This window comes from Loxodonta africana, chromosome 7, assembly GCF_030014295.1.
Source record: "Loxodonta africana isolate mLoxAfr1 chromosome 7, mLoxAfr1.hap2, whole genome shotgun sequence".
Taxonomy (NCBI): domain Eukaryota; kingdom Metazoa; phylum Chordata; class Mammalia; order Proboscidea; family Elephantidae; genus Loxodonta; species Loxodonta africana.
Genome location: NC_087348.1, coordinates 82,141,964 through 82,212,605, shown reverse-complemented (window position 1 = coordinate 82,212,605; position 70,642 = coordinate 82,141,964). Strand labels below are relative to the sequence as shown.

Genomic DNA, 70,642 nt, shown 5'->3' with positions numbered 1-70,642 from the left:
AGAACAATATGAGAAAACATAAGAGGCTCAGCCTCCATCCCACATTTAGAATTTAATGAGGAAATCTTGTTTAAGAATTAGAGAAGATTGGTTCAAATGTGCTTTTGATACATACAGTGGTGACCTCTAGTAGAATAAAAATAAATTTACATGCTCTAAACCCTGGGCCAAAATAAAAGCAATTAAGCAAACTTCATAACACAAGCTTATTTTTTTGAGAATCTTCAACATACCACACAAATCCGAAGCTCTTTACATGAAATAACTACTGTAATCCTCTTAATAACTCTATGAGATAAGTATTATCTACATTTTAAAGGTGTGTAAACTGAGGCAGAGAGGTTACATTGCTTGCCAAAGACCACACAATTAGGAAATGTTAGATCTAGAAATCAACTCCAGGGTATGTTTAATGGGCTTCCACGTATATAACCAAAATTCTGTATGGAGTTAACAGAGTGCATAGCAAAAGGAATGCGCTCGATACCTGTATAGCAAAAGGTATAAAATCAAGCACATAAAGAAAACATAGAAATTTGAAAACACAAATAAGTTAACAACATAAAACCAAACATATTACTTATGATTACAAATGTAGATTATTCTAACTCCCCTATTAAAGGGCAGGAAACACTGATGTCATAGTGGTCAAGAGTTTACCTGCTAACCAAAAGGTCAGCAGTTCAAATCCACCAGATGCTCCTTGGAAACCCTATGGGGCAATTCTACTCTGTCCTATACGGTCGCTATGAGTCAGAATCCACTTGAAGGCAATGAGTTTGATTTTTTTTTTTTTTGGTTTATTAAAGGGCATGGAGCCCTGGTGGTACAGTGGTTAAACCGATCGAATGCTAACCTAAATGTCAGTGGCTCGAAACCACTGGTGGCTCCACGGGAGAGAGGTGTGACAGTGTTCTTCCGTAGAGATTTACAGCCTCAGAAACCCTATTGGGTCACTGTGACTCAAAATTGACTCAAAGGCAGTGGGAGTATTTATGGGCATAGATATTCATGAAGTCTTTTAAAACAGAATCCAATTAATTAAAATAGAATCCGACTACTATAAACAAAAGAATAGGCAAGTGTTGCTGTGTGCCCTTGAGACAATTCCCACCCATTGTGACCCTATAAGACAGAACTGCCCCATAGGGTTTCCTAGGTTGAAATCTTCACAGAAGCAGATTGACAGGCCTTTTTTCCTTCAGAGTAGATGGTGGGTTCGAACCTTCGACCTTTCAGTTAACAGCCGATTGCTTAGCACTATATTCGTTTGTCTACTTTTCAAAAACATTTTTATTATCTTCCAAAGGCCTCCTTGTAATTTCCTTGATCCTTTGAAGACATATCTCTAGCCATTATCTACAGCAAGTTTAATATGTTTGTGACTTACCTACCCCAAACTGTGCCCTCAAAGGCAGATAACCTCATCCCGGATGTCTTTATTTATTACTGACTCTCAGCCTTTTTTTTTTTTTCTCAGCCACTCAATTTCAGGGCAATACCTTGTAAGTACTGTAGACCCACCCTGTAAATCACAAATGTAGACTGTTATGGATTGAATCCTGTCCCCCAAAAAGATTTGTTGAAGTTCTAACACCTGCACTGATGAATATGACCTTGTTTGAGGATATAGGGCTTTTCTTTCCAGATGTTATCAGTTAAGTCATCCCATAACAGGGTGGATCCTAATCCTAATCCCTTCTGAGTGGTATTTATAAAAGATGAAGACAAGCATGGAAACAGAATCAGACACAGGGTTAGGACACCATGTGAGGATCTGTCTACTAGCCAAGGAACACCAAGAAATGAACAGAAGCTGAAGGTGACAAAGAAAGATTTTCCCCTAGCGCCAAAAGGGAGAGAAAAATCTGCTAACACCTTGAATCTAGACTTCCAGCCCCCAGAACTATGAGAAAATAAATTTCTGTCCTGTAAAGCCACCAACTTTGTAGGTATTTTATTTTGGCAGTCCTAGGAAAGTAAGAAAGTAAGATACACATTCTAATCTGTATCTATTCAATCTCCTGGTTCTGATATTGCCAATTTTTTCCTCAACAGCCTTGTGCCCTCTAGACTATTGACTTTCTCACTACCATTCATTCAGTGTCCAGGTGTTTTCTTATTCTTCTCTAACCAGTTTAAATTCTTCTATGACTCACCATTGCAATCACTCTCTTACCTTCCCTCGCTCTACTGACCTTCTATAACATATGTCTGGCAAAACACAATATCTAGATTAATAAATCCAATTATTAGTGATGAGAAACTTCTTAATTAGGTATATTGGTGTTTCCATAAACTCATGACTGTCAAATCCAAAATTTACCCTCAACTTTGTCCAATGATCCAACAATGTGATCTTGCTCAGCTCAATCTCCCTCTATGACTTTTTTTTTCTACTTTTCTGGAACCAAATACACTCTCTCACTCCAACTCTTTGCTCAAGATAATCTTTCATTTAACTTCACAAAGAAGTTGGAAGCCATCAGACTTAAACACGCATAAGACTGAGCTATAACTTACGTACTGAATATATCGTATACTTGGAAACCCTGGTGGAGTAATGGTTAAGGGCTATGGCTGCTAACCAGAAGGTCAGCAGTTCAAATCCACCAGCTGCTCCTTGGAAACTCCTGGGGCAGTTCTACTCTGTCCTTTAGTGTCACTATGAGTCAGAATTAACTCAACGACAACGGGTTTATACTATATGCTTATATATAGCAATACTCTACCCTTTCTTTTTATTATAATTAGGAAAAAATTCCCTTTTCATATCTGGTGCCAAAAACAAACCCATGCTCTATACCCCAAGTTTTCTCAACTTGTCAGGTATCTTTCACTACCATTTATTCTTTTTCTTATTTATCTCTAGTCTAGCCTTTTTAAAATTCTGCTCCGTCAGCATCTAAGCAATTTAAATGTGCTCAACTATCTCCCTGTCTAAATAAGGAGATATAATTGTATTTATTCATATTGATATATGTGTAACTGTCTACTTATTTCCATTTTCTCATCTCCTGCTTGTCCTTTAACCCATGCTAATCTCATCCCTGTCCCCATTATTCCACTGAAGCAGCTTGCATTAAGGTCACCAAGACAGCCATGTCCCAAGACAAAAATAATACTCTCACCATCTCAATGAACTCTGAAAATACATTCAAAATCATTAAAAATATATTACGCATAAGTAATGTTAAACAAGTCTATGCAAACCAGCAGCCTATAACAGGCCAAATTAGGAAACTTCTAAAGTTATTCCCATTTAAGTTAAAAATAAAATCTTGATTATAATTTTTTTAACATTGCTCAAGAAGTTCTAAACCACGAAATAAGACGCTTTAGGGCTGCCTGTTTTTGCGCATCTCTGGGTGATGCAAATGATTAGCACGCTCAGCTGCTAACCAAGGTTGGATGTTCGAGTTTGAAGAGGTGCCTTGGAAGAAAGACCTGGTGATTTACTTCCCAAAAAATCAGCCATTAACAACCCTATGGAGCACAGTGTTAGTGTGAAACACACGAGATTACCATGAGTAAGAAGCGACTCAACGGCAGCACCTCCAGTCTATGTTCCTTTCTATTTACTCTAGCTTCCATCAAAGTGCACTTTAACGAATGAATAAATAAATCACTGAAAGAACAGATGAATGAGTGAGTGAGTGAATAACAAAAACGAAAACAAAAAACTACGTTTACATATATAGACAGACACCTGGGAAGTCAGAGGCAGAGTCCACACAGAGTGACATTATAGCTAACTGCATAAGAACCCAATTTTACAGCCAAGTATTCTGAATTGGCATTTGAACTGTGCCTCTTAGTTGTGTTATATTGAAAAAGTTCCTTGATCTCTCTAAAATGCCTTATTTTCTCATAGATTTGTTTGGGAATTACGTGAGAAAAGTCCTTGACTCGGTGCCTAGGAAGTAGTAAGCTCTCTATAAATAGCAACTGTAATGTAATGTCATTATTACTACAAACAATGCAAATATACACAGATGGCAGACACCCACACAATGACAGGAAGTTGCAAACAACACAGAAACCTGAGTCAGAATCCACATTTCTGGATTCAAGCTCAGGGATCATTGCGTGATTTGGGCTGTTGATTTCCATCCTCAATACAGCCCCATCCCTATCTGATTCCTTCTGTCCCATTAATCAAAATTCATCTCAACCCCTAAGACTGTTAATAAATGTGATGTCCTGGCCTGTGAGCGCTGATTCATGGGGAAAGCTGGACATAGCCTACCTCTTCTTTCTTTTAGCCTCTCCTTGGTCCTCCTCTCCAGCACTCTTCATTTCCTTCAGTTACCCTCCCCCAGGATTTGATTCTGAGCTTTCACCTTGGCTTCCCAACCCTGCCTGCCTTGCCCAACAACCAACCTTTGCTCATCAAAACCTTGACCCCTGATGGAGACCAAGGAATAGAGAAAAGTGACACCCTCTAGCAGTTCTCTTATTTCTCTTCCTGGACACTCGGGGAGGACACTCAGAGCTTGTGAGCCCCGAGAGACCATAGTCATGAATGCAGTCAGTAATCTGCGGACTGCACAGTGGGATGCTTCCCAGGGGCCTAGCTCTGGAGATTCAGAGGTCCCAGAAGCTTGGAGGTCCCAGAGGGTCAGATTGAGGCCCTGCAAGCTCAGGTCTTCTGGGGTAGGCAGTACCCTGAGAAAGCAACACTCTCAACTCCTGCTAAAGCAATCTACAGTGGCATGCCTGTGTGTGTGTGTGTGTGTGTGTGTGTATTTCAGGGATCTTATGTGTCTGTGAGTGTTATTCTGTTCATGTTATAAATGTTCAGTCATTCTTGTTATTATGTATAATGGTTATTTCAGTATGAAAATACAAAAGGTTGGATGGGAGAGTCAGTACAGGTTCCTCTATCTAATCAAGTCAAAAAATGCTTGGGGAATGTCATGATCACCACAAATCAGAAATATGGATCAAACACTTGAATTTTCATATAAAACTCCTTACACATATACTTACCAGTCCTGTCCAGTTAGATCTCAAAATATCTTCAGGATCACTTTCCTCTTTCAGTCACCACTGGGTAATCTTGTTACTTCTGCTATTGGGCCTTGACTGGTCAAAGAGGTCAGTTCCATCCCACAAATCCATCCTTTCCTCTGAAGCCATAATAATCTTTCTAAAATAGAAATATGATCATGTGGTTTCTTCAGAAACTTTATACAGGATAAATCCCCATTAGCATAACATACTAGTTCTTGTATGTTGTGCTGATGGGGATTTACTTTATATTGAGGATAAAATAAATCCCGATCAGCAGAACATACAAGAGATAGTCATCTCAGGCCCTTGTTTTCCTCTTCAATCTCATCTCTTGCCACTCCACCGCCAAGTACACCCTAAATTTCATATTAACTAATCTAGCTGGAGTTCCAGACACATAATTTTTTAAGAATCATCTCTTTGCACAATGCTGTTCTTTCTGGAATTCCTTTTCTATTTTATTCTGCCTTACTCAGCTTACAAATTATCACATCATTCACCATTGTGTTATCCTGGCCTTAGCATTAATCACACCACATTGTAGTTATCTATCTTGCTCTCTGTTTTGGCTTCCGGAATGTAAGTTCCATGATGATACAGACTCACACTTGTAGTTCATCATTGTTATTTCCATGGTTGGTCACAGAGTAGGCATTCAATCAGTGTTCTCAGTTATGATTATTAGCAGCAATATTATTTTCCTGTATTTGTATCACATTTTTAACATATTGAAGTGACTATTACAATCCCTTTAAAACGATTTTAAGATCACTTCTTTCATGCAATTGCATTTATAAAAACTAGGAAACATATGGCAGGTCCAGGAAACCAGAGATTATGCTAGACCCTCAACATTCAGCGATACATACCAATCTATTTGCTTAAGGAAGTGATCTACTGAGGTCAATAGGTTTGGAAAATGAAGTTTCAATACAGAATGACAGTCATTAGAAATCCAAAGATGTCTCTGAAAACTGAGTGGAGGGACCATACTCCCACCTAGGATGTCAGAGAATATCTTGAGCAATAAATGAGACTTATTATGAGTCTTGAGGGATGAATAAGGGTTAGGCAAAAGAAAAGAGACGAGCCATTTCAGGTGGAAGTGCAAAGGCTTAAAGATGAAAGACGGTATCATGTGTTCTGGGAAATATGTGTCTCTTGGCAGATACAAGTAAGTGCTGAGAAATGAAGCTGTTGAGGTGAACAAGCATCAGGTCATTCATTCAATCATTTAATGAATATTTATTGAGTACTTACTGAGAGCAAAGTACTGTGCTAGCTGCCAGGGACATAGTGATGAAGAAATCAGATGCAATACCTTTCTTCATGCAGAAATGAATCCATTGAGGAAGACAGATCTCTTTCAAATAATCATCAGATCATATGTATAAAAGGACGTACTGCTTGTGATAGCTGTTATGGAAATTTATAGGGTTCATGAGAGTAAATAACAAGGGTTTTTGGTCTGGGGAAGAATAGGAAATGTTTCTCTGAGAAAGATACTTGAAAGATAACATTAATCTTGCTGAAAGCTAATAAAATAGTATTAATTGAGCTTCTGAAACATCATCAAATTTAGTCCTACTCCCTCTCAATGAGGTAAGTCCTCTTAACTGTTTCTACAGATAAAGAATATGACACATAGAGCTTATCCACATTTGTTCAGCTTTTAAGTGGAGAAACCAAATATATAACTTAGGCAATCTGACCCCAGAACCCTTCTTCTACTCCAGTTTATACTATAGTGTCTCCAGCAGGTTGACGGAGAAGGGAAGAACATCCCAGACAGAACGAAAATATGTGCAAAGGCCCTCAGGCAAGAAAAAGCAAGATGTGACTATGAACTCCTTCAAGGTAAGTATTTGTTTTTCATACATGGCTCAGCTATTTAAAAAAAAAAAAAAATGAATGGGACTGTAAAAAGTTAAGAGCAATGGAAGCTTTTTTTTTTTTTTTTTTAATAAGTAAATGGCCTGTTCAAGGGATTACCTTTAAACATGACATTCATCCAGAAACATCAGCTCTGACATAAGGAATATCACCAGCTTAACAACATGTGCCCCGTCCTATTTTGACATTCATTCATTTATGCATTCATCCCACTGCCATTTGTTCAGGCAGTCTGCAGTCATCTTAGTAAGGGTTCTTTAGAGAAACAGAACCAGTGACAGGTGTGTGAGTGCATGTGTGCAAACACACACACTCCACGCCTGTTTGTGTGTGTGTATATACAGAGAGAGTTCTGCCAGAATATCTATTTATAGTCTGGAGGCAGAACACATTCCAAGTAAACTCCCGTTTTGAATAATTGATCACTTCGCTTTAGATTACATTATAGAAGATAATGACATTAGATTACATTACAGAACGACAACTAGACTAGTGTCTGCCCAAACCACTAGGAACCAGAGCCTAGCCAAGTTGATGCCTGGAAGGGCTATGGGGAAAGGGCTTCGGGTCTGACACTGCTGGCTGTACTTTACAAACTCCACCAGTCCTCTTTGGGTGATATAGGGAGTTATTTAATCAGTGTGAGCCACCATTCCTCATGTGTACATGGTGATCTTCCCTACTGAAGAGGGTTTGAGGGCTGATTGTGGTATTGCATGTAAGGCCTTATGAACATTGTTTGGAATATTACCTGGCAGTTGTTTTTATTTTATTCTAATTACTATGTAACAGGCATAATGGTTGCAGAGACGGCTAAGGCATTTTTTACTGTCCTCAAAGAGATCATAGGTTAGTGGATGTTTTGTGAGGATTTTTATTTTAAATGTAAATGAAGGACTGTTTAGGTTTGTTATGTATCACCTTGTGTAGTTTGTTGTAAAAGGTAATTATAGCAAGGTATGCAAGTAAGATCTTAAGACATTCATTGAGTATTGGAGAATTAGAATTAACAATTATAATGTAACACCCAATTCTAGTGCAGAGGGACAAAAGACATCACTGAAGAAGTGCAGGGAGGTGTGCGATCACAGAAGGAGGTGCTGTTATAACTAGGGGAGAGGGCATGATGGTCAGATATGGTTTCCTCAACAATTTTATATTAGATCTGTGTTTTGAAGGAAATGTGAATTTTCAAGGTAAACAATGGGAATAGGAACATGCTAGGCAAAGAAAACAGTATCTCAAAAGCAAGTGAGAACATGGTGAGAGTTGAACTGTCTGTACCCTGAGACCAGCAGCACCCTGGATGTGGAAAAGGCTGAGAGGAGGAAAGGGGAGATCAGGAGAGGAGTTTGGAGAGGTAGGTGGGGGCTTAATCATGGAGGGCCTTGTACTCAAAGAACAGATGTTATCCAAAAGGTTAAGGGAGGGAAGGTTTTACTCTAAAGTGTGACAGAAGGAAATTGGCATATTGGGGAAAGTTCGTTCTGGCTATAGCATGAACTTGGTACTGAGATGAAGGAAGAGGAACTTGGAACAAAGCTTTAGGAGAAGCAAAATTAGTTTGAGAACTGTTGATGTAGTGCAAGAAGAGATGATGAGGAGTGAGGAATGCTGAGAGGATAGAGGAAGGAATTAAATCATCTAAATTATTGCTCCCCGCACCCCTCCCCCCCGGGGTTAGGACTAGAGTAAAGTGAGTGAGGTGCCTAGGGCAGAAAATTTAAGGATGCACTCAGCCTCAGGGTTAGATACCTCTATGAAGTCACTGGATGGCACAAATGGTAAAGCACTTAACTACTAACCAAAGGTTGAAGGTTTGAACCCACCCAGAGGTGCCTTGGAAGAAAAGCCTGGCCATCTACTTTTGAAAGGTCAAGTCTTGAAAACCCTTAGGAGAACAGTTCTACTCTACAACACATGGGGTCATTATGAGTCAGAATTGACTCAATGGCAACTGGTTTGGTTTGGTTTGGTTAGACACCTCTATGGAGCTCACTGCTAGGTTTATGAACAACCAAAGTGTTGTTACCAACTCAACAGAAAAGAAGTTAAATATTTTCTTGATTCATTTGTCCCAGCCTGCAGTTTAGCTAGAGATACGACAAGGTCCCAGGTCCCAGAGGTCAGCCCCCTGGGAATTTCGAGGAGCAATAATGCTTCCAGGCTCTTTTGCCTTCTGTGCAAGGGGCAGGCTCCCACCTGTGGCAGGCTCCCACCTGTGGCTGAGGAGATGAGTGGAGGTGAATGAGTTAGATTGCACAGGCAGTAGGTGGGACGTTTCTGGTGAAGTTGAACACAGAGACATGCAACACTAATGTAACCACCAAGCTTCAAAGAAGCCATTCATGTGTCTGTATGTTGGCCAAGAGGGCAGGAAGAAAAGTAAGTATCTTTACTTTGGAGTGTGCTTTTTTGATTGCCCCTTCCCCTGATTCCATCCCTGTATGTGCATTCCTCTCCTGGTCCCCCTGCAGCAACTTGTCCATATCTGTAGGCTCAGCCTTCTTGTGCTCTTTCCCAAGAATAAAGTCCACTCCTGTGCATTGCTCTCTGAGCCTTCCTGGGTGTTATCTTGCAGCTGAAATAACCTAATTCTATTACTCACATTACTCACAGGAGCAGGGATGGTAAGAACCCTATCATTCAAGGGCCCCTGGATGAGATGTGCTTTTAATATGGTCTACTCGAAGAGCATGCTATAATCCTTGACATTTCAGTCTAAAGCAGACGTTGCCAGGTTGTGGCCTGGAGTGAAGGAGCTCTTGATAGGTTAGAAAAGATGTGGTTTCTCTGAGTGCCTCTCAAATCTTATCTTCTTTGGGAGTCCCTGAGTGGTGCAAACAGTTAATGCACTCGCTGTTAACCAAAAGGTTGGCAGTTCAAGTCAACCCAGAGATGCCTCAGGAGAAAGCCTTGGTGATCTACTTCTGAAATATCAGCCATTGAAAACCCTACAAAGCACAGTTCTACTCCAACACACAAGCGGTCACCATGAGTCAGAGCTGACTCACGGACAACTGGTTAACTGGTGGGTGGCTAGATCTTGATTCCGATTTCCCAGTTGCCTGACTATGAAGTATGGGCTTTATCTTCTTTCAACTGCAGCTGGAGGAAAGTGGTTTCAATGAAGTAGGAGCAACTAAATTTCAACCTAAGGTAGTATTCCTTGCCATCAGGGGTGTAGTTAATCCCCTGTCACTGAAGAGGTTTAATCAGAGACTATACAACTGCTTGGCAGGGATTCTGGGAATTTCCGAATGTTTCAGAAGTGGAATTAGATAATCTTTAAGGCTTGGTCTATTCCTGAAGGTCTTTGACTCAGAAAAAGTTGCTGGAGGCTGAACAGCAGTGAGGTTATATCTAGCTTCTTAGAACCATGAAGATAAGTGCAACTTCACCATCCACATTGTACAGAGAAGGGTAAACTGACCTGCCCCCTTTCACAGAAGCCACCTAGACACTGCCTTTGACTGGGTTTGCCTAGGAATGGGTGCAAATGCAAGTTTTTAGATCCGTTTAATCAGCAGGCTGAGCTGAGTTACTGAAAGCTGAGCTGAAGCTGCCAGAGGCTGGGAGATTTTACGCTTGAGAATGCAAAGCCTGAGGCTCAAGGAGCTTCCCAAAAATAGTTGAGGCAGGGCTGCTGAGCTTGGAGGAAGAGCAGGTAGCAGTAGCAGCTATGTCAGAGATGTGACTCAGGGGCCCTGGGATAGTTGCTTTTTCCAAACTCTTTCCACTGAGTCATTCTGGTATCAGGAATTTCTCCTCTTCATATGTGAGAAGGGTGACCCCATGTGCTGCAGAGTAGAACTGCGCTCCATAGGATTTTCGGGCTGTGACCTTTTAGAAGCAGATCACCTGGCCTTTCTTCCAAGTTGCATCTGGTGGGTTCAGACGGCTAACCTTTCAGTTAGTACTCAAGCACTTAATCATTTGCACCACCCAGGGTCACCTACAATTCCCCCAGACAAATATATTCTGCCTTTAATAAAAAATAGACATTATTTCAAAAGATTAGTGAGCACAAACACCTATACGCAGGCACAGCTTATACCATTTTAAAAGCCTGAGGTACCATATCAGAGCTGTTCTTTTGCCTAGCAAGTTAATCTTTATAAGTAGGGAAAATGCCCTGGTTCTTAGTTTTAAAAAATATTTGGGAGATGTCTTAAAGAACAAGTATACATTGTTCCACACACACAACTCTATTTTTTAGTAAATGTAACTCCCTTTTCTTTGCCAGGCCAAATTTTGGCACCAACTGACCAATTTTTCTCTGATAGTTATCAATACAACACTTCTTGCTTAACTTAAAAAGTCAAGGGACAGCTCTAGATGTTTCATGTGCCTGAACCTGGTTCAGCAGAAAACCAGATGAAAATGGGTGAGAGGGGATATTGGGCAAACTCCTGTTGGCTCAGTGGTTAAGAGCTATGGCTGCTAACCAAAAAATTGACAGTTCAAATCCACCAGCCACTCCCTGGAAACACTACGGGGCAGTTCTAATCTATCCTATAAGGACGCTGTGAATCGGAATCAACACGAGCGAGGCAACAGGTTTGGTTTTTTGGTTTTGTAGTGAACATCTGAAATTGTCAGCACTCCCTTTAATAACAAAATGGACTTCATCAAACTACTCTCATATAGTTAAAAATGATAAAATAATATCATAAACTTTTTTTACATATAATAGAAAATAGAAGCTATCATATAAGACAAATATAAAATTACTCATTGGTTCACTATCAATTATACTAATAGTTAATTATTTCTTATTTCATCTACCAGTTATCCGTTCTATGCAAATACGTGTATATATACCATTTCCATCAATCCTATGCATAAGCATAAACTTTTGATAAGGTCTTTTTTTTAAAGCAATATATGATAAACATGAAATAGCTGATACTTCCTGATGCTTGATAACAAGTCTTCCTTTTTTTAATGGGAAAATACACTTTCTAATAAAGATTATTCTTTAATTTTTAGGCTATTTAAAATAATGGCAGGTTTAGGGATTTGAATATGGTCTCCTTTAAAGACTGTGGTATATACCGTTATCTCTCACGCACCTGTCAGAACACTTAATTGTGCTCATGAAGAACCTGTACATACACCAAAAGACAATCCTTCAGACAAAACAAAGGGATACCATGTGGTTTAAAGTCAGGAAAGGTATGCGTCAGGGTTGTATCCTTTCACCAGTATTCAATCTGTATGCTAAGTAAATAATCCGAGAAGCTGGACTATATGAAGAAGAACATGGCAGCACGTTTGGAGACTCAGTAACAACTTGCGTTATGCAGATAACACAACCTTGCTTGCTGAAAGTGAAAAGTGCTTGAAGCACTTCCTAATGAAGATCAAAGACTAAGCCTTCAGTATGAATTACACCTCAACGTAAAGAAAACAAAAATCCTCACAACTTGACCAATAAGCAACATCATGATAAACCAAATGATGATGACCATCATAATAAGTAGAGAAAATATTGCAGTTGTCAAGAATTTCATTTTACTTGGATCCACAATCAACATCCATGGAAGCAGCACTCAAGAAATCAAATGACACATTGGATTGGGTAAGTCTGCTGCAAAATATCTCTTTAAAGCATTAAAAAGCAAAGATGTCATTTTGAGGACTAGGGTGTGCCCTACCCAAACCTTCGTATTTTCAGTCACCTCATATGCATTTGAAGGCTGCACAATAAATAAGGAAGACTGAAGAATAATTGATGCACTTAAATTATGGTACCAGTGAAGAATATTGAATATACCATGGACTTCCAGAAGAATGAACCAATCTGTCTTGGAAGAAGTACAGCCAGAGTGTTCCTTAGAAGCAAGAATAGCAAGCCTTTGTCTCAAGTACTTTGGACATGTTACCAGGAGAGACCAGTTCTGGGAGAAGGATACCATGCTTGGTAAAGCAGAGGGTCAGCAAAAAAGAGGAAGACCCTCAATAAGATGGGCTGATACAGTGGCTGCAACAATGGGCTCAAGTGTAACAATGATTGTTAGGTTGGTGCAGGAACTGGCAGTGTTTAGTTCTGTTGTACATTTAGGGTCACTATGAGTCAGAACCAAGTCGATGGCACCTAACAACAACAACATCCCTTTATATGTTCCCTCCTCATGTGCCCGTTTCAAAGAAAGGTGATCCAACAGAAGGTGGAAATTATTTAACGATATCATTAATATCACACACAAGTAAAATTAGACTGAAGATCATTCAAAAGCAGTTGTAGCAGCACATTGACAGGGAACTGCGAGAAGTTCAAGTCAGAGTCAGAAGAGGACATGGAACAAGGGATATCATTGCTGATGTCAGATGGATCTTGGCTAAAAGGAGAGAATACCAGAAAGATGTTTACCTGTGTTTTGTTAACTAAGCAAGGACATTTGACATTATGGAACTTAATGAATTATAATAACATTGTGAAGAATGAACATGCCAGAATACTTAATTATGCTTGTGAGGAGTCTGTTTATAAGTCAAGAGGCAGTTGTTCAAACAGAACAAAGGGATACTGTATGGTATAAAATCAGGAAAGATGTGCATCAGAGTTGTATCCTTTCACTATAGTTATTCAATTTGTACGTTGAGCAAATAATCCAAGAAGCTGGACTATATGAATAAGAATGTGGCATCACGATTGGAGGAAGATTCAATAACAACCTGATATGCAGATGACACAACCTTGCTTACTCAAAGTGATGAGGACTTGAAGCACTCCCTAATGAAGATCAAAGACTACAGCCTTCTTTATGGATTGTACCTCAACATAAAGAAAACAAAAATTCTCACAACTGGACCAGTAAGCAATATTATGATGAACAGAAAATACTGAAGTTGTCAAGGATTTCATTTTATTTGGATCCACAATCAATGCCCAGGAAGCAGCAGTCAAGAAATCAAATGACGTTTTTATTGGGCAAATCTACTGCAAACAATCTCTTTAAAGAGTTAAAAAGCAAAGATGTCACTATGAGGACTAAGGCCTGCCTGACGCAAGCCATGGTATTTTCAATTGCCTCATATGCATGCGAAAGCTGCACCAAGAATAAGGAAGAGCAAAGAACGGTTGACGTCTTTGACTTGTGGTGTTGGTGAAGAATACCATGGACTGCCAGAAGAACAAATAAATCTGTCTTGGAAGAAGTACAGCCAGAATGCTCCTAGAAGCAAGGATGGTAAGACTTAGTCTCAATTTCTTTGGATATGTTATCAGGAGGGATCATTCCCCGGAAAAGGACATCGTGCTTGTGAAGTAGACGGTCAGTGAAAAAGTGGAAGACTCTCAATGAGATGGACTTACACAGTGGCTGCAACAATGGGCTCAAACATAGCAACAATTGTGCAGATGGCACAGGACCGGGCAGTGCTTCATTCTGTTGTACATAGGGTCGCTATGATTTGGAATCGACTCGACAGTACCTAACAACAACAACTTCAGTGATGGAAACCATTCAGCATGGGGTGTGAGCTCTCAAACATTTCTGGGAGAGGATTTTAAGAAATGTCAACTGCATTGTGTTCCCTAAAGGAACAGTGTGTTTCTTGTTCTCTAATGTCATTCAAAATCAGTCTTGAAACCAAAAAAAAAAAAAAAAAAATTAAAACCAAGAAAGAAAGAAAACAAATTATTAAATCTATTTTACATAAGAAGAGTTTTAAAAAGAAGTGGCTGGTTGCAGTATCCAATTGCATCTATTGATTTACATATTTTATAATTGCTCAAATTACATATTTATTGTAATATATCTTTGAACAAACTTAGATGTTTAGTAAATAAAAAAATACGTGATAGAAACATAAAATCTTAAACTAATTGGTAAAATTCAGTACAGAGCCTCACCTGAATTTCAAGGAAAGTACTCATCTGATGCTAGATTTAAATTTAAGGAGCCCATGTGGAGCAGTGGTTAATAGAGCTCCTCTGCTAATCTTAAGGTCCACAGTTCCAACTCACCAGCCACTCTGTGGGAGAAAGATATGGCAGTTTGCGTCCATAAAGATTTACAGCTTTGGAAACCCTGTGGGGCAGTTCTACTCTGTCCTGTAGGGTCACTATGAGTTGGAATCAACTCCACGGCAGTAGGTTTGGGTTTGGTGGTGCAGTGGTTAAGTGCTTGGTCAGGTAGTTTGAATGCACCCAGTTGCTTATAAAGATTATAGCCAAGAAAGCCCTGTGGGCAGTTCTACTTTGTCAATGTGGGGTCACTATGAGTTGGAATCAACTCAGTACTTAATAATTTAATAAAATATTTTACTATTGAAACTGAAAAACTAAAATTATCTATAACTGATGGAAAATAGTTTGTTAAATAGATAAGCAGAAAGACACCTATGTTAACGCTGTGGTTCACATAGATTTTAAAACCTAAACAGAGGATTTCTATTTTAAAGGCTTCTGAACTCCTTTTTCCCTTTTATGCTCATTTTGATTTCTCTACTCACATTGTAGGAGATCGACAGATGCTTGTAGATTAGATAAATATGTGTGCTAGATGATATAATTGTTATTTAACTGTTTCAATAAGAAAATAATTTGTTTTATTCCTTCTTGGCCTTTTTGCTAAGATCAAGGACAGAAAAAAATTTCCTTCTGTTCTTTTTTATATAATCTATAAAAATTCATTAGTTTCTTTCCTGTCTTAAAATGTTTAGTCAGATAATACAATTGATTATTAAATATTTTACTGTTCCTGCATTGCAATAATTTTAAGCTTAAGACAATTGTGTAAGGAAATAGTGCCAGCTTCAGGATTTTCCTTGAAGTGTCTTTAAAAATTCTTTGAACCCACTTTGAATCTTTAGGATCTTTCTCTTCAAGGCAGAACACCGACCATATTGAGGTTCATAACTAAGAACACTGAGTAGGTGAGAACTCATTAACTGAGAATTTACCCTGCAGATGCCTGAGCCCATTGAAGTCAGTAAGTATATGCTGTCTGGTTGTGACAGGATAGTTCTCTCACTTTCTTTCTCCTTTTGCAGAAAAGTGATGAATGTTTGAGACCATAATGCTGGTATGTCTGCTCCCAACTATTCTACGGTCAATTATGATATGTTTGCCCTGATTGGCGTCCCTGGCCTGAAGGAGCTGCACCTGTGGATCTCCATCCCCTTTTGCCTGATGTACCTGGTGGCTGTGTCAGGGAATGGTATCCTGATCTGGGTGGTGGCAGTGGAACGCAGTCTTCGTGAGCCCATGTTCCTCTTCCTCTCCATGCTGGCGTTTTGGGATCTGATTCTATCCACATCCACAGTACCCAAAGCCCTGAGCATCTTCTGGTTCGATGATGTAGTCATCTCTTTTGGTGGCTGTGTCACCCAGCTCTTCTTTATGCATTTTGCCTTTGTGGTGGAGTCAGGCATTCTTTTGGCCATGGCCTTTGACCGCTTTGTGGCCATCTGCTACCCACTGAGGTATACCACAATTCTTAGTCATAGTGTCATTGGCAAAATAGGGGGTGCTATGGTGTTCAGGAGTTTTGCAACTGTCTTCCCCATTGTCTTCCTTGTGAAACGTCTGCCCTTCTGCCACACAAACATCATTGCCCACACATTCTGTGAACACATGGCATTGGCAAAGCTGGCTTGTGCTGATATCACCATCAATATCTGGTATGGAATCTCTGTGCCACTACTCAGTGTTATACTAGATATGGTGACGATAGTCATATCCTATAGGCTCATTCTCCAGACGGTCTTCAGGCTGCCGTCTCATGATGCTAGGATGAAAGCACTCAGCACCTGTGGTTCCCATGTCTGTGTCATCCTCATGTTCTACCTGCCAGGGATTTTCACTGTCATTGCTCAGCGCTTTGGCCGAAAAATCCCCAAGCACGTCCACATCCTTCTGGCCAATCTCTATGTTCTTGTCCCTCCCATGATGAATCCAATTATCTATGGAGTAAAGACAAAACAAATTCGTGAACGAGTGGCCCTTGTGTTTTCTCCAAAAGGGAAGTGTTGCTGAGGATGACTGGATCTTGCTGCAGTTTATTGTAGGAAAAGAGGGTGGGTCCTGTTAGAAGGTAAGAGGAAAGATAAGTTGCCATTTAAGAGAGACCCTACTTGCTATAGAACTGAGTCTTTTCTTGTGAAATAGGGATGTCCCAAACTGTGTATGAGTCCCGTATTTTAAATATAAATAAGTTCATGAAAATGTGGGTATTCACAGATATAAAAACTACTATTTTAAATGTCTATAGGGCTCTTCAGTATTTAATGACAAAGTAGTACCTTTATTTCTATCAAACAAAAATGTAATCAATATATAAAACACTTCTCCTTCCTCTACAACTTAAATTTCAGATCTTTATTTACCCTCCCCAACAGCTATAACGAATACATACTAGAAGCACTGAACACCAAAATTGTGTAACTTCTATATAGCAAATAGGGGAAAGGGAGAAGCTTCCATTTCTATCTAACTTCATTCTGTTCCCAAAAGAAGACCCTTAGCAATCTTGTAATACAAACAGGAATCTATGATGCTACTAGCTAGTTCCATTTATACATATGAAATGATATTATAGAGCTACCAGTACATGATTTGGGAAAAACAAGGATATATGATAATCAAGTTAAGTAGCCTGGAGATATCAGCTGCCCTGGATGCTGTATGTCTTATGCAACCCTCTCAGATTTTTGTTGACCACCCCCCTTTTTAGACACTTTAACATCCATCTCACAGGGTTGCTATGCAAAGATCCAATGGGAAAATGAATGTGAAAGCACATTGGAAAACAAAATCCTATGCAAATGGGTTGTGTCTTTGTCAATAATGTCTTTATGCTCCTTTATGGTCAAGTGTTAAAAGCAAAACAAAGCAAAAACCTTGTCCTTTGTCTTTAGCAAAGTCTTCCTATCTCCCTCTTCTTTTCTATTTTCACCAGGGGTAACTTAGCTACAGTGAAGGGGCTTCTCACAATTCTCCTTTATTGGATGATGGTGTCCTCTTTTGGATCAGGTTGAGGAGTTCAGATAATGATTAGGGGCTCCACCTGCACTGCCACATCCCAGGCAAGGCCAGAATGGCAGTGTGAGCTGCTAAATAAAGGCTCTTTCCTTTTCCATTCTTTGCAGAATCCCCTATGGGCATTTTCAAGTTTATTTTACCTTGCTTTATAATCATGGAACCTCCTCTTCAGCTTTGTGCTTAGATTTCTGGCATATTGTGGGGTATAGAGAAAATATTTTTTGTGTTTCTCCTGAGTTGGAGCTTTCTGGATAAATTGTTCTGAAAACCTGGGATCCTGGGCTAAGAGCAAGACTTAAGAACTTAATGTAGAACTTTACAGATAGTGAGAGAATTCCTGAGAGATTTACCTTACTCAGAAGTATGGAGACAGGTCTGGCTTGTAAAGCTGGTGACAATGGTCTTATCTTTTCCCTGGAGAGCTTTACTTCCCATTAGTCTCCAAGGAAATGTTTTCAGAAGGGAGAGGGGAGGGGAACAGTCTCTGAGTTTTATAAGCAGGGAAAATACGTTTTTCTCCGTTCCCTGCCTATGATGCAAATTTTGTATGCATAGGATATTTGACCTGAACTTCATCACTTTGTCCCAGGGAAAAGAACTGGGCATAAGGAACTACGGGTTATTATTTGCTTTTTAAGTGAATAATGATAATCTTTCTCTGATCAGAAATACTTTGTGTGTGCGTGCAGAATAAAATTTATAAAGATGAATATTTAAAACCCAACACATGCTGACTCCAAATATTTTGTAAATGGGCTTCTTCAGAAAACTACCTGTGACCAGCTATTCCCAAAAGTAGCTACACTTCCACTGAATCCTCTCCTGCTAAAGCCTCTGAAAAAAAAAAATTTTTTTTTCTTTGCCCTTTTCCTATGTAAGAATTATCCTTCCAAGCCTTTTTATGCCTGGCATTTTTTAGTAAATAAAGGCTTATGAAAAAAATGGTCTAGTTGTTTTTCTTTCACATATAAAAGCAAAGCAAAACAAAACAAAAACCTAAGATAGTAGGACAATACATTTGAAAATTCAGAAGCAAATTAAGAGAGTTAAAGTTTATTGATGTAAACATCTCTTTTTTTAATCTTAGTACAGTGATTTGTGCATGTTCTTGTTTGTTGTGGTCTGAATGCGACCTGATGTATTACAAAGTGAAATATGCCCGGTCCTGTGCCATCTTCATGACCATTGGTATGTTTGAGTCCATGTTGTCACTATCGTGCCAATCTTTCTCACTGAGGGATTCCCATGTTTTCCCTGACCCTCTGCGAAACACGATGTTCTACTCTAGCAATTGGCCTTTCCTGAAAATGTGTCCAAAGTAAGCTAGTCAGTCTTGCCATCCTCACTTCTAAGGAGCATTCTGGTTGTATTTTTTCCAAGACTGGTTTGTTCGTTCTTTTGGCAGTCCATAGCATATTCAATAATCCTTACCAACTCCACAGCTCGAATGCATCAATTCCCTTATACTTTCCTTTTTCTTTGTCTGGCTTTCACATGCATATGAGGAAACTGAAAAGACCATGGATTGGGTCAAGTCTAAGAGATATAAAGATTTGTTGAATTAATAAAATCAAGTTGAAAACCACCTTTAAAATAATAACAATAAGGCAGCAAAAGTATAGGTAAATAAATACTTAGATTTTCCAAAAACAATAGAAAAATAGAATATACAAGGAAAGGCAAGGGAGCAGACGGCTGAATAAAAAGAAACAAACAATACGTCATTTTGGAAAGTGACTTTTGAATTTATCATTTGGAAATATTTGTAAATTCTCATCAAGAAAAATTTGGAAATATAAAAATAAAATTAGAAATAATAAAAGTTACATAGTAATATGCATTAAAGGGAAATGTTTACAAAGATGCTGTATGTAAATATATGCTAGTATATTTAGAATTTTAAGCAAAATACGTATCTTATCTTTAAATTAAAAAATCAACAGATTTATGAACTTTTAAGTGACCAAATAATCAAGAAAGGAGAATTTTAAAAATATCAAATGCTATAAATAAGGATCTAGATGTTTTCACGAGCAAGTTCTTTTACACTTTTAATGAAGAGATGATTCACATGTTATATTACACCTTTTCTCTCTTGTTGGTTTTCTCAGAGGTTGGGGAGGATCTGAAAGGTGAGGGCTCTGAAACCTAGAGGGACTCCCCTAGAAAGGGTTCAATTCCCAGTGACTACTAGGAATAGGTACATGTTACTTTTCCAGATTTGGAAGCTGCACCATATCTACCTAGAGTGTGACTCAGGGTTCATAGTTTTTTGTTTCATTTTTTTTTTTTTCCCAAAGAGCTAAAGCTGTAAAACTCTTAGAAAAAAAAAAAAAAAAAGAGGTATAAATATCCATGACTATGGATTAGTCAATGGTCTCTTAGATACAACATCTAAAGCACAAGCAACCAAAGAAAAAATAAGCCGGACTTCATCAAAATCAAAAACTTTGTGCTTCAAAGGACATGAAAAAGAAACTGGACAACCCACAGAATGGGAGAAAATATTTGCATATCATATAAATGATAAGGGACTTGTATCTGAGATTTATTATATATACATAATAAATAAAATGACAAACCATTTTAAAAAATTACCAATGATCTGAATAGATATTTTTTCAAATAAGATATATGAATGACAAATAAGTGCCTGAAAAGATGCTTAACATCATCAGCCTTTAAAGAATTTCAAATCAAAACCGGAATGATAACCACATCACACCCACTAGGATGGCTATAATCAAAAAGATGACATTAACAAATGTTGGGGTATATGTGGAGAAACTGGAGCTCTCATATATTGTTGGTGGAAATGTAAAACGATGCAGCTGCTTGGAAAAAGAGTTTGGTAGTTCCTCAAAGAGTTAAACTTGGGAGTTACCATAAACCAAAAAAACCTGTTGCTGATTGAATCTATTCCAACTCACAGTGACCCTATAGGACAGAGTAGAACTGCCCCATAGGGTTTCCAAGGAGCGGCTGGTGGATTCGAACTGCCAACCTTTTGGTTACAGCCAAGCTCTTAATCACTGCACCACCAGGGTTTTCCAAGATACATGCTTAAGATAATTAAAAGCATATGCTCAAACAAAAACTTGTACATGAATGTCCATAGAAGCACTATTCAGAAAACCCAAAGGTGGAGATTACTCAAATATTCACTAACTGATGAATAAATAAAATGTGGTATATCCTTACAATGGAATATTATTCAGCCATAAAGCCAAATAAAGTTATATATTTCACCAGAATAAAATAAAATACTAATAATAATTTTTAAAAGGAAGGAAGTACTGATACATGCTAAACCTCAAGAACATTACAATAAGTAAAAGAAGCCAGAAGCAAAGGGCCACATATTGTATGATTCCATTTGTATGAAATATTCAGACTAGGTAAAGCCATGGAAACTTTGGGAGAGTAACCCTCAAGCAACTCTCGGCCCCTCCTCTGGGCCGCCCAATCAAGGCTTCCGGTCCAGAACATCTTCTTACAGGAAGGCAACACAGTTTGTACTGGGAGTCCTGTCTAGTTTGGTGATAACTCTTCATGTGTATTATCTCTTTGTTCTGCTATATCTGTTCCCAATGGGGAGGGAACGGAGTACTTAAGTCCACCATTCAGCAACAGCTGAGGGAAATTATACACTGGCCATAGGGACCAACACCCACTATTGAAATTGATCTTACTCTGCTTCTTTTCTCTGTAAGTGAATGTTGTTCCAGCCATTGCCTGTGTGAGTAGTGTTTTTATTGGCACCTCTGACATCTGCAAGCAATGGAGTGGGTTACATTATTATGCTTTCTGCTCCCCTCCATGCAGTGGGACTCTTCTCCTACAGGTGGTTACAGATGTTACTCTGGCAGAGATAGAAAGTAGATTAGTGGTTTCCAGTATGTTATGGATTGAGTTTTGTCCTCCAAAAATGTGTCAACTTGGCATGGCCAAGATTCCCAGTATTGTGTAATTATTCACCATTTTGTCATCTGATGTGATTTTTCTGTGTGTTGTAAATCCTACCTCAATGATGTTAAAGAGGCAGGATTAGAAGCAGTTATGTTAATGAGGCAGGATTCACTCAATCTACATAATTAGGTTGTATCCTGAGTCAATCTCTTTTGAGAAAGAAAACAGAGAAATGGGCAGAGAACAAGGGGATCTCCTACCACCCAGAATGAAGAACCAGGAGGGAGGTGTATCCTTTGGACCCAGGGTCCCCATGCTGAGAAACTCCTAGGCCAGGGAAAGATTGATGACAAGGACCTTCCCCCAGAGCCGACAGAGAGAGAAAGCTTTCCCCTGGACTTTGTGCCCTGAACTTGGAATTCTAGCCTCCTAGACTGTGAGGGAATAAATTTCTCCTTGTTAAAGCCACTTGTTTGTGGTATTTCTGTTACAGCAGCACTAGATAACTAAGACACATGGGTTGGGGGGAATGGGAATGGAAGGTGACTGCTTAATGGGTATGAGGTCTTTTTAGGGGTTATAAAAATACTTTGGAATAGATAGAGGGGGTGTTTGCACAACATCGTGAATGTAATGAATGTCACTGAATTATACACATTAAAATACTTTATGTTACGTGAATTTCACCTCAAGAATAAAAATCAGCAATAATCATGGTAGAACAGGGATAACCCTCAAAAATATTATGTTAAGTGAAAGAAGCCAGTCATAAAAAACTATATATTGTACGACTCCAATTATACGAAATGTCCAGAATAGGCAATTCCATGGAGACAGAAAATACATCGGTGGCTGCTGGGGTTAGGGATTGAGGAGTGGGGAGTGACTGCAAGTCAGTATGGGATTTCTCTTTTAGGGTCATGAAAGCATTCTGGAACTAGTGGTGATGGTTACACAACGTAATAAATCTTCTAAACACCACTGAATTGTACATTTTAATATGGTGGCTTTTATGGTATGTAGGAGTTATATCTCAGTTTTAAAAAGTAATAATAAACCTAAATGAGGCCTGGTCCAGAAAGGGGAGTCATCCTGTTTTTGGAAGATCCTGAGACAGATTGATGTTACTTCCTGTCTCCTGAATACTAGTCTTCAGTGTTTCTGCTCTGGTTTTATCATCTAATTTCCTTCTTATCCCTCAATCCAGATTTTCCAAGACATCAGTATTATCACTTAATTTGTAAATTCCTTTCAAGGTCATTGTCTCCACCGGCACTCACAATAACTTTGTGCACATAGACACATGTTTCTTTCAGTCCCAACTGCAATCTGACCCTCTGTGAAATTTAGACCCTAACTACATCAGGCAGAATTTTATTCCTCTGGGTTCCCACAGCACTTTGTATCCACTGCAGTTTGTAATTACTGGTAGCTCCTCAGGGTAAGCTGGTAAGCAGACATGATCCCCTTATCTATTGACTTCAAAGGATGGCCAGACTCAAAGAAAGCATTGATCAAGGCTTGGCCATGGTTGAATGAGAAAGAAAGGGACAATCATCCCTATATATCCTTTTATTTAGGATGATTTGTGGATTTAATGGATTTTTTTTTTTTTTTTTTTTTAGGGGCAGTGGAGGGATGAAGAAAGAGCACTAAGGTGTAAAAGAAATAGGGGGTTGAAGACACTGGGAAGGTGATGGACAGTGCAGTCTAAGAGGAAAGTGCTTTAGGAAGAACAAAGAGAAGAGAGGTGAGAGAATGGGATTGCAGGCAGGGAAAAAGAACTAGCATTGAAACAGAGACTATAAAAACAATTTAGATGAAAAGCTACTAGGCCAAGAGCCTCTGAGTCTGTACTGATCACACAACCCTGGGACTCTCATAGTGCCTATCAATAGATGGCTTCTGACCTGTCTCCATGTCAGAGCACATGCCTACATGGCCTAGATACCTGTGTTGAACAGGGGCATGTTAGCCCAAATGAAGGGGAGAGTTGTGGAGCTAAGAGAAGGATTCACAGAGGGAGGGAAATTCCTGCTCCCTAAGGAGTGGAGGAAATAAACACTGCTTGAAGTGAGGCCCAGGATTTCGTTGTATGTAAGGCTGAGCTGTGCGTGAAATGTTGAACTGAGAAACTGTGAATCCAAGAAGGTTGCATCGGAGAGGTAAGTCTGGGTAGACTTTTTTTGGAAGGCAAGGAGAAACTGATAAGAAGGAAAAGGTGGGAATGAGTACCAGATAAATGAATTGTTCTCTGTTAAAGTTCAAAGAGGGGCAAAGGGCAGAAGGGAAGGATTGGCTATAATAAATAATTTTTCCTTAAGGGGTGGAATGGGGGAAGGGAAATTTGGAGGATCAGGTGAGGATAAACAGATTGATGAGGAAGTGATTCTTGTCTCCTAAGGAGGATGAAAGAAATATAAATTGCATACAGGTCCTGTCCTCAGACATTGAGCAACAGTAGAAGGAAAGGTTGTTATGTCATATAAGGGGATCGTTTATGAAGTATAAATGGATGAAGTTGCTGAATGGGCCAGGCAGGCAAGGGATTCAAAGAATAGGTGAAAGGATAGCCCTAAAATGGCAGAAGAGATGTTTTTCCTGGAAGAAAGAAGAGACTCAATAGATAGTGAAAAAGAGAGTAAAGAAAAAGGAAGACAAAAGAGTTTGTGCCTGATGACCTACGTCTTCTCTGTTATTGCAAAAATTAACCCATCTGGTATACTGGGAACCTGGAGGAGAAGAGAGAGGAGAGGAGAGGAGAGGGACAGGGGTAGGGATAAGAAGAGGAGAGGAGAAGGATCGGGGTAGGGATGAGAAGAGGAGAGGTGAGGAGAGGAGAGGGACACGGGTAGGGATAAGAAGAGGAGAGGAGAAGGATAGGGGTAGGGATAAGGAGAGGAGGGGAGAGGAGAGGAGGGGAGAAGAGAGGAGAGGAGGGAAGGGAGGGGAGAGGAGAGGGATAGGGGTATGGATGAGAAGAGGAGAGGAGAAGGATAGGAGTAGGGATAAGGAGAGGAGAGGAGAAGGATAGGAGAAGGATAGGAGTACGGATAAGGAGAGGAGAGGAGAGGAGAGGAGAGGGATGGGGTAGGGACAAGAAGAGGAGAGGAGAAGAGAGGAGAGGTGGGGAGGAGAGGAAAAGAGAGAGGAGGAGAGGGGAGCAGAGGGGAGGAAAGGAGAGAAGTTTGGAACCAGCATTCAGGGGAAAGATTATTACGAAGCTAAGAAGGATGAGTCAAAAGATGACACGGAGGTTTCAGTGGAAACAATCTATATTTATAATGGGTCAGATATATAAATTTACGAAACAAAAATCTGCTGCCTTAGAGCAGAAGCTAGGAATATGAGCCAGGATGAGGATTTGTCAGGGATGAGAGAATGAAATTGGGAGAAATGTAGTCCCTATTGAGAAGTCCTGGTGGCACAGAGGTTAAAGTGCTCAGCTGCTAACCAAAATGTCATGGGTTCAAACCCACCAGCTGTTCCTTGGCTCCTAGGGAGAAAGGTGTGCAGTCTGCTTCCGTAAAGATTTACAGCCTTGGAAACCCTATGAGGCAGTTCTACTCTGTCCTATAGGGTCACTATAAGGTCACTATGAGTCAAAATTGCCTCAACAGTAATGTGTTTGATTTGCTTTGATAGTCCCTATTATTCAAGGTGAGGTTTGAGCATTTGGAGGGAGCATGTGGCAGAAATCCAAGGGGCTGAGACATTATTGGTTCTGGCAGAAGAAGAGATAAAAGTTTAGACAATATAAAGAAGTTGCCACTCAGTTGTGATCCTTCAGAAGCAGATAGCCAGGCCCTTCTTCTGAGGTACCTCTGGGTGGATTCAAACCAAAAACTTTTCGATTAGTAGTCAAGCACTTAGCTGCTCTACCCAAGGACTCCTTAGAAAAGATAGGGAAGAAATTTTTAAGTTTTTTAACACAAGTGGTTCACAAACTTTAGCGTATGTCAGAATCACTTGGAGAGCTTCGTAAAAAAAAGATTGCTAGCCCCCACCTCAGAGTTTCCATCGATTAGGTTTGAAGCGGGACTCAAGAATTTCTGTTCCTTGATTATGAGCAGGATCACCTGCTGGTCACTCTTTCAGTACCATTGCTCTCCACCTTCCTCCATGCCCTGAGTGCTATCACACAGTTCACAGTCATACAGGTGACTTAGAAAGCACCAAACCAAAACCAAACCTGTTGCCATCGAGTCGATTCCAACTCATAGTAACCCTATAGGACAGAGTAGAACTGTCCCTTAGGATTTCCAAGGAGTGGCTAGTGGCTTCGAACTGCTGACCTTTTGGTTAGCAGCTGAGCTCTTTACCACTTCACCACCAGGGCTCCTCAGAAAGCACCATGCAGCCTAATAAGGCTTCTACAGACACAGCTTAATTGACTACTCAAACAAGGTAGCAATTATGCTCATTTTAAAGATCACTGACTTGTCCAAGTTCACGCAGTCCGTAATATACAGAGCAGATCTCTGACTCAGGTTGTTTCGCATTCTGCCCGGTGTTCTTTCTTCACAGCCCCCATACGTTTTGGGGAAATGAGACGCTGGGTCTGCAGTGCCCACCGCTCCTGACCCTGTCTTTCCATGAAGACAGCTCCCATCCCATCCCAGTGCCGTCGAGTCAATTCTGACTCATAGCAAGTCTATAGGACAGAGTAGAACTGCCCCATAGAGTTTCCAAGGAGCGTCTGGAGGATTCAAACTGCTGACCTTTTGGTTAGCAGTCATAGCTCTTAACCACTACGCCACAGGGTTTCCATGAAGGCAGGTAAGCAGAGGCAATGTCTCTCTGGCATGGGACTACAACCCCTCTAGGGAGAGTTTAGGATTTTACAGAGTTCATCACATATCCATAGAGATTGTTTTCAATATTCTAGATAATCTCTGCTGTTTTCAGAGCCTGAAGCTCTGTGATGATTCTGGCAAGATTTTCAAGTCCTAGTTGCTGGGAATCCTTACAGATGTGTGTAGGGCCTCTGAATAAGGACTCAGAAGGACTGAATAAGAAAATAGGAGAGTATTGGTGGTTCAGTGGTAGAATTCTCACCCCCTTGCAGGAGATCCAGCTTCAGTTCATCACCATGCACCTTAGGCTCAGCCATGGCCCATCTGTCAGTGAAGGCTTGCATGTTGCTATGATGCTGAACAGGTTTCAAACTAAGATGGACTAGGAAGAAAGACCTGGTGATCTGCCTTCTGAAAATCAGCCAATGAAAACTCTATGAGTCACAACGGTCTAATCCCCAATCCATCATGTGATAGTACAGGAGCAGGCAGCATTTCATTCCATTGTGCACGGGGTTGCCTTGAGTCGGGGGCTGACTCTATGGCAACTTCAACAACAACAACGAAGAAACAAAGTCTGCGGGCAGGCTTTATAATGGTACCTTTGTGCAGAGCCCACGTGTGGCTGTCTGTAGAGAACGCGCCTCTGTGCCGAGCCCATGGCAGTTGCAGAACCTGTGAGTGTGTGCAGCCCCTGTGATACTGTGGGGACCTTGTGGTTGTTTGCAAGCCCTTATGAGCATTCTGCCAGTGTGTTCAAACTCTGAAGCTATTTTTCCCTTATGACACAGGTGATGCCTCCGCAGAAAATCACGGCCCTTTCGTTTGCCAGCAGCTTAGCTGCTTTGAACAACTCTGACACGCGCATGGCAGGCTGCTTCCTCACTGGCATCCCTGGGCTGGAGCACCTGCACGTTTGGCTCTCCATCCCCTTCTGTGCCATGTACGTAGCTGCCCTCGCAGGCAATGGCACCCTAATTTGTGTCATCCTCTCCCAGCCAAGCCTGCATGAACCCATGTACATATTCCTGTCCATGCTGGCTGGCGCTGATGTCCTGCTCTCCACCTCCACCATGCCCAAGGCTCTGGCCAACTTCTGGCTCGGCTCTAGCCATATTTCGTTTGACGGCTGCCTCACTCAGATGTTCTTTATCCACTTCCTCTTTGTAGCAGACTCTGCTGTCCTGCTGGCCATGGCCTTTGACCGCTATGTGGCCATCTGCTGTCCTCTGCGATATGCCACAATCCTTACGAGCACAGCCATTGGGAAGATTGTTGCTGCCACCCTGACCCGCAGCTTCATCATCATGTTCCCATCCATCTTTCTCCTCAAGCACCTTCACTACTGCCGAATCAACATCATTGCACATACCTTTTGTGAGCACATGGGCATCGCCCATCTGTCTTGTTCTGGTATCTCCATCAATGTCTGGTATGGATTGGCAGCTGCTCTTCTCTCTACAGGACTGGACATCATCCTTATCTCAGTCTCCTACATCCACATTCTCCAAGCTGTCTTCTGCCTCCCTTCTCGAGATGCCCGGTCCAAGGCCCTGAGCACTTGTGGCTCCCATGTCTGTGTCATCCTGCTCTTCTACATCCCTGCCCTCTTTTCTGTCTTTGCCTACAGGTTTGGTGGGAGACACATTCCACGTTATGTCCATATTCTCCTGGCCAACCTCTATGTGATCATCCCACCCACACTCAATCCCATTATTTATGGAGTGAGGACCAAGCAGATTTTGGAAGGGGCTAAACAGATGTTCTCAAATTTTACCAAGGAATCTAGATAAACACTCCCAACTTAATCCCTTTCTATACTTAACAATGGTTCTGTAGTCACCCCCTCCTCATGTGTACATCTTCCAGTTCTTCTGATGTTATTCTCATCCATGTCACAAATTATTTAAATACATCCTCTACTTAAACCCCCTCTTGGGGAGAAAACAAAACAAAACAATAGCTTCTGATTTTTTCCCTTATGACAATACCACCCCACTCTCTTTCACATATTAGTCTAATGGCTTCTGATTTCCTTACCACCTCAAGAAAAACTAATTAGGGAAAATGTGATAACTTACCCCAACCCTGCCATCTAAATAGGGCTTTCTCTCAGGATCCAGTGTTTCTCAAACTTTGCTGCCCATTAGGCTCACCAGGGGAGCTTAAAAAAATCTCCATGCCCAGATCACAATATCCTACCATCTAAATCAGCATCTCTGGGTATGGAAGTGAGGCATCATTAAAATCAGTGATTTCAATGGGCAGGTACATTTGAAAAGCAATGGAATAAAAGATAGTGTTTGGTCGAAATTTAAGAAATGACTTGCCATTCATCTTCCTGACTAGTAAGAAAATAAAATAGAGCATGAGAGGAGCTGGCCTAAAGGATAATGTATCCAGTGGTTATGCCACAAAATTTTAAGTTGTATGGTAAGTGTGAAGGGCACCCTCTAAGAGCCTTTGTGCGTATATCTCTCCAGGCTGTCCTTCTAGGTTTGAGTCCTATCTATTGGTCTTGGCCATTTTTTAGTTTGATAAGATGGATAACTCTTTAAGTGTCAGAGCCATTTGGTTCTTTCTAATAAATTTTTTGAATGCGTGAAGCATCCTATCTATATGGCCTTTGATAAATCTCTGACTGTCTGCTAACCAGTGTGGTATTTCATTATCCTCAAACTCGTACGCCTGTTTTCCTGGTGTGTTCACTCAAACTGCTCTGTGTAAACGGAATCTCTTCTGTGGAACTAACCCAGCGTATCTTCAGTGAGTGCCTGCCTTATTCTCTGCCCTCTTTAGCCACCCCTACCACTACCCCAAATCTCTGTAGCTACAGTATATCAATAGTACCACTTGAAAAGGCCACTCCAAACCAGAATAGTAGAGAGATAAAGTATTGCCCCATAGCACCTAGTGGCACAGAAATATGAAGGTTAGAAGGAAAGAAGGCCCAAAAGAATTAAAGAAATGAGAGGCCAGAGACAGGAAACTTGTTGGTAGTACCTGAGGTTGGTAGCTGGGCTTCAAAAGGGCTAAAAATCTGTCCAGGCATGGTCACTGGAAATAAAACCAACCTGACTGATACAGCCTGAGAGCTGAGGTAAACTGAGAGTAGGAGAGAGCTGTCTTAATGCTGGAAGCCGTGCTGCGATGAGTGCAGAGGCTAAAATCAGTGGCTTTAGATTCAGAGAGGCTTGGCTTAGAATTAGAGTTATCATATTCACCACATACTAGCTGTGTGCCACTGGAAAACTATTTAACCTCTTTAAGCCTCAGTTTTCTTCTCTGTAAAAACGGATAATACTAACCACTTCAGAGGTACTTTTGATTATTAATGAGATTAGCTAGATAACAAAATAAATACCAGCAATGAGTTGCAGTAGACCCTAGACCCCAGCTATGGCTACCCTATATGTGTGAGAATAAAACTGTGCTCCACAGGGTTTTCAACGACTGATTGTTTGGATGTTAATAGCCAGTGTTTTCTTCTCTGCAGCCTCTGGGTGGGCTCAAACCTCAAACCTTTAGGTTAGCAGCCAAGCACATTAACTATTTTCACCACCCAGGGACTCCACAAAATAAATATTATATTAATGGAGATTTTGTTTCTATCATATTTTTCACTATTATAAAATGGCTAGAATATACTTTCTGGTATATTTGTGTTCATGTCTGGAAGAACTATATATCTATAAATTATATGCTGAAAAGTCAAACACCTAAATCATAGATTATGCATATTTAAAATATTGACTAAAAAACCCAAAAAACCAAACCCGTTGCCATCGAGTCAATTCCAACTCATAGTGGCCCTATAGGACAGAGTAGAACTGCCCCATAGAGTTTCCAAGGAGCACCTGGTGGACTTGAACTGCCGACCTTTAGGTTAGCAGCCATAGCACTCAACCACTACGCCACCAGGGTTTCCAAAATATTGATAGATATTGGCAAGTTGCTAAAGATTGGTTAACTTGTTGCCATACAGCCAATTCCATCTGACTCATAGCGAACCTATAGGACAGAGTAGAACTGCCCCATAGGGTTTCCAAGGAGCGCCTGATGGATTCCAACTGATGACCTTTTGGTTAGCAGTCTAAGCTCTTAATCACTACACTACCAGGGTTTCCAAAGATTGGTTAGGTCATACCAACTGAATATTATCACTCTTGACATTATCTCATTGCTGTTTTAGTTTGAACTAAAAATAAATAGTAATGAGTTTAAATATCTTTTCAAGATTATTGTCCATATTTTTTGTCTTCTTCGAAATCTCTCACCATTTTTCTCTAGTTTTCTTGATTCAATTAAGTATGACTTGATATGCAAATCATATTAATCCTTTGTAATATACAGAATGTAGCAGTATTTTTTCCAGTTTGTTTTTTAACATACTAAAAATATTTTGTCCTTCAGAAATTTTTATGTAATCAAGTCTGTTAGTCTTCTTAGTTATAAATTTAGATTTTTCCCCCCCCTTTTTTTTTTACATCATTAGCAAAAAAAACAAGCCCATTACCAAGGAGTTGATTCTGACTCATACCAACCCTATGTATTACAGAGTAGAACTGCTCCGTAGGGCTTTCTTGGCTGTAATCTTAATGGAAGTAGATCACCAGGCCTTTCTTCTGCAGTACTGCTGGTTGGGTTTCAATGGCAAACCTTTAAGTTAGTAGTCAGCATGGTTTGCACTACTTAGTGTCAAAAGTGAAACAGAGTTCCTGTAAAAATAAAAAAAAAAAATAAAGTTTTATTCAGATTCAAAGACTTGCAAATTGAGAAAAACCAAAATGAAAGTTCAAAACAGAGTTCTGATGAGGGACCATAAGTGTACATCTTTTATTAGAACTTTGTACAGGGTGGGGAAAGAGTACAAGGGGCATGTCTGGTTGACATTCAACATGCTTTGTAAGACTCATTTATTAATAATTTCTATAGGCTGGCGTACTCAACCTTAAATAAAACAAACCCATTGTCAAAGAGTTGAATCCAACTCACTGCGGCCCTACAGGTAGAACTGTCCCGTGGGGTTTCTAAGAAGCAGCTGGTGGATTCGAACTGCCGAATTCTTGGTTAGCAGCCCTAGCTCTTAACTGCTGTGCCACCTTAGCCATAAGTTTACTGTGTTCCAGAGGTGGTTCCTTCTGTTCCTATTACATTCGGGGTGGGCCACCTCAGAATGTTGCAGAACAAGTTATCTTGGTCAAAAGTGTGGTCATAGGTCAGGCACTCTAAAAAGGAGAAGCAGGTACCTAGTACAAAATGAAGTGCAATCCAGACCTGTGTCAGCCATTTTAGTTATGTCAAGTGCCTCAGTTTTGAGTGCTCTTTCACACTAGGGACCATATCGTTACCATAGTCCTCTTGATTTCAAGGCGAAAACTTTCCTCTATTTTATTATAATTTTAAATATAAAATTAACACATACTTATTATCAAACAAACAAACAAAAAAAAAAAAACCCACAACCCGTTGCCGTCCACACATTCTATTAGCAAAGTGGAAATCCTGGTGGTGTAGTGGTTAAGTGCTACGGCTGCTAGCCAAAAGGTCGGCAGTTCAAATCCACCAGGTGCTCTTTGGAAACTCTAAGGGGCAGTTCTACTCTGTCCTATAGGGTCGCTCTCAGTCGGAATCAACTCGACAGCAATACGTTTGGTTTGATTTAGTTTTGGTTTTATTAGTAAAGAATTAAATAAAAAAGTAGAAAGTAAAATTTCTGTCACCATCTCCACAAAGCTAGTAAGTTCTTATCTGGAATTAAAGCTAGTAAGTTCTTATCTGCAATTTTTCATGTAACAAGGTGTGGGGCCTTGCCTTACATTTTGAGTCCCTGGGAGGGAGACTGAGTAAGGAGGGTTTGAACAGAGTGTGACATATTTTACAGAAGAAATAGCTAGGTGTTTGAAACATTTCTTTTCACTGAGTCCCTACCATTCTTCCAAGGCCCTGGAGAGATATTCTCCGCTATCCCTGCACATGCCCAAATGAATGACACATTAAAATTTCGATTTGTGGAAATTACAACTAGTGTCACATAACAATATGTGTATAAATTTTTGTATGAGAAATTAACCTGAGATGTAAACCTTCACCTAAAGCACAATAAAAAATAAAAATAAAAAAAAATTAATTTGCCAGATTTTCAAAAGAATTGGGATTGAAAGGACATTAAAAAGAAAAAGCAAGAAAAATTTCCTCCCTTCCCGATCTCACTCACATTTTTCCAAACCTCAGAGCCCTTGATTCCCTTATTACTTTAAACTTTAGCCCTAAAAGAAATATCAAAAGACTGTAGCTGAAAATCTTTTTTGAGCTTCTGGATGTGACAGTTACTGATGCCCATCTTCTATTCTTCCTTTATGCTAATTTTCTCAATGAAAGACTTAAAAAAAAAAACTTTACTTGTATATCTAGATTCACATCAATTGTGATTTGAATAAAACAACTGAAGGAAGGTATCTGTTTCAGTCTTAGCAGACTTTTGGTGAAACTATCTCTTCCCAAATTCTTCTTTTGGTCCTTTAGCCCTCGCTCTCAGTAGCCTGATCTTGGGTTGGGTCTTCCCTTCCCTGTCACCTCTGATCTTCTGGGTGTCAATCATACCTCCTCATATCTCAGGGGGCTTAGGAGTGTCCACATTTGACGGTTTGATTATGTCATGAGATTCAGGAGAGTTTCATGGTGGAACGGAAGCAAGCTTCCAGCTGCATCATCCATGGGCAATCTTCAGGCAGCAGTACCTAGAATCCTCGAAACAAGTGATCTGAAGAAACTGTGTGGCTTCTCAACCCTGGGGACATAAGGTATACGTATCTGCATTCTTTATTGTGGGATTCCAGTGCCCTTCAGTTGAGGGTTACCTGAAGACTGTCCCTTGAAAGTTCTTTGGACTTAATCCAATTTTCTCTGTGTTGCTAAATCCCTAGGCCCAGTCTTATCTGCAACATTCCTTTCTCCCCCAACCCGCCCTTCCAGACCTTGTGACTCTCATCTAGAATCCTCAGGGTAGGAAGTGCAGCACTCTTACAATCAGATTGCAGTACCTCTGAAACTCTGTGGATAGTTCCTAAATTCTGTAAAACCCATTGCCATTGAGTCAATTCCAACTCATAGTCAGTAGAGCTAACTGTTCCATAGGGTTTCGAAGGAGTGGCTGGTGGATTCAAACTGCCAACCTTTTGGTTAGCAGCCGAGCTCTTAGCCAGTGTGCCATCAGGTATTGACAGGACCTGAAAGCAAAGATTTATGGATATGTATGTACATATACATATGTAACCTGTAACTTTAAATTGGTAAATTTTGATGACCTTTTGGGAAAATATTCTGTGGTAGCCTTTCATTCAGATAATTTTAGAAAGTTCATACTTAGTATGGAATACAGGTGTATTAGTAGTCCCAGTGGTGCAAATGACTAACGTGCTCATGCACCAAAAGGTTAGAGGCTCAAGTCCACCCAGAAGCTACTCAGCAGAAAGGCCTGCCAGTCTACTTCTGAAAATTCAGCCATTGAAAACCCCATGGAGCACAGTTCTACTCGGATACACATGGGGTCGCCATGAGTTGGAGTGGACTCTATGGCAACTGATAAAAAAACCAAACCAAACAAAAAACTGGTAAAAAGGTGTATTATCAGCGTTATTAAACACTGATACGATGTTGGAAAGCTAAAGTAAACTGAAGGCACTTTACAAGTGCCATGTTTGGCCTTCAGGTATTTTTAAAGGTCTCAGAATATGCTGTTCATCAGGTAAGACTGCAATGCAATCTTCATAAAAAAAGCCTTGGTCTCTCTGTCTCTGCCTAATGGGGCACTTGTGACCACAGCCTTGGAATCTGCAGGACTTAATGCTGTGAGGACATGTGGCCCTATCAGCAGCATCCCCTCCCCCGACCCCGCCTCTTTTTAACCCGGTGTCTTTCAGCTTTGGGGGAGGTAGCGGCGGCTGCAGCGGATCCTGGCTCTGACCCAGGCTACAGATTCCAGGTTAGTGAGCAAACCCATTTTCTAGCCAGAAACCAAGTTGCTGTTCCCATTAGATGAGAGAGTTTGACTCACTGTACAGGTCGGGCTGGGGAGTTGGCGGGTAAAGGAAGAGTAAGGGAAATCTCTGCAGTTTTGAGTTGACCCAAGTTTGGGAAAAGAGCACAGAAGACGCACCTCGGGAGCTGCAATAGGTTGTATAAATGCTAGCCACACTTCGACCCTGAATCTGGAAGGTAAATAACGTAAAAGAGGCAGGCTTGGACGTTTCGCGTTAGGGAATTACGGCAAACTCTGGGTCCGGGGTGGAGCCAGAGGGCAGCAACCCCTCCTCCCACTTCCACCCTCTCCGCTTCAGGAAGTGAAGACAGTTTATCCCCCGCCCCTGTCCCCTCCCCGAGGGAGTTGGGAGAGAAGCGGGTGGCTCGCAGCTCAGGGTAGGGGGGCGGTCTGTCCAAAGGCCGGAGTCCCCCAGAGAAGGGGGCCGAGCCTTTCAGGGGTAGAGTTCTGATAAAAGTCGGAGGAAGTGGGCGCCCTCTGTCCATCAGAATTAATTTAAAACTCTAAAGAGCCTTGACTCCTGGCTTCCGCTCACCTCTGGAGCTTTCCTGGCTTCTCACTTCCTCGATGTGCCTGTCCAAGAGAAACGTCTGCACTTCTGTGACTGCGCCAGGCATTGAAACTTCTGGCCAAGGTGACAAAACGGTGAAAAACACGATGTCCTTTCCCCTTCGGAGTTAATGATGAGAGATTTTTATTTTTCTTCCTAGCTGGAAATTTAACTTAATGAGATTATAAGGACAGCATTTTATTGTATTTTTAAATTTTGATCAATAGAAGCAGAATTGTGTGGCTAGGAACGTGAGGACTGGAGCCCGACTGCTGTGTCCAGGTCCTGACCGTTAGAAGGTGTTTGTGCCCCCTGGGCCTTTTAATTTGACGTCATCTATAAAATGGACGATAGTGTTTATATCCTAGAGGATTAAATGAAGCAGAAGTTAAACACATAGAAAACTGCCTGACAAATATTAAACACTCGAATTGTTGGTTATTATTACTGACGAACATCAGGCCTAGCTTTAAAAAATATCCAATCAAAACAGTTTTGAAAGAATATGGTAGGGAATACAGTATGTTAAAATACATCATGATAAAGGAGAATGCAATTACTTCTTTAACATCTAAAATTAACAATTAAAAAAAGAATAGGCATTACAAGTGGAATATCAAAACTTCAGAAAACAATTAAGAATTTTATAGTCTATCCTTAAGAAACTCAGTTGGTAGATTATCTAACACCGATTCAGGGAGAAGGAAATCTGTAGGACAGTGTTTTAATAATTACTAATTATAAGTTTCCAAAATGCATGGGGGAGAGATTCTTTGAAGTTTAAAAAGTGATTTGTAATTGATAATGTTCTTGATTAAAAGTTTATCCAGTTCCCACACGTTAGATTGTCAATTCCAGACAATAGGTAAAAGTGGAATCTAATCCTATACACACAGCAGCTGTCCTGTTACCCTACACAGAGGTCATAAAATAATGTTCTTTCCAAAGCACAAAAAAGTCCAACTGAAGAATGTATTTGCTATCTGTTTAGGTTTTACTCCACTTTCATAAGGGCTCCCAACTCCGGCTTCCAGGGTAGCCCTGCCCTTCTCTTTTCTAACTCACCGGAGCCCCCTGGCTGGACCTCCCTGCTCAGTCCCAGACTTTTATTCTGAAAGCCATTTTGATATCTTCATTGTGAACTTCGTTGTAAGGGATACTTCAGATCTAAATTATCAGTCCCTTCTGCCCTTCCTACTCCTTTCTAGTTTGCATTCTGTATTGTATCTACCTGGGGAAGGGCCCTCTTTTCAGTGGCAGTGCTTGGGAAACCTTCACTGCTTGCAAATCACCTGGGGATGTTGTAAAGTGCTGATTCTGAAGCTGGGCTTGAGTGAGTCCGAGGTTCTGCATAAAAAACTCCAGGAGACCCCAGTACTACTAGTTAGCAGACCCTGTGGCCTTTTCCAATCATCTGCTCCTGATTTAACTGGTCAAAAAAAAAAAAAAAAAATTTTTTTTTTTTTTTTTTTTTACCTGGTTTGGTTTGGTGACCTGGTCTTGATTTTTGTCTTTTACATTTGCTAATTTGATCCACATAGCTCCAGAATCTCAGGCTTTCAGGTTTGTGCATTCCTCACGAAGTGAGGCAGCTCTGGGCTGTTCTCAGCAACTTTGAATGGTAGAATGCCTGCTTGTGTGTAGCCAAGGGTTGCATGAAGTTTAGTTTTATTTTGAGACTCACAAGTTAACCTACTTATGAGTCTCATAATTAAAACAAAAACAAAAAACTAAACTTCGAGTTATAGCTGCTAACCAAAAGGTTGGCATTTTGAGTCTACCAGGTGCTCTATGCAAGCTCTATGGGGCAGTTCTACTCTGTCCTATAGGGCCATTATGAGTTGGAATCAACTAGACAGCAACAGGTTTAGTTTTGGGGCTTTAAGTTAACCTTGGAAACCCTGGTGGCGTAGCGGTTAAGTCCTGTGGCTGCTAACCAAGAGGTTGGCAGTTCAAATCCGCCAGGCGCTCTTTGGAAACTCTATGGGGCAGTTCTGCTCTGTCCTATAGGGTCGCTATGAGTCGAAATCGACTCGACGGCAGTGGGTTTGGTTTTTTGGTTTGATGTTAACTGTATTGCTCCCCTCCACAATTTTTTTCCCCCTATTCTCACCTTTATGCCTTTTGACAAAGGATGCTGTTGGGTACTATCAAGTCAATTCCAACTCATAGCGACCCCATGTGTTACAGAGTAGAGTTGCCCCGTAGAGTTTTCTAGGCTTTGAAAGATACCAAACCAAACCCATTACCATCCAGTCGATTCTGACTCATAACAACCCTATTGGACAGAGTATAACTGCCCCATAGCGTTTCCAAGGAGCGACTGGTGGATTGGAACTGCTGATCTTTTGGTTAGCAGCCAAGCTCTTAACCACTGTGCCATCATTTTTTTTCCTTCAAGCGTCTGTGTCTGTCTTGAATATCTAAAGTTGCACCTTAGATGGAAAAGAAATAGAGAAATATAATGGGAGTAACGTATTTAATTTTAAATTTTCTACTAGCCACATTAAAAAGTAAAATGAAATGGGTGAAATAAGCTTTGGTATATTTTATTTAACCCAGTATATTAAAAAAAAATTTTTTATTCAGAATATTACAACATGTAATATAAAACTCGTTAATGATATATTTTACATTCATTTTTTATTAAATCTTTTAAATTCAGTGTGTATTTTATAACCTGTTGCCATCGAGTCGATTCTGGCTCGTAGTGACCATATTTTATACTATAGAACATCTCAGTTTGGACTAACTGCATTTCAAGTGCATAGTAGTCACATGTGGCTACCGTGTTTGGCAGCGCAAATTCTAATTTATGCTTAGAAGCTCAGAATACCAATCCTCCAGATTCTTTTCATTGTGTTTCTTTTTTTTTTTTGTCAGCTCTACTGGGGTATGATTCGTGTCGCGTAAGTTATCAGTTTCAAGCATACAATTCTGTGACAAATGTATATATACAGTTGTGAACTGCCAGCACCATCATGATATATAGAGAGCATTTCCACCAATCCATGAAATTTCCTTTTGCCTGTTTGCAGTTTATCCTTCCTTCATTCTTCTGGGCCCAGGCATCTACTGATCTTCTTTCCAATACTATACTTTTGCCTTTTCTAGAATTGTGTATGAATGGAATCATACAGTAAGATGTCTTTTGTGTTTGGCTTCTTTTGCCTAGCATAGTGCTTTTGAGATTTATCCTGTTGCATGTATCAGTAGTTCCTTTTTATTGTTTGGTAATATGCCATTGTATCCTTATGCCACATCTGTCTATCAATTAATGGTCTTTTGAGTTCTTTCCTGTTACTGCATTTCATTTTTACGGCAGAAACCCTTCCCCAGAGAGAATTATATAAAGCGTATATTTGCCTGACGGGAACCCTGGTGGCATAGTGGTTAAGTGCTACGGCTACTAACCAAGAGGCCGGCAGTTCCAATCCACCAGGTGCTCCTTGGAAACTCTATGGGGCAGTTCTGCTCTGTCCTATAGGGTCGCTATGAGTCGGAATTGACTCCACGGCAGCAGGTTGTTTTTTTTTTTGGTATATATGCCTGAAGCGAGTGTGTGTGGGGGAGGGGGAGGGAGATGGAATGGGCCTTGAATTATAATAGTAAGTATAATACCATTGAAAAATTTTTTAATATTAGCAGTTTCATAAAATAACATGTTTCTATTGTGATACTCCAGTGCCAATATCAAGTCCAACTATAAATTCAGCAATAAGCTATAAATTTAATTCCATTATAAACTCAATTGCTCATCTCCTTTGTTAGGTTGGAGCCCTCGTAGCAGCGTTCGGCTGCTAATCCGAAGGTTGGCAGTTTGAATCTACCTGCCTGTCCTTGGAAACCTTATGGGGCAGTTCTGCTCTGTCCTGTAGGGTCGCCATGAGTAAGAATTGACTCGAAAGCAACTAACAACAGCAGCATATTCTCTACCCTTTATTGAGAAAAGGAATGTAAAGAAATAATAAGAGCTCCAGCTCTGTTACTGAGTGTCTGTATTCAGATACTAGCTTCACCATTTGGACTGTGTAACCTCTCCAGGCCTCAGTTTATACAACTGTGAAATGAGGTCTAAGGGACACTCATAGTGTTGTTATAAGAAATTACTGAGTTATTACTTGCAGAATAATTAAATTGTTTTCCTTTACATAATGAGCTTTCAATAAGTATTTGCTGTTCATGGTTCCATTGGAGGCCTTGTGGTGCAGTAGTTAAGAGCTTGACTGCCAACCAAAAAGTCAGCAGTTTGAATCCACCAGCCACTTCTTGGAAACCCTATGGGGCAGTTCTGTTCTGTTCTGTCCAGTAGGGTCACTATGAGGCAGAACCCACTCAAGGGCGATGGGTTTTTTTTTTTTTTTTTGGTTCTGTTACTAAGTTGATGAACTGATCCAGGACCTGCAAAAGCATCAGGGAGCAGTAGATGGCAGCACTGAGGTCACAGCGTCCACTCACTGGATCCGCTAACAATGCCCCATAGCTACCCTGCTCAACTGTGCTTATGTCCCACAGATCTGTTTTTCCTTTGTCCGTAACACCTCAGGTCTTTTTCTCTGATAAGAGCATTGTTACTGGCAGGGAATTTGATGTTTCTTACCCTGACAGGCCCTCAAGTTGGGGAAAATTGATACAAATTACAGAGCCCGGTGGTCTTAAACTACACATGCCCACACTGACCATGTTGCACATTAGTATACATCTGTCTCCCTTTGCTGGGGGACGAACAAAAGAAAAATTATGGAATTTAACCTCCTCTTGGCTGCCCTGTGGCCTGTACTGTGTAAGAGGGTCATGAAACTGGAAGCAGGGCTAGCAGCACTTTTGTGAGATGACGCTTCCTTGGTGGCCCAAACATGACTCCAGGTAGGGAAGTAGAGCAAATGGCTTTCCATGAAATGGTGATATGATTCAATGCTGGCAACAGTTAAAAAAAAAAAAAAAAAAAATTATAGCGTATTCTTGATGTGATTTAAGATGACAGTGATGTAATTTAGGAGTCCTTAGTAGGGTTGCTAGAAACCCTGGTGGCATAGTGGTTAAGAGCTATGGCTGCTAACCAAAAGGTCGGCAGTTTGAATCCACCAGGTGCTTCTTGGAAACCCTATGGGGCATGTGAGTCGGATTCGACTCGACAGCAACGGGCAGTAGGGTCACTATGAATCAGAATTCACTCGACTGCAACAGGTTTGGTATTTTTGTTTCTAGCAGTACAAAAGGAGCCCTGGTGGTGCAGTAGTTAAGCACTCTTCTGCTAACCGAAAGGCCAGTGGTTTGAACCCACCAGCTGCTCCAGGGGAGAAAGATGTGACAATCTGCTTCGTTAAAGATTTACAGACTTCGAAGCCTTATGGGGCAGTTCTACTCCGTTCTGTGGGTTCACTGTGAGTCAGAATGAATTAGATAGGTATAGTGGTGCAAACAGTGAACACACTTGGGCTGCTAACCAGGTTAGAGATTTGATTCCACCCAGAAGCACCTTGGAAGAAAGGCCTGACGATCTACTTCTAGAAAATCAGCCATCGAAAACCCTGTGGAGCACAGTTCTTCTACTCTGGCACACGTAGGAAGGGTTGCTATGAGATGGAGTTGACTCAGGGTGGTGGTTTTTAAATATCTGTTTAAAGTTTTGAGGTCGAGCACAGAGCTCTGAGCCAGGACTCTGGAAACATTAGGTTCAGTGCTGGCTTTACATCTTAAAAGATGTGTGATCTTATTAATCATTGAGTGCTCTCATTATCAAGGGATCGAGAATTCTCTTCCTTATTCAGACTTTCCTATGAGGAGTAAGGAAAGCAGGAGAAAGTGATTGCTAAATCACTACGGTTTATAAAAGTGTTAGCTGTGAAAATATCACCTTTCCTTATTTTGGCCATTGTTGCTTTGGGGTTTTCTGGGAAGGTGAGTGGAGGGCTCTGTGGAATAGGAGTGTTAGGTGAAATTATCCTCACAGTAAATCATACCTTTGGATTTAGAGATAGGTTATTAGACAGCAATGACAGTGTGATGGTAGAGAAAGGAAAAAGCTTCTAAGAAAACTATCTAATCATCTGTGGAGGAATGAGAAGATAACTAGCATTACTTATTCATTAAAAGTTGCTAAGCTGTGTGCCAGATGCCATTCTAGGTGCTAAGAATACAGCAGTAAACAAAAAGAGTGTCTGATTTCATGGAACTTCCATTCTAGTGGGAGGATTCAGATGACTAAGGATTTATTAGGTGGCGATACGAAAAAAATGGGTAATTGTATCTAGAATGATGGTGTGTGTGGCTGTGCTGTAGATAGGCTAGACAGAGCAAGCCCTTGAAATAAGGTAACATGTAAGAAGAGAATTGAATGAAGTAAAAGAGTGACGCTGGCAGATGTCAGGATGAAGGGTCTTCGTTGCAGAAGGAATAGCAGGTAAAAGCCCTGAGGTAGCAGTGTGTTTGGTTTTTACATTGTGCTTTTACAATGCTTTTACCATTGTGAATGTGTTTGGTTAGAATAATAAAAGATTGGACAGATGCTGGCTTACACAAGGCTCTTATTCCCCAGAGGCTTAGTTTGTCCCTCCATCCAGTAGTAGTAAAAGAAAATAACCATTGCTCTACTAAGAGTGGAACTTGGTATCTAATATGAGTTGGAGTAGAGCATTTAAAATTATGATGAGAAGTCCTTGTTACCTCAGATGTCTGATTTTTTTTTTCTTGGACAGTCAGCCATCCTTTTTTTCTCCCTGTTTCTTTTCTCTCTGTCCCTCTATCCTGGATTCTGTAAGCAGGAAGCACCTCTGAAGTCAGGGTAGGACAGGCAGGAGGCAGGAAAGTAACTACAATGACTTCAGCAGTACTAGTGGACATACGAGATGAAGTGACCTGCCCCATCTGCCTGGAGCTCTTGACGGAACCCATGAGCCTAGACTGTGGGCACAGCTTCTGCCAAGCCTGCATCACAGGGAACAGCAAGCAATCAGAGATCAGCCAAGAAGGGGGAAGCAGCTGTCCTGTGTGCCGGACCAGCTACCAGCCTGGGAACCTCCGGCCTAATCGGCACCTGGCCAACATAGTGGAGAGACTCAGGGAGGCAGTGTTGGGCCCTGAGAAGCAGCTGAAGGTAATTCTGTGTACAGACCACGGAGAGAAACTGCAGCTTTTCTGTAAGGAGGATGGGAAGATCATTTGCTGGCTTTGTGAGCGGTCTCTGGAGCACCGTGATCACCAGACGTTCCTCGTGGAGGAGGTTGCCCAGGAGTACCAGGTGAGAGACCAGGATGGAGGGAGATAGGAAGAATAGAGTCTTTGGCAAGATATTTTGACTTTTCATCCTGCTCTAATCTAGTATCTTTGTACCTCCCATTTGCCTAGAGGATGAACCTAGGAAATGCCCTCTTGACCAAGAGTAGAGACTTTCTTACTTGCTGTTCAAGATCAGCGCCGCATGGCTTTTTGACCAGAGGGGGCCGCTGGGGACGGAAGGAGGAGGGCGTGGTGGATTGGGTGTGAGGGATGTGTTGACAATGAGAGTAAAGAACGTAATGTTCTTTGGAATCAGGTTCTTCCCCTGGGAGGAAAGAGAATCGGCCAATTCTCATTGGTTTCCATCCCCTGTATACAAAAGATATGATGACCTCAGTTTTTCATCCCAGGACAGGACAGCCTTCTTCTGAGGTCAGCATAATCTCTACTCCATTCATTCCATGTCTAGGCACTGAGATAATAACAAAGTTTGGCCCTGCTTGACCTGATGTGTTCCTTCTAGGAGATGTTCCAGGAGTCTTTGAAGAAGCTGAAGAAAGAGCAGCAGGAAGTTGAGAAGCTAACAGCTGTTGTCAGAAAGAAGAAGTCATGCTGGAAGGCAAGAGGAATTCTTTCTGAGGGAGGGTGTCTGGGATGGGAATCTGAGCAGGTCGTGGGAGCTAAGGGCAAGAGGAGCCCTGATCCCATCTATTCCCTAATGTTGGGCTAGAAAAGCATCCTTTCGTCTAGTCCTCCACTATAGCTTTTCCAAATAAGGGCATTGCCCATGATGCAGGAGGAGGGAAAGAATAGTTCAATAGTGAACATATCAGAAGTGATCTCAGGCTTTTGGAGACAATCACATAGGAGAGAAAACATGGGTAGGGACCTTGTTTTACAATTTCAGGCTCTGAGTCCTCCTGGAAAACACTGGTTAGGCACAGGCCAATACTTCCTACCTCAAGACTCAAAATTGGAAGGGGAGACTGTTGCAGGGGCATGAGGAGCTACGAAGACTCCCTGTCATCTAAACTTCACCCAGTAATTAATCTGTATCAAGGAGGCCTAGACAAGGCAGCCTGGGTCTAATGGTCTGGGAAGAGCTGGAGGGAGAAACAGTTTCTGTAGGCCTTATTCTCCCATTTATTCCTCCTCTCCCACTGAGGCCTAATAGCCTCTCTGTAAAGGAGACCCTCAGCCGCTTTCTCTTTTCTGTTCTTGAAGAGTCAGATGGAACCAGAGAGACAGAGGATCCAGGCACGGTTTAATCAGATGAGAAGCATTCTGGACAAAGAGGAGCAGCGGGAACTCAAAAAGCTGGAGAGGGAAGAGAAGAAGGGATTGAGTATTATAGAAAAGGCTGAGGATGAGCTGGTTCAGCAGAGTCAGTCACTGAGAAAGCTCATCTCAGACCTGGAACATCGGTGTCAGGGGTCAGCGATGGAGCTGCTGCAGGTAGGAGTCAAGAACTGGCCTCTAACCTGAGAGTTAAGGAAAAGAGAAACAACTTTCCTTCCCTTCTAGAACATGTGACTGACACCCTTTGGGGGTTGTGAAAAGAGGTTGACTTTGTCCCTGCCATACCTTTTCCATATCAAATTTTGTAGAGATCATAGAGTAAAGCATAAGTAATTAAAATCCCCAGTGCTAAAGGAACATCACATTTTTATTTTTTTTACTTATTAAAAGTGGTCCAAAAGTTTATTTGATACCATGGAGAAGATTTATCGTATCGAATGATATTCTATAGCAGGGTTTCTCAGCTTTGCCACTATTGACATTTGGGGCCAGAGAATTATTTTTTTGTGAGGAGCTCTTCTGTACATTGTAAGTAAGATGTGTGTCAGTGTCCCTGGCCTCTACCCACTAAAAGCCAGTAGCACTGTCTTCATCGTGTCAACCAAAAATCCCTCCAGATATTGCCACATGTCTCCTGGGGGTAACATATTACACAACCCCTTCCACCCTCTTTTAAAAGCCACTGCTTTATTGGCACTGTTTATCTCTGATGCTGTTGGTGATTTGTCAGGTACCTTCTCACCCAGCTCAGTTACAGGTAAACAGGTGCTAGACTCCAGTTCTTAGAAGTTTATTTATTTTTCTTAGTGATTATGTACTTCCATCTCCTCTTTGCTTTCACTCTTCTCTGAGGCAAAATCATTTAACATGTTATAGTAGAAGTCTGAACAGGTCTTTTGGGGCATGAAGAAGACTAGGGCTGTGGTCTGTGTGTAGGTGGAAAGGAGGCAAGGAGTTAAGACTAGAAATCTTTGATGGAGGAGTTTTTGAACTAAGGTTGAAAATCAAGCGGCTTTTTCTACATAGAGTGAATAGTGTGACTGAAATGAAGGCATGAAGTACCTTGTGACATTCTGGAGCCTTCAGACTATTTCTGTTCCTTATTTTCTGTTTACCTTCTGCTTTCTTCTCACTCTTTACTGCTGGGATAAGCATTGCTTGTTCTTGGGCCCTAGTATCAGAGTTTGAGGTAGTTACTTTCACCTTTTGGAGCTTTTCCTCATTCTCTACTTTCTGTGTCACATTTTAATCTTATTCTTCTTGCCCTTGGTCTTCATTTTTGGTGTTAGTTTGCCCTAAGTCTTTGTCCTTCATCCCCTTGTTCTAGTTCCTCCACAACCTCTCTTCAAACTGTAAAAATTACTTCTTAAATACAAAGACATCATCAGTTTATATAGCCAGTCAAGGCACCTGACTAGACTCCCACACACATTAGTATGGCTGTCCAATGTGAAACAGCTTGCGTGTTATCTCACAGTCTTTCCATAACTCTCCCATTACATATTCTTCCTTCTTTTTTCCATATCTGGGTAAGTGACATTATTGATCATGAATATTTGATTGCCAAATATAAGCCTGGAGCTTTCAAGGTTCACAATATGAACTCTGAGAATAAAGTCAACATAAAAGAAATAACCTTGAAGTGGTACATGCCTTAAGAGTGATATAATACTGGACATTTTATCTATGTGAGTTAACATATCCATCACTTCTACTGCTTTCCATGTCCAAAGTAGCTTGAATTATTTTTCTGTCAAATGTAACCAAATGTGACCTTGATGTGGAGAAAATAGTTATTCCTATATCATGTAGACCAAACTGTTGGCTGTTTCTTCAGGATCATTGAGGTGCATAGAGCAGAAATTAGGGAGACCAGACAAGGAACAATTGGGCAATTCTACTCCAACAAATGAGACAGGCAGTGGCAGTGACGAAGGTAAACAGCAGAAGGCTAAAAGAAGTTAAGTGTATGAAATGGACTGGCCTGGTCAAAGATGGGGTGGGTGTCAGGATGTACATATGGTAGTTTTTAGAATGGTACTTTGCTAAATTTGGCAACCAAGTGGATGCCAGTATCATTCAGGAGTTTGGAGGATAAGAAAAGAGATAGTATGGTTGCAGGAGTAGTAAGTTTTATTTTAAACATCTTGAATTGGTGGTTCTGGTGGTGATACAGTGGTTAAGCACTTGGGTGCTGACCAAAAGGTCAGCACTTCCAACCCACCAGCCACTCTGCGGGAGAAAGGAGTGGCAGTCTGCTTCTGCAAAGATTTACAACCTTGGAAACCTTGTGGAACAGTTCTACTCTGTCCTGTAGGGTCACCATGAGTTGAAATCAGCTCGACAGCAATAGGTTTTGGGTTGGGTGGTACATTTGCTGGAGAATATATTAATCTGGATCATAAAAGAAGTAGCTCTGAGCAGAAGTACAGATTTGGGGATCATCAACACCTGTGTATTGAAATCAAGGGAATCAATAAAGTCAGCAAAGGCAAAGTAGCATGTTAAAGGAGGTGAGGTTTGAGGAACATCCATATTTAAGGCCCGTTAGCTTGTTCCTAAGGAGCCCGGATGGTGCAATGGTTAAGTGCTTGGCTGCTAACCAAATGGTCAATGGTTTAAACCCAACAGTTCCTCCCCATGGAAAAACACCTGGTAATCTGCTCCCATAAACACAGCCTAGGGAACCCTATGGGGCAGTTCTGCCTGGTCCTATGGTATCTCTATAAGTCGGAATTGACTCGACAGTGCAGAATAACAGCTTATATCCTTGGCAGCCAGAATGTAAGAGTCTCAAGGATAGAAATTATGGCTTAATCACCTGAGATTCTCCAGGGCTAGGCACCATGTTCATGTCCAGCAAATAGTGGATTATATACATACGTAACATTATACACGCATGCTTGCCCACACACACGAGTTGTAAAAAATAACGGTACAATGAAGGAATTCAGTTTTTCTCGACGTCCCACGTGAATTCTCAGGGAGAGTCTGCCCTGAGTTCTTATCTCTATTGTGTTGCCTCCACATTGAGACCATCTTTATTCCCATCATACCGTGGGGTGGTGAGAATGGAATGAGGAACATGGGTGAGGCTTTATTAGAGGGGAAAAGTGTATTATTTCTTGATTTTACCTATCTCTTTCCTTCCTAGGATGTGAATGATGTCATGGAAAGGTATGTGTAGGAGAACAGAGTGCCTCCCTTGTATTATCAAGAGATTCCTGCACCCATAGAATTGTATCTTGTGGTCAGTAGGGAAAAAAAAAATATCACATGGCAGGGAAGATTTGGAATAGGCATGTTTTGAATTACTCATCATGTGAGAATTTTAGGGTCTCAAAAAATAAGGACTTCTATGGTAGGAGAGTTTGGGTAGTGGGAGGTCATAAATTGAGGGCAATAGTGACATTAAGAATAAAGGTGTCATTCAGTGATTTCCCTAGTTCCCTATCACATGACTCCTTTTCCACAAACCTTTATAATGGTTTCCTGCTCTGATTCTAGTAGCTTATAGCTACCTCACAATATACAGAGATTTTCTTTATGTGTGTATTTTATCAGAAGGAGATTCCTGTCTGAATTGTTTCCTAAGTTCTGAGAATCAGCTCTTGGGACAGCTGCCTTAAACTTGCCTTTCTCCCCTGGCTTTAGAACAGTCCAGACCTTGCTATCTTGTTCTCCTCAGATTACCATTTTTCTCAATTCCGGTAAAAACATAGTCTGTGGTATCAAGAAGAGTGGCCTTGGCCCTGAAACAAATATATATTCTCCATCACATACTCTAGAATTTCATAAAGGCAAGGTGATATCTATAGTTGCCCGCTTACCCATCTGGCATCTTCAGGTTCCTCACAGACGCATAAAACCCAGAGCCTGTTGTCCCTCTGAAGTCTTCATTCTCAGGTTGGAGGAAAAGACGTCTCCTGTCTCCAGTTGGTATAACATTCACAGAGTTAGTATTAGTAAATCCTAAGATGCTGTTCTGAAGGCCTTACCCCTTTAGCCTCTGGGAGACTCTAGGGCCTAAGCCCACAGACTTTTCAGTAGAGACCCCTTCACCTGATAGTTCCAAAGCCAGAGCAACCGTTTCCTGGGCTTCTGCCTGTGCACTCAGATAGCTCTAGCCCCTCACATTGGGCCCTTCAAAATGGCATTGACATTTTAAATCTTTTATAGAAATAGCAAGGGCTTCCCTAGCCAGTATTTTATTTAATTTCATACAATCTCTAGAATGTAGAGAGAGAAGGGAAAATCACTGTAATTTACAAAAAGAGAGAAAAATAAAAGCAGATCTTGAGAGTTTAAAGTCTTGGAAAAGTTTACACAGGTGGTGAGAAGTTTGTTTCAGGTTCTGGTGTTTGATTCCAAAGCTAGAGCTCTTTGCACAGTGATACTTAGTTTCTTCAGGAAAGCATACTGTGGTTCACCAATGGGCCTGGGAGGTGAGGGAGAGGTGTTGGAGGGATCCAGGGTTAACAGTGTGGAGGTTCATAATGCCTGTCATCCCTAGGAATGAGTTATGGACCTTGAAGAAGCCAAAAGCTCTTCCTACCAAGCTGAGAAGTGAATTTCGAGCCCCAGATCTGAAAAAGATGCTGCGAGTCTTTAGAGGTGAGGAGAGTCTGGAGAAAGAGTTTGGATGTGGGATTACCGTAGTTTTAAGAAACAAATAGGATTGAAGGTTTCGTTTGGTTAATACATGGGAATAGTGGAGAAGAGGGAGAAACCTAGTGTGCTGAAGAAGGTGTGGTTTATAATTAAGGTGAAATGAAAAGGCCGGTTTACAACCTCACAGAATTCCTGCCATACCCCACTATCTGGTGAGCTGGGAAATATTATTAGTCCTGAGACCTTGGGTTCTATCATTGTTGACTTTTTCTCATTACAGAGCTGACAGATCTCCAAAGCTGCTGGGGTAAGTAGAAACCATGGCCTCTTTGCGCTGACATGTTCTGATCCCCTTTCACATGCCCTTCCCCAGACAAATCCCCTGCCACACACACTCTCAGGTATGAGCTGCTAAAACCCTCCCCTAGATACCCCATGTAGTTACAGTTCCTCCCAATCACTTACTGTGCTTCTTCCTCCTAGTGCCTTAAGACCTGTGTACCGTTCACCTCTACTAATGTTATACCTTTCCCCACAGTGGATGTGACTCTGAATCCACAGACGGCTAATTTAAATCTTCTCCTGTCTAAAAACCGAAGGCAGGTGAGATTTGTGGGTGCTAAGCTGCCTGAGCCTTCCTGTCTGAGAGAGCATTACGACTGTGGTATCCTGGGCACCCAGCAGTTCTCCACAGGAAAACATTACTGGGAGGTAGATGTGACCAACAAGACTGACTGGATTCTGGGGGTGTGCAGTAATTCAGTGGTACCTGCATTCTCTTTCTACCAGTATGCCAACAATCAGAATGTTTGCTCTAGCTATCGACCTCAAAGTGGGTACTGGGTGATTGGGTTAAAGCATAAGCATGAATATAGAGCCTATGAGGACTCGTCTACTTCCTTGCTCCTCCTCATGACTGTGCCACCCCGCCGGGTTGGAATTTTCTTAGACTATGAGGCCGGTATTGTCTCCTTTTATAATGTCACAAACCACGGCTTCCCCATCTATACATTCTCTAAATATTACTTTCCGACTCCCCTTTGTCCATATTTTAATCCTTGTAACTGTGTGGTCCCAATGACCCTGCGTTACCCACGCTCTTGAACATTTTGCTCTCCCCACCCATCTCAGTTTCTTAATGCTGCTGTAGCAGAAATACCACAAGTGAGTGGCTTTACCAAACAAATTTATTTTCTCATCCTTCAGGAGACTAGAAATCCAAATTCAGGGCACTGGCTCTAGGGGAGGGCACTCTCCGTTGGCCCTGTCGGAAAATCCTTGTCTTGGTTTCTCTGATATTCTCTGCATTCCTTGGAGCTGTCCCCGTGGCATCTATTTCTCCCTTGTTCCTGTTTGCTTGCTTCAGTGCCTAATCTACTTTTATATCTCAAAAGTGATTGGTTTAGGACACACCCTACACTAATATGGCCTCATTAACATAACAAAGAAAACCCTATTCCCAAATGGGATTACATCCACAGGATAACCCATTGTCCTAGAGTCCCTTCCAACTCATAGCAACTCTGTAGGACAGATTAAGACTGCCCCATAGGGTTCCTAAGGAGCAGCTGGTGAATTTGAACTGCTGACCTTTTGGTTAGCAGCTGAACTGTTAACCAGGGGTTAAGATTTATAACACATGTTTTTTGAGGACATAGTTCAATCCTTGATACTACCACTTCTGAGAAGTACCCTCTGCCCTGAGGCTCATCTGCACCTGAGTCTCTTCCCTCTGACCTGTTTTTCTGCATTGTCACGCCTTTCTTTTTGAACAACATTTACTCAATACTAGAATATACCTAGCGGTGAAAGTGAGCATCCTTTGACTAGTTACAGATCTTGAAATGAAGGAGGGGGACCTTTGAACATTTTGCTTTTAAGCACTGCATTTGATATATGTTTAATTGTTGATGCGTGGAATCAAATTAGGAGGTTCCCTTCTAAATTTGCTGTGAGGTTTTTTTTTTTTTGTGCTGAATGGAAAATTGAATTTCAACCTATATTTTCTCTGTAATTACTGAGATAATTATGTGACATTTTTATTCTGTTAATGTGACTCAGTACCTTGCTCTGTTTTAAAGGCTAAATTTACTACAAATTCCTGAAATAAACCATTATTATTCTTCATTCATAATACTGGAGTTGTTTTTGCTAATACATTGTTTAGGTGGTTTTTCATCTGTGTTTATGAAAGACATTGGCCTGTAGTTTTGCATTCTTGTAATGTCTTAGGTTATGTAAAATGCAGTAATGAGCAAAGAAATTGCTCTGTTTGTAAGTATAAAAAAAAAATAGGATTAAATACTGAAAACAAACCATTATCCTGTTAATGTTGGTAACTAAATTCAAATTGAAGAAATTCCAATTTCAGTCTTCACTACAATGTGCATGGATCTTAAAAATTTAAGGGTAGCTATTGAAAAATAGAAAAAGAAAATATATCTTTCAAATAAATTGAAGTAAAAACAGGAAAGAAAAAAATGATCAGTCCAGTACAAAGCCAGGATGGCAGGAAAAGGCAAAGAGAAAATAAAATACATATTAAACACTTTTAGCAAAAGAATAACTTCTTCCAGCTTCACCCCAGACCCTTTCCTTCTTATGTCCAAACATAAACAGCTAGTGAAGGACCTGCTGTGACTTTGGTAGTGAGGTGCTGTGTACTTTTTTGTACTTACCGTAAGAGAAATTATGAGATGGATGGGAGGCTGAAAATGAACACCAGGGAGGAGACCAGGGCTGGCTGTCCGTGGTAGCTGTAAGCCACTCGTGGCTGCTGAGTATTTAGATGTGCTGGACGTGTAAAATATGTGCCAGGTTTTAGACTTAATCCCTCCCCCCAAGATAAAATAGCTCATTAATAATTTTTGTATTAGTTATATTTTGAAATAATATTTTATAAATATTGGACTAAATGAATTATTAAATTAATTTTACCTGTTTCATTTTGCTTTTTTAATGTGAATCCTAGAAAATTTAAAATTACATGTGTGACTCTCATCATACTTCTGTTGGGCAGCACTGGACCAGAGCCTGTAATGCAGATTTCTGTCCCTAAGGGGGCCCTAGTATAAGAGTCTAGAGGGGGCTTCAAGGGAAGATACACCCTCTGTACTTGGACCGAACTCCATCCCTCCTGGAGAGGCATTTTTATAGAAGGTAATATCAGAGAGAAGTGACTCTTAACATATCTGGAAGTTTAGAATTTTGGAAGATCATAGGAAGGGATCATGACCAGAGAAGAATATGACTCCCTCCAGTCTGGTCCCTGTCTTTGTTCCTCGGTCAGTTGGTCCCTAGAGTCCTCTTGAGGGGTTGAGAAAATCGTGATTCATCCTCAGGTCTCAGCTCTGGTGTCTGTGGCGGGATGAAGTGCAGGTTGCAGTAAAAGCACAGATGTGGTTTGCTCTTGGGCTAGGGCTTCATCTGGGAGATCAAATGTGTGGGAATCCAGAGGCCAAATGCACAGTGCTCATCCTGATCTGTACTTGGATTGGAAGAATTAAGAAAGGAGTGGGCAGGTAGCCTGGGGCTTATGAGGCTGGTAGAAGTTGGGGGAGAAAAAAGAAGATTGTAAAAATCATCAGGTGTGACCTGGAAGTTGCAGACCAAGGCACCCCATTTACTCCAAGGCTTATTTCTTGGGAACCAAGGGCAAGGGGCATCATACTTTGGGTAAAACCAAATTCTTTACCCTACAGAGGTCACATGGAAGCCTGGATCTGAAAAAAATGATTCGAATCGGTAGACTGAATGGGAGGCTTGCACACAGCTGCGGGAGTGTTAGGAAAGAAGCTGCTGGGTGCCTAGCTGTTCTAGAAAGCCCAGGTTTCTCAACCTCAGGATGATTGACATTTTTGACTGGGTGATTCTTTGTTGTACAGATGTCCTGTGCCTTGTAGGATGTTTAGCAGCATCCCTGCCTTCTACCCAGTAAATACCAGCATTTCTCTAGTGACAACCAAAAATGCCCTTAAAAAAAAACTCTAGTGACAATCACAAATGCCCTTAGGCATTAGCAAATGTCCCTACCCTGGCAAATCCCCTTTCACTCCTTGACCACCACTGGATTAAAGCATTGCTTTCTCTCCAGTGGCCTTAAGGGGCTGCTGTTGATTTGGCCCAGAAGCTCCTCCTCTTTCCTCTTCCTGCCCATGCCAGGAATTTAACTTTCGTTTCTCACTGAACTCCTGAAGAGGAACTACTTCGTGGAAACCAAGCCCCTGATTTGGTGAGTGAATCTGGACCACGCATGCCCCTGGCCTGCCTTCATGACTTCCACCCGGACCCACGTCTCGCACCAACCTAAAGGTGAGTGCGATGGTGTGTGGAGGCCAGAGGATGGAAGACTACAGGAAGAAAGTATTGACTGAACTTAGGTGAATTTAATTTGTGTACCGGAGGTTGATTTAAAGGGCCTGCCGGCCTTCTGTTGTGAATGCAAATGGATGGTAGCCCGAGACTGGGGAGGGGCTCTTTGGAAGGGAAGATTTGAAGAAGTAAAGAACTTACATGCTTCCTAGAAGGACCATTGTTTCTCCACCCCCTTCCTAATCTATAGTTTTGATTTTCTGCCTTGCTGATAAAAAAAAAAAAAAAAAAATTTTTTTTTTTTTTAGGAAGCCAGAAATATTTTTTTTTTAATTGTACTTTCGGTGAAGGTTTACAGAATGAACTAGCTTCTCTTTAAACAGAACATGTACTGTTTTATAACATTGGCTAACAACCCCACCACATGTCAACACTCTCCCCTCTCGACCTTGGGCTCCCTATTAACAGCTTTTCTGTCCCCTCCTGCCTTCTAGTCCTTGCCCCTGGGCTGGTGTGCCGCTTTAGTCTCTTTCAGTCTTATGGGCCTGTCAAATCTTTGGCTGAAGGGTTTACCTCAGGAGTGACTTCATTACTGAGCTAAAAGGGTGTTCGGGGGCCATACTCTAGGGTTTCTGCAGTCTCTGTCAGGTCAGTAAGTCTAGTCTTTTTTGTGAGTTAGAATTTTGTTCTACATTTTTCTCCAGCTCTGTCCAGGACCCTCTATTGTGATCCCTGTCGGAGCAATAAGTGGTGGTAGCCAGGTACCATCTAGTTATACTGGACTCTGACTAGTATAGGAGGTGGTAGTTGTGATCCATTATTCCTAGAGACTAATCTTTCTATGGACTAATCTTTCCCAGGAAACCCTGGTGACATAGTGGTTAAGAGCTACGGCTTCTAACCAAAAGGTCAGCAGTTTGAATTCACCAGGTGCTCCTTGGAAACCATATGTGTCGGTTCTACTGTGTCCTATAGGGTTGCTATGAGTTGGAAATCGACTTGACGGCAATGGGTTTGAGGGTTTTTTTGTTTTGTTTTAATCTCTCCTATGTGTCTTTAGTTTTCTTCATTCCCCCTTGCTCCTGAAGGGGTAGGACCAGTGGAGTAACTTAGATGGCCGCTCATGGGCTTTTAAAGACAGCAGAGCTACTCATCAAAGTAGAATTTTTTTTTTTTTTTTCAAACAGAGGAACACAAAGTCTTGTTTTCCTCATGCTTCCACCCTCTCAGAAAAGAGCTAGTGACAATGGCTCTTGTGTCCAAAGTATGTGAAAGCCCAGGCTCCTCGTATAGGGCACCAGATAGAATGAAGTTTTGGGGACGTGGCCAAGGACAATCTTGAAGCTGAGTCTCCCTCCCCTGCTGGTAACCACTGAAGGGCTGCCTGTGGCCTTCCTAATATGTTCTCAGCCCTCGGCCTGCCTGAGACCGTCAGGTTGGATGATCTGACTGCTGCCTGCCTCTGCATCCCCCCCTTTATCTTGTGTCCTTGTGGAGGTCCAGTCTCATGAATCTACTTGTATTTCCTTGAATAGACCTGGTTACTCTTACTTCAACAGCGCATATGACACTGGTGTCCTCACCTGCCTTAGAACTTGTTCTTCATTATTTTTCCGGTTAGACAGAACTTTGTTTGTTACCTCAATTCTTTACTATTTTTCCTTGCTCAGTGCTTATTAATAAAAAAAAAAATAGGGGTTGGTAATTACTCAGAAAGAGTCTGTCTTAGTCATCTAGTGCTGGTATAACAGAAATACCACAAGTGGATGGCTTTAACAAAGAGAAATTTATTTCCTCACAGTAAAGTAGGCCAGAAGTCCAAATTCAGGGCTTTGGCTCCAGGAGGAGGCTTTCTTTGTCAGCTCTGGAGGAAAATCTTTGTCCTCAATCTTCCCCTGGTCAAGGAACTTCTCAGGCACAGGGACCCCAGGTCCAAAGGTGCTCCTGGTGCTGCTTTCTTGATGGCATGAGGCCCCTGTCTCTGTTTGCTGCTTTCTTTTACATCTCAAGAGATTGCCTCAAGATAAAATCCAATCTTGTAGGTTGAGTCTTGCCTCACTAACACAACTGCTGCCCACCCTGACTCATTAACATCATAGAGGCAGGATTTACAGCATACAGAACTATCACTCAATACCGGGAATCATGGCCCAGCCCAATTGATAACACACATTTTTGGGGGGACATAATTCAATCCATGACAGAGTCCCAAGTATTTAGTGGTCTTGTGAAGAAATTTGCTCCATCAGTTGACACTGAGCATGTCCCATCTTAAGCTCACTTTGTGAGCAATTTACACCTTGTTTGATATGTTATATACATTCTGATATGTGCCAGTTCTGTGATATAATCCCACTTTTCAGAGATCACTATAACTGCCTTCCTGTGAGTCTTGGCCAAGGAGCACCTGGTGGATTCAAGCTGCTGACCTTTTGGTTAGCAGCTGTAGCTCTTAACCACTGTGCCCCAGGGTTTTACTCTTGGTCAGAATCCATTTTATCCAGATACTGTCTCTTCAGCCTGACACAAGGCCCAACACGTAGGGTGAAATTGACTCATTTGGTTTTTTTTGGATTTAATTTGTGGGAACTAAAGCAGACTGCTGATGTGAGAAGTGTAACGCACATCCGTTCAACATATTATAAATATTAGATACACATAAGAGCTTATATTTTAGTGGGGAAGAGGGAAAAAACGAACAATTGATATAATATACAGGACGGTAACTAATACTATGGGGTAAAAAAATGTAATGAAATTTTATTAACAAGAGAAAAATGAAGAACAGAATTCCAAATTCTCATGAAATACAGACTTTCTGGAGCCATGGAGGCTAGATGAACCCCTGAAACTACTGCCCTGAAATAATCTTTAAATTTTAAATCTTCTACCAAAAGTAAACCCTGAAGTCTTCTCAAAACCAAATAGTAGTTTAGCTTAACTAGTAAAGAATGTATGCCTTGAGCATCGTGCTTTTTAAGAACTATGTCTATGAGATCAAATTGACAACAGCAACTCAAAAGATGAGATAGAAAACTTAGGGAGGCAGTGAGTTTATATTAATGAAAAAAAAAAATATTAATGAGGGGGGAACAATTAGGAAAATGAGGGTGTGAATGGTTACACAACTTAAAGAATGTAATCAGTGTGACTGTATTGTATATGTGGAAAATTTTGAATTGGTGCATGTTCTGCTATGTATATTCTCAACAACAACAAAAAATAAAATAAATTTTTACTAGCATCGGTATACTGCTGTGCCCTTGAGTTACTGCTTGAGCAGTGTATGTGTGGAGGCTCTGGCTTTTTGGCACATTCTTCCTTCTGTGTCTGTTATGGTAGCAGCAATTTTGGCATCAACTCCTTGTAGGTCCACAGCCCAGTGGAAGAATATGTGCTTTGTTCCTCCCTCCTCTGTAGGTTCTTGGTGCTTCTCAGGATTGGTTGGCTCTTGAGTGGGATGAGAGATAACAGAGAACCCCACCTCCATGTTTGGCTCACAGCTTTAGTCATAAACAGGAGTGGACATTATCATAGCGTGTAAACTCTTGGCCTGCCAGTCATCAGAGCCTGACCTGGCCCATTATCTCTACAGCTTGAGGATATGTGTGTATGACCTTTGGCTGATTTTCAGTATCTGTACCATTTCCTTCAGTCTTGTTCCTCATCAGTTTCATTTAATGGATGATAAGAGAGTGAGAAGTTTTTCTAGGCCCACATTTATCTCCATACAGACTCATCACACCCTACCTTCCTTTCACAAAGGATGGGGGAAGATTTATAGGTTGTCACATACGACAGGCCTTTCTTTAACCATCAAACCTTGCTAACAGTGATACTGGTTTCCTAGAGCTGCCATAAATTACTACAGACTGGGTGACTTAAATGTATTCTCTCACAGTTCAGGAGGCCAGAAGTTAAAATCAAGCTCCTTGATTTTTGCACAATTAGAATCCTTTTTATTTGTACCATTCTTACCTTGTCCCCATTCAATCTGTCCAACCATCTAGGAATCTTTGTGCAAGAAGAGCTTCAAAGTCAGGTCAGAAAGAAGCCAAGGAAGCAGTGCAATGGCTTCAAAAATTCTGGTGAGCCTTGAGGAAGAGGTGACCTGCCCCATCTGCCAGGAGCTCCTGACAGAACCTCTGAGTCTGGACTGTGGACACAGCTTCTGCCAAGCCTGCATTACTACCCACAACAATGAAGCAGTAATTGGCTCAGGAAGGGAAAGCACCTGCCCTGTTTGTGGAACCAGATACCTGCTTGAGAAACTATGGACTAATCAGCATCTGTCCAACATAGTAGAGAGACTCAGGAAGGTAAAATTGAGCCCAGAGGAAGAGCAGAAAAGAGAACTCTGTGTGCACCATGGAAAGAAATGCCTATTTTTCTGTAAGGACGATGGAAAGGTCATTTGCTGGCTTTGTGAACGGTCTCGGGAACACTGTGGCCACCACACATTCCTCATGGAGGAGGTAGTCAAGGAATGTCAGGTGGGTCCCAGGATAAAGAGAGACAGTGCATAAGATAGCACTCAATGGGAAATCTCACCTTTGCAACCTATTTTACTCACCTTGTTATCACAGTACCCATTCCTATAATGTACTTCCATACCCTATGCTCAGCTTCCAAAGCCTGAAGGACATTTGTATACATTCTTTACATTTACATAAAAGACGAGAAATGGAATACAGACTCTTAGCTACTAGTAGAGAGACCGTGCTATTTTTCTCCCTTTTGGTGTATAGGTGCAGAATTGTCTCTGAAGATAAGCTCTGATTGCCCCTCTGAGCAAAAGGGTGGTGGGAACATTGTAGATTGGATCTGGGAGTGCTAACAAGAGGAAAGAACTTTCCTTGTTGCAGGATTGATTCTTCCTCTAGGAAAAGAAAGGATCTAGCTACTCTTGTTGAAAGGGTGGTAACTTCCATCATCCAGGAATAAAGAATATATTCACTTCCTCAGATTTTTTTCTAATCACCAGCCTCACAATTTCATAAACTTGTCTCTTCTGAAATTATCCTGATTATTGGCCTGATTTTTCCTCTATTTAGATGTGAGAAAGCTCATAGCTTGACTCTGGTATGATTCCTTTCTCACAGGAGAAGCTACATGCAGCTCTCAAGAGGCTGAGGAAAGAGGAGCAGGAAGCTGAGAAGTTGCAAGCTGGCATCAGAGAAGAGAGAGCTTCTTGGAAGGCAGGAGGAGCCTCTTTCTGAGGGTGTTCTGAGAAACAAATTGGGCAAAACCTTTGGTCCTAGTCACAAGGAGGCCCCTTCCTCTTGTTACCTGAGAGCCAATAAGCCCTAAAGCAGTTGATTAGTCCTCTGTTGGGGGTTGGGGTTGGAGAGTGGACATATCACAAATGAACCTAAGTATTTGGAATTCAACACACAGAAGCTATGGTGAAGATATCTCCTAAATACTGTCCAGTTTCTGTCATCGGGGTGACTCTGACACTTCTGGTGGAAGAGGTTGTGCAAAGGACTGGGGTTTTCCTTAAGGCTCAAATTTGGGAGTGTGGTAATGAGGGCAGACATGAATGTCCAGGACAGTTGCCTGCAAGCTAAGCCTCACTTAAGTGTCACATTTTGTCTCAAGGTTGGCATAGATAAGATAGACTGAGGCCATTGTTTTGGTAGGTACTGCAGGAAAAATAGTAGGAAAAGATACCTTTCCCAAGAGTTTCTTTCTTGCTTCTACTCCTTCTTGGTTCAGACTCCCTGAAAATATATATTTTTTTTTTTCTGGCTTCTAGTCCCTTGCAAAATAGGGCCTCAGCCTGACAGACTCCCTACCTCTCTTCCCCATTGTTGCAGTATCAGATACAGACTGAGAGACAAAGGATACAAGCAGAGTTTAATCACCTCAGAGGCATCCTGGCCAGTGAGGAGTTAAGAGAGCTGCGAAAGTTGGAGGAAGAGGAGAGGAAGGTGCTGGATAACTTGGCAGAGGCTGAGGATGAACTGGTCCAGCAGAGCCAGTTGGCGAGAGAGCTCATCTCAGATCTGGAACGTCGGGGTCAGTGGTCAACAGTGGAGCTGCTGCAGGTAAAACTCATAGAAGTACCTGATCTGAAATTCTGGAAAAACACAGACTAAGTTTCCTTCCATTCTGTGTCCTTGGGCTCTCACCCTGGTGGTGACACTCAGAGGTCTATTGGCTCTGGAGTGCCCCTTTTCTTCCATCTGTTTCAGGTATGGGGATAATAGGATATAAGCATTTCAGGAGTGTCCCAGGTTCATTAATTTATGAAGAAAGGGCAAATATTTGGTCTTAGACAAAAGATCTGTGTGATATTCTCTAGGTCCCTCTATGTTTGTGATCTAGTATAGGACATTCGACAATCATTACTCATTTAGCCAAAAGTAACCAAACCAAACCAAACCCAGCGCCATCGAGTCGATTCCGACTCATAGCAACCGTATAGATAGAGTAGAACTGCCCCATAGAGTTTCCAGGGAGCACCTGGTGGATTTGAACTGCTGACCCTTTGGTTAGCAGCCGTAGCACTTAACCACTATGCCACCAGGGTTTCCAGCCAAAAGTAAGCACATGCATTTTCAGATTTAAGGAGTATATGTGTTTGTTTGGTTTCAATTGTGATAAGTATATGTGTATATATATATATATATAACAAAACATTTGTAATTTTAATATTCTTTATTGGGTCACTCTGAGTTGGAATCAATTTGATGACAGTGAGGATTTTGGAGCCCTGGTGGCACAGTGATTAAGAGCTACGGCTGCTAACCAAAAAGCTGGCAGTTCGAATCTACCATCCACTCCTTGGAAACTATGGAGCGGTTCTACTCTGTCCTGTAGGGTCACTAGGAATCAGAATCAACTCGACGGCAATGGGTTTTGGGTTACATGTGCAATCCATTGACTTTGTTGTGCTCATCATGTTGTACAACCATCAACACTATCCATTTCCAAAATTTTGCATCACCCTTAACAGAAGCTCAGTGTCCCCTAAGCAATGGTTCCTTCCCCCCCTCCCTCCTGCCCCCGGTAACCACTCATAAATTTTGGTCTCTGTGTATTTGCCTATTACAGATATTTTATATAAGTGGGACCATACTATATTTGTCCTTTTGTTACTGACTTATTTACTCAGCATAATATTTTCAAGGTTTATCCATGCTGTAGCATGTATCATTTCTCTTTATGGCTGAGTAATATTCCTGTGCGTATGTACCACATTTTGATTATCCACCCATTGTTTCCATCTTTTGGCTGTTGTGAATAGTGCTAGAATGAACACTGGCTTACAAGCAGCTGTTCATGTTCCTGTTTTCAAGTATTTTGAGTACATACCTAGGAGTGAAACTGCTGTATCATATGGTAATTGTATGTTTACATATAAAGGAACCACGAAACTGTTTACCACAGTGGCTGAACAATTTTTCAATTCCACCAGCAACGGATAGCAGTTCTAGTATCTCCACATCCTCGCCAACTCCTGTTGTTTTCCATTTTTTTAATAATAGTCATCTTAGAAAGGAACCCTGCTGGTGCATTGTTTAAGCATTTGGCTGCTAACCGAAGGGTGGGTGGTTGAAACCTACCAGCCACTCCTCTGGTGGGAACCCACCATCCACTCCTGGGGAGAATGATGTGGCAGTCTGCTTCTATAAAGTTTCCTGTTGCCGTTGAATTGATTCGGATTCATAGTGACCCTGTGGGACAGAGTAGAACTGCCCCATAGGGTTCCCAATAGTGGCTGGTGGATTCAAACTACTGGCCTTTTGGGTAGCAGCTGAGCTCTTGACCACCATCCCACCAGGGCTTAGTGCTGTAAAGATTATAGCCTTGGAAACCCTATGGGGCAGTTTTACTCTGTCCTATAGAGTTGCTATGAGTTGAAATCAACTCAATGGGTTTAGTCATCTTAGGGGCTATGAAGTGCTATCTCATTGTGGTTTTGATTTGCATTCCCCTGATAACTAAGGAATTTGAGCATCTTTCCTTGTGTTTGTTGACCATTTGTATTTTTTCTTTGGTGAAGTACCTTTGCAAGTACTTTGTCCATTTTTTGATTTGATTGTTATTTGTGGTATGTATTATCCTGGATTTAAGATACAGTATATTTAGATATGTAATATGCAGAGTCGGCCTGACCTATGTGTGCTAAAATTAAGGGAATGAAAGATGTCACCCATAGGCAGTATACAGAGAAGGGCTTTTCTATGTACGTATGTGATCATGTCATCTGCTGATAATTTTACTTCTTCCTTTCCAATATGGATGACTTTTATTTATTTTCCATGCCTAATTGCCCTGGCTAAAACCTCTAGTACAATGCTGAATACCAGTGGTGATAGCAGACATCTTTGTCTTGTTCTTAATCTTAGGGGAAAAGCATTCAGGTTTTCACGATTAAGTATAATGTTAGCTGTGGATTTTTCAGATACCCATTTTCAGGTTGAGAAATCTTCCTTCTATTCCTAATTTGTTGTTACTGCTATTACTATTTTGTGTTTATTGTGAAAGTGTGCTCATTTTGCCAAATGCTTTTTCTGTGTCTCTTGAGATGATCATGTCATCTTTGTCCTTTATTCCATTAATATTATATTAAATTTTAATCAGTTATATTGATTGATGTTCATATGTTGAACCAACTTTGCATTTCTCTGATAAATCCCACCTGGCCATTGTCTTGGTCATGTAGTGCTGCTGTAAACAGAAATACCACAAGTGGATGGTTCTAACCAAGAGAAATTTATTCTCTCGCAGTCTAGTAGGCTACAAGTCCAAATTCAGGGAGTCAGCTCCAGGGAAAGGCCATCTCTCCGTAGAATCTGGAGAAAGGTTCTTGTAATCAGTCTTCCCTTGGTCTAGGAGCTTCTACAAGCAGGAACCTCAGGTCCAAAGGATGCGCTGTGCTCCTGGCACTGCTGTCTTGGTGATATGAGGTCACCATGTCTCTCTGCTCACTTTCCTCTTTTATTATCTCAAAAGAGATTGGCTTAAAATACTATTTAATCTTGTAGATCTCATCAATATAACTGCCACTAATCCATCTTATTACATCATAGTGATAGGATTTACAACATATAGGAAAATCACATCAGATGATAAAATGGTAAACAATCAATAGGACTCTGAGAATCGTGACCTAGCCAAGTTGACAGATATTTTGGGGAACACAATTCAATCTGTGACAGCCGTGGTATACGGTCTTTTTATAGTTTGCTGGATTCTATTTGCTAGTATTTTGTTGAAGAAATTTATGTCTACATTCTTAAGAGATATTGGTCTGTAGTTTTCATTTCTTGTGATGTCTTTGTCTGGTTTTGTATTAAAGTAATACTGGCCTCATTGCATGAATTGGAAAGTGTTCCCTCCTGTTCTGTATTTTGGAAGAGTTTGTGAAGTATCGGTGTTAATTCCTTTTTGAACCTTTGGTAGAATTCACCTGTGAAGTCATCTGGGCCTCGCATTCTCTTTGCAGGAAGTTTGTTTGATTCCTAATTCACTCTCTTTACATGTTTTAGGTCTATTCCAGATTACCGATTTTTTTCTTGAGTCAGTGCTAGTTGTTTCTGTATTTCGAGGAATTTGTCTAATAGGTTCTCTAATTTGTTGGCATACAACTGTTCATAGTATTCCCTTACAATCTTTCTTATTTCTGTAAGGTTGGTAGTAATGTCCCTTCTTCCATTCCTGATTTCAGTGATTTGCTTCCTCTCTTTTTATTTGGTGTGTTTGGATAAAGGTTTGTCAATTTTGTTGGTATTTTCAAATAGCTCACTTTTTATTTCATTGATTTTCTCTGCTGATTTTCTTCTTTCATTGAATTTTGCTCTAATTTTTATTATTCTGTGACTCACGTTTTCTCTCTTCTCCCCAGGACAGGAGTGGCATCATGAAATGGTATGTATGGGAGACCAGGGGTAGTGTCTCTGTACTGTGAAGAGAGGTTCATACTCAGGAGACTTATCAAGTGGTCAATCAGAATGAAAAGTTTCACAGAGCGGGGAAATTTGATTATAGTATTATCTTAAATTACTGGCCACAGATGAGGGTTTGAGTATTCCCTGTCTGTTGAAAATGTACCAGATTCTATGGTAGTGAATTCAGTGGTTGGGGGCCACAGAGTTATATCCAACTGGGACATCACAGATAAGAGGTTACCGTATTAGACCCCTGTGACTTTACTCATTTCATTCACTTTCTGTTCCTACATCAGCTCTGGTTCCCATGTTTCATAGGTGCTTGCCTTATCACATGGAGGGACCAGTTAAGCCACAAACTAGGAGTTGGAGATAGCTCTTTATATTTACTTTGTTTACATGAGAACAGAAAAGACTAGGTCATTCTATAAGGGCATCTTTAGATTTGCAAAAAACGGATTTGAGTCTCAGGATACAGTTGCATTGACCCTGGTGTCAATAATTAATCCCTCCTTGGTCACGTACTTTAAAAATTCAAATGAAAAAGCATTGTCCTTATCTAGAGTTGCCAACCCTCCTGGCAGCATCAAGTTCCTTATTAAAAAAAAAAAAAAGTTCCTTATAGTTCATGAAATTCTGACCATTTTTACTTAAAAAAAAGAAGTTGCCGTCGGGTCAATTCTGACTCACAGCGACCCTATAGCACAGAGTAGAACTGCCCCATAGAGTTTCCAAGGAGTGGGTGGTGGTTTCGAACTGCTGACCTTTTGGTTAGCAGCCATAGCTCTTCACCACTATGCCACCAGGGTTTCCATTTAGGTAGTCATAATTTCTACTTTGCCAAGTGCTTGTAACTTTTTCCCAGAGAATCTGAAATCTCACTTGTTTTATGGGGTCTTACCACTGGGGCTCAGGCTCACAGGCACTCCAGACAGGAGGGAGCCCCATACTGCAGCCAGAATCCAGAGCCTCACTATTGATCTGCCTGAGAACACTTATCTCTCACTCCTCCCTGGAGAGCTCACTGATGTGGCAGTGACTTTCTACCTATCAGTTACCTTTAGAGGTAGCAAAAGCTTTTCCTAAGCATCATTTCATCTAATTTTATATTATTTCCAGGAGTTTTCATGGAAGGAGTTAATTATTCCGTTTTTAGAAGAAATAAACTATTTCTGAGAGGTTAAAACCTTCACAAGGTCACACAGATGGTAAGTGTGAGGGTAGACATGAGCACATTTCTTCTGGTACTAGTATTAGGGGTCTCCCCTCCCTCCTCCTTAGGCTCCTTAGGGAAGAGAGTTCAAGTGCATCAGTGGGTGAAAGGTGAGAGAGGAAGTGCTGTTGGACACACAAAAGGTCAGAGGTATGGGGGTCAAAATTTTTTTCTTCCGTAGGTGTGAAATTTGGAAACTAAAGAAACCAAAAGCTGTTTCCAAGAAACTGAAGCATATATTCCGAGCCCCAGATTTGAGCGAGATGCTGCAAGTATTTAAGGGTAAGGAGAAGCATGGGAAGGATGTGGGTGTGGGATTCTTATGGTGATGGGGATGAAATGGAGGAGGGGATATAGTTTCAAGTTGAAACTAGAGGAGAGGGGGAAGTTCAAAGAAGAAATTTCTCATGTTGAAGAAAACATCATCATGTCTAAGGGTGAATGGCCAGGTGACTGGTTCTTCTTCTGATTCACCAGTTCATAACCTCACATTACTCCCCTTCCCTGCCTCCACTCTAGAGAGGAGATAGGTATCAGTGCTGACTCCTGTACTTCTAATCGACATCATTGAAATTTTTATCATTTCAGAGCTGACAGATGCCCAACGTTACTGGGGTAAGAAGTTGTTACACCGTCTTCAAATCACCATGTTCTCTATCCCTTTTTGGAAGTTTTCATTGGATTTAATTGGATCTTACAATCTTAGCCTCATTTGTGCCCCCCACACAACATACACATAATACATTTCTCAATGTTCTCCCTTCTCCCAATCCCTCTGTACAAGTTCTTCCCAGTCACTTCCCAAGTTCCCTTTTCACAATATCACAAGATGAATCTACCCCATATCTGTCACCTAATCTTGTAATTTTTTTTTTCTGCAGTGGACGTCACACTGAGTCCAGTCAATCTAAATTTGAGTCTTGTCCTTTCAGAAGATCAGAGACAAGTCATGTCTGTGCCCATTTGGCCCGTTAAGTGTTATAATTATGGAATCTTGGGCTCTCAATATTTCTCTTCAGGGAAACATTACTGGGAGGTAGATGTGTCTGAGAAAACTGCCTGGATCCTGGGAGTATACTGTAGAACATTTTCCCGCAATGTAAAGTTTGATGTTAGACGGTGTTCATACCATCAAAATATTTACTCCAGATACAGACCTCAATATGGCTACTGGGTTATAGGGTTACAGAATCAATTTGAGTATAAAGCTTTTGAGAACCCATCCCCCTCAAATCCCCAGGTCTTGACTCTCTCCATGCCTGTGCCTCCCCATCGTGTTGGCATTTTTCTAGACTTTGAGGCTGGCACTGTCTCATTTTTCAATGTCACAAACCATGGGTTCCTCATCTATAAATTTTTTAAATGTTGCTTTTCTCAGAAAATTTTTCCATATTTCAATCCTTGGAACTGTCCAGCACCTATAACCCTTTGCCCACCGAGCTCTTGAGCTTCCTTGTACTCTCACCTGCTCGCTGTAATGCCTGTTGTCCTGAGGCTTAGCTCCTGCACCTGAGCTCACCTATACCATTTGGTTGTCTCTTCCTTGCCATCTGCCTTCCTTCCTTTATGAGATTTACTCATTCTTGGAATGTACAGTATATTTGTTTGAGGTAGGAGAGTTGCTTATTTACCCTTTTGCAGATTCCCAAAGAAAAACATCTAATCCTCATTATAAATAGAGGAGGGTTGGCATAACATCCTCACCCTCTCATTTCTTCATATTTCCTTTATCACTGATCTGAAGACACATGGTAAAGCCTGTGAGCCACCATCCATGTCATCTAGGACAGTCCTTAGGAATCACCTCACTTACGTACATACATACATGCACAGACACACACTCACACACACACACAACTACAGAGTCTTTGAGTATATATTTGCTTATTGTCCAGGATATTCCATGTTCTTCAGGGAGGTAGAGAGAGGAGAGCATAGCAATATATGTACCAAGAGTGGAAATATTATGTCCAAAATATTTGTGTTCAAATTCTGTCTCTTCTTTTATAAGCTGTGTAATGGTGAATAAATTCTTTAACATCTCTGGGCTTATGTTTCCTATAAGACAACTTCAGATTCAATATGGAACCTAAGTCTTAGGATCGTTGTGAGAAACTAAATGTTACTAAATGTAATGATGCGAACAGTTAAGACAGTCACTAAACAAAAGGTTGGCAGTTCGAGTCTACCCAGAGGCACCTCAGAAGAAAGGCCTGGCAGCCTAATTCTGAAAAAGCAACTGTTGAAGACCCTCTGGAGCACAGTGCTGCTCTAACACACACGGAGTTGCCGTGAATCGAAGTCAACTTGATGACAACTGCCCCAGATATCTAAGTGCCCTATAAATCATACCATTTAGTTTCCTGATGACTGAAAAAATGTAAGCTGTGTCAATGTCCGGTGCCACAGGTTTGTCCCTTTTAAGGAAAATGATAGTTGTCTGTACTGAAATCTCATTTTTCCTGTTCCTAGACTCCAATGTCAAAAACATTCCAGCTCTTATTTTACAGACTTTTTTTATTCTGAGACTGAGTCTGTTTTTCGGGCCCTTTATTGGGAATGGGTCAGGAAACTGCAAACTTAGAATTTGCATAATCTGTCCAGTAAAGGGAGTCATGTTTAGGGACATCCTTTCTTATGAGGGATAATTGTTGGGTGTCCAGGTCTTTTCCTTGTGTTAGACACTGTACTTGCCACCCCATAAACTTTGGGTCTTTTTTTTTTTTAAAACCATTTTCAACGTCAGGGTGAGGAGTACATCTACCTGTGACAACAAAGGCACAAACTCTTCTTGGAAAAGTATGCATTATAAATTAGGGCAGGCTGTGCTGCTGCACAGAGCCCACATCAAGGTTTTCAGGGCTGTAGAGATAGAGGGTCAATGATTGTCCCAGTGGAATGGAAGGAAAATGCTTGGCCTGGGAATAGTATATATAGACACACACACGTAGGTATAAGTATATATACATATAATTACGTGGATAAATATACATATGTAGATTATCTTTGGCCCAGTTAATCTTCAAAATATATGAAAAAGGAATGCGTATCAGGCAGTTAAAAGAATATATAAACTTATGAGATCTTTTTCCAGGTCCCGGTACTAAATGAGTGAAGGAGGCAGGATTAGAATTGGGTATGTGGTTCTCTGGCACAGGTGTCCTCTCCTCTATACCACACCACACCTCCAGAGAGAAAGCAGGAGCCAGATTCTCTAGAATGTGGAATAAGAGGGAAACCCCAGGAGATGCTGATTCTCAGGAGAAACCTGGAACATCATAGAGAAACCTTAATACCAGGAAGTACAGATTGATATACTCGATCCACCAGCCATAAATGAGCAGCAGCAAATCATGATAATGGCTAAAACTAAGTTTAACCGCTTCACAATCAAAATGCTCTTGCTGGTGCTATGATGTAGAGGGTGAATCCTGTGGACAGCTAGGACCCTGGACTTTAAAACCAGACAGAATTTTATTATCATCCTGATGTTGCTATTTACCTGCCCTTATTAAATTAAGTAAAGGATTCAATTTCTCATTAGACATAAAAATACTGATACTTACCTGATAGGGATATTGTGGGAATTAAATAATAGAATGTTTTAATAATTTCCTCATTTACTAGCATGTAAGCACTGATCCAGAGTTGCGTCTATTAATTTTATTCAGGCTTCCTTCCTCTGTGACTTGATAAAAGTAATGTTAAAAATGTAAATCAATTTACTTTCAATATTAATATCGCTTCATTTGTTCTAAGAAATACAATAATTTGATTAAAAATCACAATTTTTAACTTTCATATGATTGTATAATGAGTGTTTCTTCATTATAAAAAATATTTGTTCCCATCTTAATAATCAGCTAGTCTTTTTTTAATAACTGTAATATCCTCTTTAGTCTAACTGAATGTACTCGATAAAAGTTTATTTTATTTTATTTTTCCCCATAGTAATTATCTTTCCTTGGAAACTCTTTTCTCTATTTGCCCAGCCGTCTCATGTTTTCAGTTTGCCTGTTCATATTAGTTCTCACAGCAATAGAAGAAGGGTCAGGAGTACTGTCATGGGCTCCTTCAGCAATGGTATTTACCAGTGTTTCCTTTCTCCAGAGCAGCCACTCTTTCCATTGAGGAGAATGGCTTCAGCTATCCTCAGGAATGAAGCAAAAGCCTGTTCTCCTCCTATAATGAGGCAGGAGGACAAATGATACTACAGTGGTATTTCTATATACAAAGAAGAACATGCAGAGACTGAAATTTACAACGTATTAGCATTTGCAGTTGCTCCGAAGAAAATGAAATAAAGAGTATGTTTGTGTGGCAGGCACAAAGTTGTGGTAGCGGTGTCAATCGTGATGGCCAAAGCTATGCGTCCCAGTATCTAAAGACCTCTTATCTATTCCATGCTTCTTCCTTCCCAATCCCTCCCCAGGTCTCATACCCATCCTTTTACGCTTTTCTTTCTTTGAATCTCTGAACTAACCTGACATCCTACGGCCAGCGAGCCAATGAGCTCCTTCCAGCCCTTGGGTAATGTGTTCACATGAGCTTCAAGTGCTTTTTGGATGTGAAGAAAGATGCATGTTGGAGGGTTGGAGGATGTAAAAGCTGGCTCTTCTTTAGAGTCCCTTCACTTCAGGCCCCCAAACAGCCTTACTTACTAATTTTTTCTACCAATGGTTTCTTTGAGGCTAGTTCCCCTACCTCACTCAAATTCCTACAGGACAATCGTCAGATGTTCACTACTTTTCGCAGCTTTTTCTTTGGTATTCGTTACCTTTCTTTGTGTTCCCTCTCCAAGTTGTGCCACAAACCTTAGCACACATTATGCATTTCAGAGTAGGTTGAGATAGGGCAGTTTTGGTCTGTAAAAGCTTGGATCACACTACAAGTTGTGCATTAGGGCTGCACAGACGACCTGCTACCTCTGGGACTGTATGGGAAGAGCTCATACAAAATTCATGTAGACAATGTGGAAGGAGGTCAGAAACTCGGGGATGACTGGGGTAATGTCCTAGAGACTTCCTCTGGTGCATTAGATTTACATTAGAGAGCCAGGAGGGAAATAAGGACCTGTCAGGGGACCAGAAAAACTGTGTCATTAGGCACCTGAATGCACCGTGCTCCTTTTCCTGCCATACAAGATTTCTCTCCAGAGCCGAGGATGTCAGCATGTTCCACCTTTCAGCTTGTTGTGTTCCGAGGTCCCGTGGAGTTATAAATCCTCCTTAGGGCTCTGTGTCGTCCATCTCTCCCTCCCACCTCCAGTTCTTAAAACTCTTGTTGAAGAAGAATTTAACAATTTCTCTTTGGGCCCATAAATTTTTAACAATTTCTGGCTTGAAAAGAATCTTGGCAAGGTAAAAATTAATGAAGTTAGTGAAGCGAGATTGAACAGGAGACACTAAAGTAAGTCTGAGTAAACCTTAGGAAGAAAACAGAAAAGATTTGAGGAATTGTTGGCTAAAATAACACCGGAAAAATAGCAGAATTTCATTATGTATGACAGCAATTATGTTTATTGCAATAACAATAATAGAACAAAAACATTCTCCTCCATATGGTCAGTTCAATAAAAATTACATCTACAAATAAAACCTGTGTATGTATCTGTTGAACTTTCACTCCATATATACAACACCTTATCGTAGACTGAAGGAGCCTTGGTGGCTCAAAGGTTAAGCGCTCAGCTACTAACTGAAAGGTGGGTGATTCAGACTCACCTAGTGGCTCCTCAGGAGAAGGACTTGTGAACAGTTTCTGTAAAGATTACTACCTAGAAAACCCTGTGGGGCAGTTCTACTCTGTCAGGTGGGGTCACTGTGAGTTAAAAGTTAATGGCATACGACAACAACATAGTAGATATAAGACAATAAGGAACAAGGTAGGCAAGGTCCGTGCTTATTTTCATGAAACCGACACTTGTAAAGTACAGGGCAAGATGGCAGGGACACTGAATGTTAGCATATGTGACAACAAAGATGATATGAAGGAAAAACTGCCACCCCTCAATACAATGTGTACAAAATTGAAATGAGTATCATTAAACTTGTGTCTTTTAGGCAAATGGTTTGTGCTCGACCACTAACCTAAAGGGTAACCTGAAAGTTGGTGGTTCGAACCTACTCAGCTGCACCACAGAAGAGAATCCTGGCAATCTACTTTCCTAAAAATTACAGCAAAGAAAACTATGGAGCAGTTCTACTCCTTAACACATGGGGTCACCATTAGTCAGAATTGACTCCATGGCAACGGGTTTGGTTTTTTGGTTTATCATTAAATTTGAACATCATGAATTTTTTCATTGGTAGAACAAACCTTCCTGATACAGAAGAAAAGGAAACTGTCAGTATAGGTTAGCAATTATGTCACTATCATTGACAGTTCCTGCCTCATAGAAGTGAGCAGAAAAAAAAATAAAAAAAGAATTAGCTTATTCTACCAGCAACAAACAATGCCAAAATATCACTGCTTCAACTCTAAAAATTGATTTTTTAGCAACCTGTGTCTCCCATATCAGTTAGTGTGTGAAGACAGCTGTGCTCCAAAGAGTCAGTCAGGGATCCATGTTACGCAGGCTGCGCCTCCTTGTAGTTGCACTGTCCAGAACATGCAGTAAGAATAAGAAGAAGATGGAACACAGGGCGAGAATGCATGTGCAGGAAATGTAAAATGTTCCACTTCTACTTCTGTTACCAGAGAATGGCCTTGGTTCTTGTCTTTGGTGTAGGAAAGAATTCAAACACTGAGACAAAGAGTGCCAGGCGAGCAGAGGTTTATTAGCAAGCAGGGGGTTAGTAGTAAAAGTACACTTGACTAGGAAGCGTCAAGGGGACAAGTCAGAGAAAGAATTCGAGTGCTCCCATAGTCGTTTTCTTAGGGTTTTATACTCC

The 70,642-nt window shown here is 41.0% G+C and overlaps 4 protein-coding genes across 13 annotated transcripts; all 4 read left to right on the top strand.

Annotated features, from left to right (window-relative positions):
- The first annotated feature begins 15,946 nt into the window (after window positions 1-15,946).
- LOC100665269 (olfactory receptor 52B2-like) lies at window positions 15,947-16,897 on the top strand. Its single transcript, XM_003421518.3, has one exon. It carries the CDS (start codon window positions 15,947-15,949, stop codon window positions 16,895-16,897), a length of 951 nt encoding a protein of 316 aa, XP_003421566.2.
- A 10,350-nt stretch (window positions 16,898-27,247) lies between these two features.
- LOC100665553 (olfactory receptor 52B6) lies at window positions 27,248-28,785 on the top strand. The gene has a single exon (XM_003421519.3). It carries the CDS (start codon window positions 27,390-27,392, stop codon window positions 28,398-28,400), a length of 1,011 nt encoding a protein of 336 aa, XP_003421567.2. The 5' UTR covers window positions 27,248-27,389; the 3' UTR covers window positions 28,401-28,785.
- A 5,724-nt stretch (window positions 28,786-34,509) lies between these two features.
- LOC100665837 (tripartite motif-containing protein 6) lies at window positions 34,510-52,369 on the top strand. Of its 8 annotated transcripts, XM_064288565.1 has the most exons (10): window positions 34,540-34,591; window positions 38,082-38,107; window positions 42,311-42,438; window positions 42,733-42,848; window positions 42,940-43,035; window positions 43,641-43,871; window positions 46,870-46,892; window positions 48,229-48,329; window positions 48,607-48,633; window positions 48,865-52,369. In XM_064288565.1, exons 4-10 carry the CDS (start codon window positions 42,801-42,803, stop codon window positions 49,428-49,430), a joined length of 1,092 nt encoding a protein of 363 aa, XP_064144635.1. In that variant the 5' UTR covers window positions 34,540-34,591; window positions 38,082-38,107; window positions 42,311-42,438; window positions 42,733-42,800; the 3' UTR covers window positions 49,431-52,369. The 8 variants fall into 8 exon arrangements, with proteins under 8 accessions (XP_010599242.2, XP_064144632.1, XP_064144635.1 ...); XM_064288562.1 differs by lacking the exon at window positions 42,733-42,848 and having other exon boundaries at window positions 34,523-34,591; window positions 41,963-42,438; XM_064288563.1 differs by lacking the exons at window positions 34,540-34,591; window positions 42,733-42,848 and adding an exon at window positions 34,608-35,282 and having other exon boundaries at window positions 41,963-42,438.
- A 141-nt stretch (window positions 52,370-52,510) lies between these two features.
- On the top strand, window positions 52,511-68,207 carry TRIM34 (tripartite motif containing 34). Of its 3 annotated transcripts, none has more exons than XM_064288566.1 (8): window positions 52,511-52,637; window positions 56,648-57,130; window positions 57,740-57,835; window positions 58,457-58,687; window positions 62,494-62,516; window positions 63,931-64,031; window positions 64,338-64,364; window positions 67,860-68,207. In XM_064288566.1, exons 2-8 carry the CDS (start codon window positions 56,708-56,710, stop codon window positions 67,955-67,957), a joined length of 999 nt encoding a protein of 332 aa, XP_064144636.1. In that variant the 5' UTR covers window positions 52,511-52,637; window positions 56,648-56,707; the 3' UTR covers window positions 67,958-68,207. The 3 variants fall into 3 exon arrangements, with proteins under 3 accessions (XP_064144636.1, XP_003421466.2, XP_023396369.2); XM_003421418.4 differs by lacking the exon at window positions 67,860-68,207 and adding an exon at window positions 64,631-66,083; XM_023540601.2 differs by lacking the exon at window positions 67,860-68,207 and adding an exon at window positions 64,631-66,083 and having other exon boundaries at window positions 52,593-52,705.
- Window positions 68,208-70,642: the final 2,435 nt, after the last annotated feature.

What these genes read in the sequence shown, in the direction of transcription:
- LOC100665269 (XM_003421518.3), top strand. Translation starts at nt 15,947, where the DNA reads ATGTCTGCTCCCAACTATTCTACGGTCAATTATGATATGTTTGCCCTG.
- LOC100665553 (XM_003421519.3), top strand. Translation starts at nt 27,390, where the DNA reads ATGACACAGGTGATGCCTCCGCAGAAAATCACGGCCCTTTCGTTTGCC.
- LOC100665837 (XM_010600939.3), top strand. Translation starts at nt 35,216, where the DNA reads ATGTGCCTGTCCAAGAGAAACGTCTGCACTTCTGTGACTGCGCCAGGC. An exon ending in GTGAATGATGTCATGGAAAG is followed by an intron (nt 46,893 to 48,228) that starts GTATGTGTAGGA and finishes TGTCATCCCTAG; the next exon opens with GAATGAGTTATGGACCTTGA. An exon ending in AGATCTCCAAAGCTGCTGGG is followed by an intron (nt 48,634 to 48,864) that starts GTAAGTAGAAAC and finishes CTTTCCCCACAG; the next exon opens with TGGATGTGACTCTGAATCCA.
- TRIM34 (XM_003421418.4), top strand. Translation starts at nt 56,708, where the DNA reads ATGGCTTCAAAAATTCTGGTGAGCCTTGAGGAAGAGGTGACCTGCCCC. An exon ending in AAGAGAGAGCTTCTTGGAAG is followed by an intron (nt 57,836 to 58,456) that starts GCAGGAGGAGCC and finishes CCATTGTTGCAG; the next exon opens with TATCAGATACAGACTGAGAG. An exon ending in AGATGCCCAACGTTACTGGG is followed by an intron (nt 64,365 to 64,630) that starts GTAAGAAGTTGT and finishes TTTTTTCTGCAG; the next exon opens with TGGACGTCACACTGAGTCCA.